This window comes from Zeugodacus cucurbitae, chromosome 4 (assembly GCF_028554725.1).
Source record: "Zeugodacus cucurbitae isolate PBARC_wt_2022May chromosome 4, idZeuCucr1.2, whole genome shotgun sequence".
Lineage (NCBI taxonomy): Eukaryota > Metazoa > Arthropoda > Insecta > Diptera > Tephritidae > Zeugodacus > Zeugodacus cucurbitae.
The window spans coordinates 41,724,720-41,796,808 of record NC_071669.1 but is presented as its reverse complement, the minus strand read 5'-3'; the positions used below and the strand labels follow the sequence as shown (position 1 = coordinate 41,796,808).

The 72,089-nt window shown below is 35.0% G+C and overlaps 3 protein-coding genes across 6 annotated transcripts; 2 read left to right on the top strand and 1 right to left on the bottom strand.

Moving 5' to 3' along the window:
• Window positions 1-23,439: 23,439 nt before the first annotated feature.
• Window positions 23,440-25,141, top strand: LOC128921525 (uncharacterized). The gene is made up of 2 exons (XM_054229397.1): window positions 23,440-23,576; window positions 24,543-25,141. The coding sequence occupies exons 1-2, from the start codon at window positions 23,450-23,452 to the stop codon at window positions 25,139-25,141; spliced, it is 726 nt and encodes a 241-aa protein (XP_054085372.1). The 5' UTR covers window positions 23,440-23,449.
• Window positions 23,570-25,575, bottom strand: LOC128921524 (uncharacterized). Of its 3 annotated transcripts, none has more exons than XR_008470964.1 (2): window positions 24,583-24,720; window positions 23,570-24,496 (listed from the first exon to the last, which is right to left on the bottom strand). XR_008470964.1 is itself a non-coding variant. In XM_054229396.1 (2 exons), the coding sequence occupies exons 1-2, from the start codon at window positions 25,573-25,575 to the stop codon at window positions 23,623-23,625; spliced, it is 1,182 nt and encodes a 393-aa protein (XP_054085371.1). In that variant the 3' UTR covers window positions 23,570-23,622. The 3 variants fall into 3 exon arrangements, 1 of the variants encoding a protein (XP_054085371.1); XM_054229396.1 differs by lacking the exon at window positions 24,583-24,720 and adding an exon at window positions 25,268-25,575; XR_008470963.1 differs by lacking the exon at window positions 23,570-24,496 and adding an exon at window positions 25,268-25,407 and having other exon boundaries at window positions 24,670-24,809.
• Window positions 25,576-34,831: 9,256 nt separating this feature from the next.
• Window positions 34,832-44,344, top strand: LOC128921372 (uncharacterized). 2 transcript variants are annotated; one of them, XM_054228863.1, is made up of 2 exons: window positions 34,832-35,316; window positions 43,286-44,344. In XM_054228863.1, exon 2 carries the CDS (start codon window positions 43,288-43,290, stop codon window positions 43,891-43,893), a length of 606 nt encoding a protein of 201 aa, XP_054084838.1. In that variant the 5' UTR covers window positions 34,832-35,316; window positions 43,286-43,287; the 3' UTR covers window positions 43,894-44,344. The 2 variants fall into 2 exon arrangements, with proteins under 2 accessions (XP_054084838.1, XP_054084839.1); XM_054228864.1 differs by having other exon boundaries at window positions 34,832-35,931.
• Window positions 44,345-72,089: the final 27,745 nt, after the last annotated feature.

The following is a 72,089-nucleotide window of genomic DNA, read 5'->3' as shown; positions in this document are numbered from 1 at the left end:
TGAACCGTGTTAATTGTCCTCCGCTTGTTAATCAACTGCGTTGTGTCTTTATTGTGCTAGTCCTTTAATACATATTTGTCTAACTGTATACAGCAGTGTTGTCCAATGCAATAGTATGTAGCTTTCACTTGTGTGCGTAAAGCGTTGCTGCAAACTGTGTTGGCAGAAAAGTACACTGAATAAATAATGAGCAATTTTTTTTATAATGTTGATGAAAATGATTTAAGTTCAATTTGTACAAATGTTGATCAGTGCGTTTTCCATTAATTTGTCCACATTTATCTCAGAATTATACTCCTTAATTCGAATGAGGTCAGCTATATGTTGATCCGAAAGATTGTTTCTATACTTATTTTGGATCAATTTAAGTGTTGAAAATGAAACTTCACAGCTACATATATGTGGATTCAAACATGGAATATAATCTAAAAATTTGTGTTTTTATGTTATAATCTTTTGTTTCATCTATTTTCTTCCAAAAATTAATCCCTGATTCAATAGCCAATGATAAATCACTCCGCATCTTTAGTAATTCTTCTTGAATCTCAGGGTCTTGGTTATGAAGGGTGCAATATAAGGGATTATTATGAATCGAAATAATTTAAATACTATTCTGCTTTTTTTTGTAAAAACAGACTTGATCGTTCGGTACCTACAATTAAATCATACTGATTTTGGGAGGATTCATAATGTCTACATAATGCATAACGTGTAAGATGTGCAATCACTTTATTACAAATGAAGCAATGGGCTTCTCCCTCCATATTTTCCACAAAAAAAATTTGGCTCCCATTCAATTTTAATATTTTTTATAAATTACGCAAGGGGGTATTTTCTGGCAGTGTAAAAATTTAAACTTGCGCATACGTGCTAGCTCACAGATTTCTGAAACGCAACTGAAATAATTAGCTTCGCCATACGCTGTTGCCGAACCAAGCCATTCGTATGTTATACGAGCAGTTTACTAGCTCTTTCGTTTTTTCTGAAGCTGGCAGAAGAGTATACGTGTGAGTATACGTGTTTGACGTCGCAGCAGCTAGCCTATGCCCCGGGCATAGAAAAAACGCATTTTGGCCGACACTGGTGTAAATTCACTTGTTTGAGCGAAAGTAAGTTTGATTTAAGTAAGATCAACCCATTTGATTTTATTCAGTTTGTTGTGCTTTTTTTCAGATATTTAAAAAGAAATCGTTAAGATATAAAATTGTCCTGTAGGGTTTACGTCAGACAACATAGTTTTTCCATTTCATACATCTTCTGGTATTTCTTCGGTTTCTATATTTTAAGCAACTAAAATTAATTTTATTATATACCTCTTGAATAATCGACTAGTGAACTCGTCATCATTTTGAATTCAAAACTGTGGTCATTCTTTATGTTTTATTATTTAAAAAAAGTCATTCATCATATTCATCTTTTCTATTGAATAATCAAAATAATCACTTGTGAATTTATAAATATTCATGATGTCTGTATAAACATCTGTATTTGCATCAGCCAAATATTTTGGCAATACGCTGGATGCTAGATTACTTTGGGAAGAACATAAAAAGATAAAAAAGGTTTCGTAAAATTTTAAATTGGAAAAAGCTTTATTGTCAAATCGGTTTTAAATTTTCTAACGATCAAACTATAACAATTTATATATAAAAAGTAATAAAATAATCCAAATTATTAAGTATTCAATAGTAGTTATAGCTTTGACCCAGTGATTATTGTACATCATTTCAATCATATAATATTCGAATTCATAATAAAATCTGTTAAAGTAAACTTTACCACAATAATGTAGAACTTGCACGGGTGTATTTTAAAGTATTTATTTATCATAAAATAGGTATATATGACAACAGCGGTCATACAAACTGCAACAACAAATGCACACGCCATAAATCTAATTCGCGCACGCACAGCAGTGCATTCACGTAAACCGTTGGTGCACAGCAGTGGCATGACAGTGGCAACGCCTGTTGTGGCCGGAACGGAGTGTGTGACAGCAAAAGCAGTGAAGTACACGAAACAGTAAAACAATTTAGTGAAATCTTCCTGCCGCGTTTGCCAGTCGGCGGCTGCGAATGGCAGCATCCGCAAGCATTGGTGGCAGCATTTGTCGGCCGATAACGAAACTTGCGCAGCAACACAAACAAAAATGTCAAATAAAAACAAAGAAATGTGTGCCCTTTGTATTAATTTCAGGAAAAAAGTAAAATGGAGAAAGGCAAAGAATAACAAAAATAAAACAATATCTCACGTAATTAGTTGAAAGTAAATATGAAATGAAATACGAAAGTTTATAAACATTGTGTGCCGGCTGCTCTAGTCTTGTTTGCGATTTAGAGCTAAACTTTGATGGATGCCACATCTACTGCAACTTTTGTTATTAAGAATATATGTATATATTGCTTTCTTGTAAACTGAGACCTCTCGCGCATAAATGCAAGAACAATTAAACACCATTTTATTATGTCAGATTTATATAGAGTAAAAAAGAGTGAGTAATCGCAATAAGACGTGTTTCTTATGCGAAGTGTTTCTAAAATAAAATAAAATGTACAGTTTTAGTATTGATCTGGTATTAAATAGGGTAGGACTAGAAGTGCGGTGACGTAAAGCATTTCTGTCATATTAAAGGGTAAAAATTTAGGGGTACTCTTTAGAGAAGCAAATCACTTTATTTATTTTTTATTTAATCTATGAAAAGTGAGTTAGTTGTGATTACCACTCGCTTTGTAACATTTTTACATTCTACCCCTGACAAGAAGTTGAAAAATTTAGATTTCCAATTTGATCAACATTATTTAAGCCCTTGAATAGAGACAATACCGATGATAAATCTGAAAATATATTCGTAACAAAATTGAAAGAATTTAGCAGCCAAACACCGCATTTTTCTACTTTGCATGTTCGTATGTACATAAACGACTCAAAAAATGTTTGCATGGAGTATTATCTTAATTCGCACATTAAAGAAACGGGGTTAAATTTAAATAACTGTAACGCACAGTAATTTCTACACAAAATAAATGCAAACATTGGAAGCGTTGTGAAAAGAGCTTCTTTGTTGATTTTTACGATTCATATACAGAGGTAGTCAAAATTATTTACACATCGGACGTTTTTTTATATGTTTCACAGAAAAAGTTTTCGCTTGTTGTTGTTGTTGTCGCAGGGTAACAAAATGCTATGTTGTTGTAAACCTTGATCTATTCCCGAGCGAATGAAGTCGGTTTGGCAAGAATAGCTAGAAATATGGCGGAGAAATAAGCAAATGAACTGAAGACTCGCAGTAGTCAAAAGTATTTACACACATTTTTTTTGCGTCAAAAGTATTTACACACGGCGAATTAGCCTTTATCCTTGGATTTGGTTTGAGCAAAAGTAGTAATTTGATTCTATTGCATTCTTAACTACCTAACTCAGCCTTAAAATATAAAAATTGGTAAATAAAATGTCGAAAACAAAGAAATTATCGAATATAACTAGTATTTATAATTTATATAATTACTGAATACTGTTTATAATGTTATTAAAAAGAAGGAAACGAAGTATTGCAAGGACAATTTAAAGATAATTGGGCGGAAACCTGTGATAACTCAAAGAGAATGCAGAAGATTAGTAAGAACTGTCATACAAAATCCCACAATTAGTCCTCTTAATATTGCAGCATCATCGAATCAGCATATTGCATGAATAGCCAATGATGCTACACTGCTAAGGACATTTAAAAATAGTAAAATAAATACATACGATGTGCATAAAGTTGACCACTTCCGAAAACAAAAAAGCTCTATTTCCGAAACCAAAAGGCGATATGCCTCTCATTTGCCTTAAAATGGACCCTAAAGCCTGTCATGGACAGATAAGGCTGATTTTTTGTACCAAGGCTTCTTCAGTAAACGCTTTATGCATTTACCACGTGAGAAGAAGAATAATGCAGCTTAGACGCTAAATAGAGTCAGGAGTGATGATTTTTGATTTTTTTGATTCTTTGGGGAAATTTTCCTTACTTCTGTTTTGGAGATTTGATACTAATTTAGTGACCCTAATTCATCCGGATATATCAGAATTCACATGACCATGCCATTGTAGTGGTCCGTCGGCCTTTTCCAACTATTGACTACATTTTACAACAGGATAATGCTCCATTTCATAAAGGATCTTTACCTTCAAAGGTTTTAAATGAAGCAAATCAAGTTAACCTCCGCACAGCCCTGACCAAAACTTTAGTCTAAATGAGTCTTCAGTTCAATTGCTTATTTCTCCGCCATATTTCTAGCTATTCTAGCCAAACCGACTTCATTCTCTCGGGAATAGATCAAGGTTTACAACAACATAGCATTTTGTTTACCTGCGACAACAAAAACAACAGCCGAAAGCTTTTTCTGTGAAACATGTAAAAATACGTCCGATGTGTAAATAATTTTGACTACCTCTGTATCTTACGGCAGGAAAAACGCATATATACAGACACATATTGTATTTGTATAGTGGTGCAACCACTAACAACACAGCAGAAAATCTAGTGCATACTGCAGACTTGCTATGACAGTCCGCTCTCCCAGCCAAAGAGCAATGAACTCCAAGCGCAGTAACACCATATCATCAAATTTCGCTCCACAACTCGTGCCAATTCTAAAATGTTCCAGTTTTTAATGTCGTTTACATAAAAAATTGTTAAAGCTGCAATTGTTATGGGAGAGCTTTTCACCAGCGTCAAGCAACCACGGCAAAGGTATGGTAAGAATTTTCAGCAAGTGCCCAAGATTCACCAGAAGTCTTTCCATTTCAATACGTTACTCAAGTGATGTGTCCAAAAGAACGCATGGGTTATGCTATATAGAAGAAGGTTGTGGATGTTATTTTTAGTACACTTAAAATGTAGCCAGAAATATATATTTTTTAAGTAGAGTAATGGAGGATGGAGTCATATGTAGAAGTTCACGTATGTGAGGAAAGTTTCTGATTGTCATTCACTTGGGAGTGGCCAGGAACGATTCTTTTACATGTGGCTCAAGCAGCTCATGACTTCCGGTCTTAGACCAAGTATCCTCTGGGTAGCCAACAGACATCCATTTGGAGGCGAGCTAAAGTGAGAAGGCGAAACCCGCTTCGCGGTTGTGCGTAGGGTTTGGGACCACCACATAAAAACACCCCCCAATAAAAAGAACAAAACAGCCTCGGATGAGAGACCCCAATTTTGATGACGACCACTGCAAACGTATAAAGGACTACGATTTAAGGGCATGCACCTGGAATGTCCGGACCCTTAATTGGGAAGGTGCCTCTGCCCAGCTGGTTGATGTCCTCATAAGAGTAAAGGCTGACATCACCGCAATCCAAGAAATGCGATGGACGGGACAAGGACGGAAGAAGGTGGGTCCTTGTGACATCTACTACAGCGGCCATATAAAGGAGCGCAAATTCGGTGTGGGATTCGTGGTGGGAGAGAGACTCCGTCGTCGAGTCCTGGCATTCACTCCGGTGGATGAACGTCTAGCCACAATCCGCATCAAAGCGAGGTTCTTCAACATATCGCTGATATGCGCCCACGCCCCGACGGAAGAGAAGGACGAAGTGATCAAAGATACCTTCTATGAGCGCCTAGAACGTACCTATGAGCGCTGCCCCCGCCACGATGTCAAAATCGTGCTTGGCGATTTCTACGCTAGGGTGGGTAAAGAAGGTGTCTTTGACACAACAGTCGGAAAATTCAGCCTCCATGACGAAACATCACCAAACGGTCTGAAGCTGATCGACTTCGCCGGGGCCCGAAATATGGTCGTCTGTAGTACTAGATTCCAGCATAATATAAATCCATCAAGCTAATTGGCTATCCCCGGATCGAATCACTCGCAACCAGATCGATCATGTTGTGGTAGATGGACGACATGTCTCCAGTACCACATTAATATTGAATACAAAATAAATAAAGAAGGAGATATTGACGAAACTATAAGGGAACTCAATGATATAATTATTAACGCAGCGGTCTTAGCAACACCAAAGAAAAGCTATAAGCCACTTGGTCTCAGGAAAATCAGTAATGGAGAAATAGAACAGCTTGTAAATGAAAAAAGGCGTGCTAGACGAGAATGGCAGATAAATCGCTCCCCTTCCACTCAGCTTCAATTGAAATCTGCTGTACGCAAATTAAAAAAAGCGCTTAAACGCGAGGAAGAACTCAACAATGAAATATATATAAATAATATATATAAGCTGTGTCCAAACTCAAGCAAGAAGCCCAGAAGTCCATGAAGCCACCAGTCGACTCCAACATGCCTATACAAAACTTGGGGGGAAATTGGGCTCGAAGTGACGAGGAAAAGGCTACTTGTTTTGCAAATCACCTAGAAAAGGTATTTCAACCAAATTGCCCAAAGAATAACTTTAAATTGTCAATCTTACCTAACACAGCAAATGAGTCGCCCGAGTCCTTTAAGTCTTCACCTTCTGAAATTATTGGCATCATAAAAGAACTTAATCCAAAAAAGTCGCCAGGACGTGATAATATCACCCCAAAATTGCTAATTGAGTTACCAAATATTGCTGTAGAGGTGCTCTCTTTGCTCTTCAATGCAATTCTAAGTTTCGGATACTATCCAATTTCGTGGAAAAAGTCGCAGATTATCCTGATAGATAAACCTGGGAAAGACTTGACACAGCCGTCTTCATACCGACCAATCAGTCTTCTACCCTGCCTTTCGAAAATATTTGAAAAGGTACTGCTATCAAAGATGTCTCCTTTCCTCCACGAAAATAATGTAATACCAACGCACCAATTCGGGTTTCGTGCAAAACATAATACAATAGAACAAGTAAATAGAATAACTAACGAAATAAGAAAAGCATTCGAGCACAGAGAGTACTGTTCAGCTATATTTCTAGACGTAGCTCAGGCATTTGATAAGGTGTGGCATGAAGGGCTTTTATATAAGATTAAAAACATTATACCTTTAGAATTGTATAAAATATTGGAGTCTTATTTAAAAAATAGACAATTTACGGTTAAAGTGGGAGACTTCATATCTGATGAACGACAAATAAGGGCTGGTGTACCACAAGGCAGTGTTTTAGGCCCAACTCTGTACATCATATATACTGCTGATCTTCCAACAGCTAATAATGTTTTGGCATCAACCTTCGCGGATGACATAGCTTTAGTGAGCCGTAACAAATGCCACATTATAGCATCAAGAATATTATCGGAGCACTTAAGATCTGTCGAAGAATGGCTAGCCAACTGGCGTATAAATGTGAATGAACAAAAGTGTAAGCACGTTACATTTTCGCTAAGACCAAAAATGTGCCCGGCAGTAAAAATGAACAATAATCTAGTGCCTCAAGTGAATGAAGTTACCTATCTTGGTATTCACCTAGATAGAAGGCTTACATGGAGAAAACATATATCTAGTAAAATAACGTGCATGAAGATAAGAGCTGCAAATTTAAATTGGCTTTTAAATAAAAACTCTAAACTTAGCCTAGACAACAAAGTGCTTTTATACAATGCGGTCATAAAGCCGATTTGGATGTATGGCATTCAACTGTGGGGTACGACCTGTGCAACTAATATTGATATAATACAAAGGTTCCAATCGAAAATGCTTTGATCAATCACGTGCTCACCATGGTACATTCGCAATGAAAATATCCATAAAGATCTTGGTATCCCTATGGTGAAGAAAGCAGTAGAGGACAGCAGATTGAAATATATATCTAAACTCCGTGATCACCCAAACCCATTGGCTAATGCCTTAGTACATTCCTGCGATCAAACACGCCTAAAAAGAAGGGATATGCCTGCGTACTAAAGAGCAACGTTTCACCAATACAGCTCAATCACTTGTTTGAGCTTGTTTAGTTTTTTAAATAGTTTTAAGATTTTATAACTTATTGTTAGGCTTAAAGTAAAAGCAGATTCAATAAATAAATAAAAATTGAAAAAAAAAAATGTCTCCAGTGTTTTTGATGTGCGTACGCTTCGTGGTCCCAACATCGACTCGGACCACTATCTTGTAGCAGCTAAGATACGCACCCGCCTCTGTGTAGAAAAGCGCACACGTCAACAAACACAAGGAAGGTTCGACATCGAGAAGCTGCAATCACAACCGACAGCCGAAAGATTTTCTACTCGACTTGCACTCCTGCTCTCTGAGAGCACTCATCAGCATCGCGGTATAAGGGAGCTGTGGGACGGCATATCAAACTCCTTACGTACAGCTGCAACCGAAACCATTGGTTTTCGGAAAAGTCAAAAAAACAGCTGGTATGATGAGGATTGTCGTCTCGCAGTGGAGAGAAAACAGACTGCCTACCTCGCAATGTTGCGATCGACCGCAACATGAGCGGGATGGGAAAGATACCGAGAGCTGAAGAGGGAAGCGAGACGCATTTGCAGACAAAAAAAGAAAGAGGCCGAAATGCGTGAGTATGAAGAGCTTGACAAACTGGCCGACAGGAGTAATGCTCAAAAATTTTACGAAAAGATCCGGCGACTAGCTGAAGGTTTCAAGACCGGAGCACACTCCTGTAGGACCCCCAGAGGTGATCTAGTTATTGATGACCAGAGTATACTGAGTTTGTGGAGGGAACACTTCTAAAGCCTGCTGAATGGCAGTGAAAGTACAAAAACAGGAGCTGGCGAACCCGATTCCCCAATCGACGACGATGGAGCAGATGTTCCATTGCCCGACCGTGAAGAAATTCGAATAGCAAATACCCGCTTGAAGAACAATTAGGCGGCGGGGGCCGATGGATTACCGGCCGAGCTATTCAAATACGACGGCGAAAAGCTGATAAGGTGCTTGCATCAGCTTCTTTGTAGAATATGGTCGGAAGAAAACATGCCTGACGATTGGAATATCAGTGTACTCTGCCCAAGACACAAAAAGGGAGACCCCACAATTTGCGCCAATTACCGTGGGATAAGCCTCCTCAACATCGCGTATAAGGTTCTGGTATTGTGTGAAAGACTAAAGCCCACCGTCAACAAACTGATTGGACCTTACAGTGTGGCTTTAGACCTGGAAAATCAACAACAGACCAGAAATTCACCATGCGCCAAATTTTGGAGAAGACCCGTGAAAATAGGATCGACACACACCATCTCTTTGTCGACTTTAAAGCTGCTTTCGACAGCACGAAAAGGAGTTGCCTTTATGCCGCGATGTCTGAATTTGGTATCCCCGCAAAACTAATACGGCTGTGTAAACTGACGTTGAGCAACACCAAAAGCTCCGTCAGGATCGGGAAGGACCTCTCCGAGCCGTTCGATATCAGACGAGGTTTCAGACAAGGTGACTCACTATCGTGCGACTTCTTTAACTTGATACTGGAAAAAATTATAAGAGCTGCAGAGCTAAATAGAGAAGGTACAATCTTCTATAAGAGTGTACAGCTACTGGCGTACGCCGATGATATCGATATCATTGGAAACAACACCCGCTTCGTTAGTTCTGCTTTTTCCAGACTGGATAAGGAAGCGAAGCATATGGGTCTGGTGGTGAACGAGGACAAGACGAAATATCTCCTGTCATCAAACAAACAGTCAGCGCATTCGCGTCTTGGCTCCCACGTCACTGTTGACAGTCATAACTTTGAAGTTGTAGATAATTTCGTCTACCTGGGAACCAGCATTAACAGCAATAACAATGTCAGCCTGGAAATCCAACACAGAATCACTCTTGCCAACAGGTGCTACTATGGACTAAGTAGGCAATTGAAAAGTAAAGTCCTCTCTCGACGAACAAAAACCAAACTTTACAAGTCCCTCATCATTCCCGTCCTACTTTACGGTGCAGAAGCGTGGACGATGTCAACATCCGATGAGACGGCACTAGGAGTTTTCGAGAGAAAGGTTTTGCGGAAGATTTATGGTCCCTTAAACATTGGCAACGGCGAATACCGCAGACGATGGAACGATGAGCTGTATGTGTTATTCGACGACATAAACATACTCCAGCGAATAAAAAAACAGCGGCTACGCTGGCTAGGTCATGTTGTTCGAATGGATGAAAGTGCTCCAGCTCTGAAAGTATTCGATGCAGTACCGGCTGGTGGAAGCCGAGGAAGAGGGAGACCTCCACTCCGATGGAAGGACCAGGTGGAGAGGGACCTGGCTTCGCTTGGTATAACCAATTGGCGCCAAACTGCCAGAAGGAGGGATACGTGGCGCACTGTTTTGGACTCGGCTATAACCGCGTAAACGGTGTCTACGCCAGTCAAGAAGAAGAAGAATGGAGAGAGAGTCCAGAGGATGTGTTACTTTTTAGCACATTAAAATCGTTTATATTCATAAAGTTAAGTAAATGAAAATAGAAGTAAGATGCTAAAAATAGCGCTATAGAACATTCCATTGTTCAAAAATAGACAGACATTTAAAAGAGCTGACATATATTTATTTATATGAAAATAAAATTACCATATTGAAAGTATACATTCAAAGTATACATTTAATAGAAAGAGATGATGGACGTGAAATGCTGTTTTCGAGGAATTTGAAAAATGAGCATTATAACGTCTATTAAAGTTACCTTAGGTAGAATCACACAGCATCCACAGTAAATAATGTTACATGAACCTTTTAGCATATTAAAATCATTCTCCATGGGATGGGTTGGTGAAGTTAAAGTAATTAATTGAATTGATGAATGTTGAGTATACGTCCAAGCACTATTTTATTCCAATTATTGAAGACTCACACGTTCCACAAATAGGATTTCTAAATAATTTTTTGCGAAGTGTAATATTCCACTAGTTCAAAATGCCTTCAAAAGAAGTAAATTGAACATTGAACTAAAATTTTATTTATTTCTGTTCATTCACTCTGAGTTCAGATAACTAATTACAACATAAGTCGTATCTTCTAAAATAGTATTATTATATTTAGAAGGTGATATATTTCGTACTCATTTTAAGGGTTTAGTTATGTATGTTACTTTTGAAGTTATTTTGGAGGTTTTTGTTTTTGCATATGTCGATAAAAAAATGTCCTTGAATTATCTTTTATTGTCTTTTCTCTTATTGTCTTTTAATATTTTTGATTTTTATTTGTTTTACTTTCTCAAACTTTTTATATTATCTTACAAAGATGTTCAGCATCATTTTTAAAACAATTTTTAGCTAAAGAGTGTGGAAATAATAAGATTCAAATGTTATTGAATATTTTAGTGGAACTCTATGAATAATACTGCTTAGTGCATAATATACGGTGACGCATTTAAAATTCTCCGGTGTTGTTAGCTCATTATATTTTCTGTTCTAATATTTTTCGAGGTCGTGGTTATGTTGTAATAACACTCTTCAGTTAGTTTCTGCTTGCGATTTTGGTCTACATTAGCTCCTTATAGGATGTTAGAAAAATGTTATTTTTACTCACTGTAGACTCTGAAAAAATATTAGCATATTTATTTATTAGAAAATAAAGGTTGAAATACTATTGTCTGTATGAGAACGCTCAATCAGAAAATGATTTTACATAGATTTTTGTATCAATCAACGTAACCACTATTATCCGTTAATGTCGGACTTTAACATTTGAATTTCAGTATAGTGTTGAGCAGTTATGTTATTGTGTTTTTCAAAGATTAAGTTAACGAAGGTTATACCCGAGACACACATGTAGTAACAATACTATTGTTCGTACAAATACCAGATGTGTGTCACCAAATACTAGCACTTTACCATGTGAGCAATGTAGTATTTTGCTGGTAACAATATCAGCATTTTTTTTGTGGTATTTCACTAAACACAGCTAAAAATAGGTAAGAAACCTGGGAGAGAGCTTATACACAAAAGCTTTTTAAAATATTTTGTCAAAATGACTTTTCAAAAATAAATAAATAAAATGGAAAATATAAAAAATTTTCACAAGTTTTTTTTTTCAAAACGCCAGGGTCATGTATCACCTTATTTTGATGGCCGTAAGCGACGGGCTTTTAAGATACATTTAACTACTTTTTTGTGCAGAAAATACATATTTTTGCATTTTTTTGTAATTTTAAAAATTGCTTTCTCCATTACACATATGTATGTAAATATTTATTGTTTACATTTTTTTGAAATATCTGATGTCTGTGAAGCAAAGTTGTTATTTCAGTTTACTACAAATCGATGTGTGTCAATGTACGTAGTAAACACAATACCATAATACTTTTATCATGGTATTGTTACTGCATGTGTGTCTCGGGTATTAGTAGTATTTTTTGAACAGGATTTTGTTAATTGGAGCAATATTTTCTCAGTATGCTTATTTTTGGTGAGTTACCATAACAATTTTAATTGTTTTACCATCATTAACAGTGTTACTATATTTTTCGTGCAAAAATAAAAATTTTTGATTATTCCCTAATATAATTTCTTTCAACAAAAAAGATAGTTCACATATTTTGCGTAACCGTTCACTATGTTCTGCCCATTAACTTTTAAATTTATGAAGAAATAACTACGCGAAATAAAAATATGCACTCACTTCTGTTCCCCACCCTAAAATTAAGGCAATGATCAATATATAAAGAAGATTAGTTTATATTAAATAAAATTCTGATACTATAACAAATAATATTCGAAAAACAGGGATATTACAATACAATATATAAAGCACATGCATTCTTATATGTATATATAAACTGCGATTTGGGTATAAAATAGCATATAAATAATATTATTAGCTGTAGAAAAATTGTTTAACCTTCACATATTTTCCGTCTGAAATATTGAAAAATAGTTTCTTTATATAAATGAAAAGAAGTCTGGTAAGGAAATTATGATTAAAATAACGTCAGAAAGAAAATGGTACTTTTGACAATTCTAAATTTCAATTTGTTCCTTTGTTCAATTGTATATTAAAATTTTCCTGAACTCTAAGTAATAAATGGATAGGTAGAAGTTACTTTCGTGGTATTGATATTTTAAATTTTCTGTGCATTCAAAACGAATTCAATTTGGTCCACCATAGCGAAAGTGTGTCAAACATACATTTGTTTTGTTGATATATCATCGCATAATGGAATGCTTTATTGTATTTCATTTAGCTTTCAACACTTACCAACTTTGTGTTTTAACTTAATTTAGCAACGCAACTTTTTCACGCACTGGAAGTTCTTCGTTTTAACCACTTTTCGATGCTCTAAGTGCTTCATGTTCTATTTAGCGGAATAAAATGACTAAGGATATAATGATACGTTTTTAAAAAATTATTAAATATATATATTAGGTCTACAACTTTGCTTCCGCCATTTTTCTGGCAGCATGCGTATGCCGTGCCAATGTCGAGAATTCGGCTCAAAAAGTGACATTTTCAGTTTTGAGAATAAGTTTGGGATGCAATGCATTAAATATTAAAAACATTAAAAAAATATTAAATTAGCAGCATTTACCCAATAAATACGTATTTTTGGTATCGAATGCATTACGATTTTTATACTCTCGCAACAAAAGTTGCTAAGAGAGTATTATAGTTTTGTTCACATAACGGTTGTTTGTAAGTCATAAAACTAAACGAGTTAGATATAGGATATCTGATTTCTTCACTTTATAATGTATACATAAGGAAAAAATGAAGATAGCGGAATAAAACTTTACACAAATAGTGCATATCATCTCTGGCTTCACTTGAGAAAAAATTGTCGAAAACGGACTATAACTTTTCACGGCCCCTGTTATCGAACATGTTGAACTCAGCGTCTAAGGGTAAATTTTAACCGAAAATATGATAAATCTCTCTGATAATTTAAATTTTTTTTAAATTTATGTGTTAACTTAATAAAATTTCTTCAATAAATTGCGAGAGTATAAAATGTTCAGTTGCACCCGAACTTTGCCTTCCCTTACTAGTTTATCTTTTATTCGTCAATATTAAGAAGATAAACTATTATTCCAAATCTGCAGGCCAAGTTTATCAAATTCCAAGTGCGTCGAAAGCGTATTTGAAATGTATGCATTTTTTCGTTTTGCAGCCCAGAGTTCAGCCAGTCTTTCAAAACAACTTTAAACTTTTAGATTCCTTAATCTTTTAAACGAAAACTGGGCGCGTAAATACAAGGAAAAGCTTGGTGTAAATGTAAATTTCATAACCTTCATATATGTATATTGGCCCTATACTTTTCGATTACATGTAGGTTTGATCTCAAAATCAATATCAATAGAACCAATATAATGAGTACATAGTACAAAGACACTCTTCATGTAAGCTACTCGCTGACATTAATCATTCTTTACAGAAATGCGTATTCATACACATACAAGCAAAATATACTCACACGTACGGTTATACACATACATATGAGCAAACTCATTGATGAACTGCAGTTGTGCATTAGTAACTGGTGCTCATACACGCTTCGCTAACTTTTATTTGCTATTCACACTTGCTCAGCGGAATAAATTTATGTACATATATACACGTTTGTGTAAGCTTTAGATTGACACGAATACATATGAATTTGTGTCTTTATTACAATGGTACAGCTGCGGCCAGTTAAATATAACCATTAGCTAAAGTTAAGGAAATAAGTTTATTTAATATTCCCACAATCTGTTGATAACTTTATACCAGAGAAGGAAACAAATTGTCTTGAAGTAAGATCTCCTTGGTTAACAAAATTTTAACTTCTTATATGAAAACTTACATTAAATTTTGAATTTACTAGTGTCATTAAATAATAATATCTGAATAAAAAAAATTTATACGTTAGATTTTCTTGTGGCATCAACACATATATTTTCTTAAAAAGTACAGACATCGGATACATTTATAGATATTATTGCTTAATATTAAAAAATTCTTTTCGTGAATATTTGGTTTCTGGAAGTCTTTTGTAAGTATCCAATAATCTGCTAGCATTCATGTACTCAGTTTCCTTTTTTATCGCTTCTCCATTAAGGAAATGACCTTGAACATATGTTGCGGTCACAAAAAACTGGACGTGATTGAAAAAAAATTATTATATATTGTTTATAAGAGTACACCAACATAAACAAAAATCATAACAGAGTTCGTGTGACAAAAACAGTGCTTACCAGTGAAATTGGTATGGCAAAATATTACTCATACGCCATGCTGCAAAAAACAGCAGTTTAAAAAATACAGTTTAACTGGCACGCGTGCCATGATCTTTATTATCCAACAAAATGAAGAGTAATCGTTATGTGAACACTACTGTAGATACTTTTGATTACATATAAACCTTGTTCGCCATTCATCTCTGTCTGGTCCCCTTTACCGTGTGCCTGCTTACTCCATACTAGCAATGCCAATATGCGATTGTAGTAGCAGTTGTACTTGTCATTTCTGAGCCACCTCCACCTCAGCGGGAATTCCCATTAACACCTTGCTTTAGTCAACGAAAACATGTAACTTTGTAACTTTCAAACTACCGCTGTTTACCCGCCAGCGTTGGGCGTATTGACTGTTGCAGCGCTTCCACAACCGATGTCGCTGACAAGGCTGACGCAACACGCTGTTGCTGCTGTTATACTTTGGACCTTTGTGTTGAGGTGAAGGTTTCCTCTTTCCAGCCTTTGATTTAGAACCAATGAAGGGAACCAGGGAATTGTGTTTTATTGCAATAAGCATTTTTACGATTTCAAAAGAGCATACCACGTATACATACATTTATACATATGTACACATAACCATATGTTCTCTCTGACTGGTTGAAAAGATAAAAAAATGGCAGTAGACGATTCCAAACACACTTGCTGCTACATAAAACAGAATGTTAAAGAATTGTATAAAGAGAATTTGTTATAAAATATATAAGTACAATAGAACGCTTTGAAGACAAAATATGAACTTTAACATACATCATCCATATTGGCATTTCCTGAATTTTAATGATTCTAATCGAGTTCTTAAACAATTTTTTTAATACTTCAACTTATTCTGGTATGGTCTTTTATTTTCGTACTACAATTAACTAAAGAACAATATAAACATATCGATATGTTCTTAGGACCCGAAAGTCTTCCTCGAAAGGCTATGTCGATAATATACATATGTATATAACGTCGATTGCTGCCGGTTATACAAAGGAAAAGCCCTAAAAAGGAGCCAAAGTCTAAAATAAAGGATATCATTACTAAAATGTAGTTTCGGTCAAATATGCGCACACGCATATGCAACTATCAGATTGTGTGTAATCGGAAGTGCATTCGACATTGGCAACTATGAAGCGTCACTTAAACGAGTAAAAGAGTGCTTGGCTTGTGCCATTCAGCGGTAGAATAACATTTTAAATAGCACATAGAGCACGAATAAGCATTTGCCTTAATGGATTCTAAAAAGTTGAGGAGCATCGCTTAAAAAAGTGAAGAAGAAGTACTACTATTTAAAATTTACAACATAAAAATTGGTTGAATTATTTAAACCTCATAGCGCTCTACTGCTGGAAAACTGAATTGATTTCTGTTAACAGTTAGCAACGTTGCATGGAAATGAACATGTATATAGCAACAAGAGCCGCGAGTGCGAAAGGCAAGCAGACACACAGAAATAGAACAAATTGCCTGAGGATTTTTTGAGTTGATTATTGGATGTATGCTGATAGATCGCGAAGACTGCAGGAAATGTCAAGAGCAAGGTACCAGAGAAACAATTTAGCATCTCTTGTGTGCTGGTCCTGCTTTATCAATGCAACGGCTTCAGAATTTGTGGGCTTCACAGTACGATAATCTGGAAGAGATTACGTTAGTGAAACCACATAACCTTTTGAAATCCTAAAGGATGACTACTCCTCATTAACTACATGAGGGAACTCCATCTGGTATCGCAAAGGACTAAAACTGGTCTATGTGTGACTTTTTGCCTACCAGATTAACCTAACCTAACTTAATAAGCATGAGGCTGTTCAAACACGAGGGAAATCTTTTAAAGTTTCAAGCTTTTAGTTTTTGAAATTACTCGGATTAATATTTTAAAACTTTGATTTGATTCCTTATTACTGAGTATGTGTTGGGGATTAACCGTTGAAAATCTTGGAAGTTTTATTTAGACCCAAAATTTTCTATTTTTAGTTTCAAAATAAAGAACAGTCCAGCCAGTATTATTTACCTAACTATTCAAATTACACTGTCCAACAGCATTTTTGGAACAGAATAACGACCCTATAATTCTGAAAGGGTATGTTGAGTAGATCATTTTTGTAGAACAAACTTTTGGTCCAGCACGTCTGAGTTTTTTTTTTTACAGTGGGTCAAAGTTTTCATTTTTTGGTCGAAGGGAGCATTATACTATATGAAAAAATGTTGTAAGCTAATGTCTGAGAGAATTCTTATGGTCAGAGTTGTATTGTGGAATTGTATGAGGATTATTTTTGTGGAAGATCTTAATCCTCTAACTGGTTTCTTTATGGGCCAATTTGACCCTTTTTCGAGAAAATCAAAAAGTATCCTTTAAAAAAAGACATTTAAGGATTAAAAAATTCTACGAAAATGTTTGGCGGAAAATTTCAGTGGGGGTCACCAAAGACACCATTGTTGTAAATAAAGCTCTTTACGATTGATAAAAAAATTATAATTTTGTTTTAATAGTTGTTTATTATAGTATGTACATATTTATTATTTTGCTTCAGCAGTAGTGGGGCAATGGATTAAAGATTAAACTTAATATGCTTTCCTGTATTTAGCTTGACGTGAATGTTCCGATGTGTCAAGGTTTCTGTACAAGCCCCATACGTATTCAGCAAGCATTACAGTTTGGGATTTCCCTTTGAATCTTTCTTCCAATACTTTTATATCCTGATGAAACCTTTCACCGTGTTCATTTGAAACCGCTCCAAGGTGTTCTTTAAAAAAATTGAGATGAGAGTGCAGAAAATGCGGCTTTAGTGAAATCTTAACGCCAATATTGTTAAAACCGATTAGCATGCTTTCAATATTTTCTGCATAGTTTTGTGCTTTTGAGTTTCCAAGGAATTCTGATATAACCAGCTGCATAAAGTCAAATGCTGTCTTTTGCATATCCGACTATCCGACAGATGACCATAAAATTCTTCATCTTGTAATAATTTTCTAATATCTTATAACTTAATATGCAGCGGTGGAAGTATAACCTTATCTTTTGGGACAAGAGATTCATGGATTACATTTAAATCACCAATAATATTTTCTTTACGTTCTTCGAAATATTTAATATGATAATAGCTGCTGGTAGCACGTGAATCCCATTTACAAAGAAAGCACATATATTTTGTGTATCCTGTTTGCATTCCAGTCAATATTGCAATCATTTTGAAGTCTGCGCATACTTCCCATTTATATTTATAGTATTCAATTTTATTTAAGAGATTTGAAATATTTGCGTATGTTTCCTCCTTTTTTGTGGAATACGCAACCGGTATTGATGGATGCTGATTTCCATTGTGCAGTAAAACTGCTTTTAAGCTGTGTTTTGAACTATCTATAAATAGTCGCCAAGCGGAAGAGTCCAGTGGAAGCTTTAGATATTTTAGAATTGGCCGAAAATGTATGTGTAGGCGGTTTAGGCACCGGAACACCTTCACAGCGCACTTCTGGTAAAATGACATTATTTGTTGCTTCGTATGTCATTATCGCGTAGTGTCTTTGGCTTCTACCAAATTTGTAATTTACGCAGAAATAGCATGTATCTAATTTGTGATTTTCAGGTTAAATCCATAAAATAGGCGCAGAAAATGGCAGCGTTAGTACCGCCTTTGTACCAGGTCAAAAGACCACTTTCGCAAGTACAGTATACTCTCGAAAAGTAAATCGATTGGTATTTTGGGTAATTTACTTTTCGAAATATATACATAAATTATATGTTTTTATAACATTAAATGCATTTTTAAACTTAAAAAATTCATTCATTTATTTGCTTCAATAAAACATATGGATTTACATGAAAAACATATTAACATTTACATACATACATATGTATTTACTATGAAGAGAAAAAATCTTGAATATTCTTTTTTTTTTCTTTTGCAACATATTTTTTGACCATTTTTGTACGACAATTCAAATAGTCTGACACCTGATTTGCATCGTTTTCATTTTTAAACCAGTGGATCAAGTAGGAGAGTTTATTTACTAAAAAGACGCGATAAACAAGAGAGTGTTTTTGCAACATCGTAAAAAACGCTGCTTGCTTCGTTTCGATTTTTTATAACACTCTCTGAAAAGTAAATTAAAAAGTTTACTTTTTCGAGGTGCATGTGTAATCTTAAAGGTGATTAGCTTTTCCGCGATTATTTACTTTCTGAGAATTTACTTTTCGAGAGTATACTGTAGTACATACAGTTTTTGGTATCCAAGCTTCACATAAAAATCGTATTCCAAAGAAAAGAAAATATGGTTCTTCAATTGTAGGGAATATCTTTCTTCTGCCTTGAAGGTGGGTAAAATGTCCACAAATAAAACAAAATCAATCTCTTAATTTGCAAACAGAATCCGCCATGCTTATTTCAGCTTTAATTGTTCTTTTTTTATATTAATTTTAGTAAAAATCACACCCGATATGTACTGCTTAGCAAGTCAATTATGCTTAATTTTATCACACCCGATTTGTAAGTCACAGCTGACTATACGCGAGAACTCAGTGTTTGGCCCGGCCGAACTTGACGACGCATATTGGTTTACCCGTGGCTGAAATTCAAAAATGACATGTTGTCTGATTTGAATGAAAATTTCACAGTTTGTTACCAACTATCTATACATTATTTTCCCAAAGTATTAGGATTATATCTGCATTAGGTTTTTGTCCAGAACTGCCCAAAGTTTGTGAATGTGGAGAACATCAAAATTAGCAAAAAATTTACTCAAAAGTCAAATCATTGATACAATAAAACAACTATTGAAATTCAACTTTATTATTATTTTTCATTTATAATATGTATCAAAGAAAAAATTTGCATCAAAATACATTGAAAAAAATAATGCATAAAAAATTTTGTGGAACAACATAATTTGGACGTCAAAATTTAAATTTTCTTCAAATTCAAAGTGGTGCATCTTTTTAGCGCTGTCCACCGCTGTCGACATACATATACAGAATTAAAGCCTGAAGTCTCAGCTAAACGATAAAAAAAATTCAGCTGCCCCAAATTGCCCCCCTTGAAAAAACAATGAGATACTCTAAAATGGCAAGTTACCGCCCAAAAGTATGCAATATATAGCGTACTTTATAAACGTTTGCCTTTGAATGCAATTGTTTTTGGCACTGATTTTTTAAAATTTTGTTGATATTTTTAGCGTACTATTGAATATTGTTGAACAACATATTTATCAAATTACATTAATTTGCGAAGTGTGAAAGTGATTAGAGGTCAAGTGATTTTAAGTGCTGCAATGGAAAGTTTTAAAATTTCTTATTTAAGAATATGTGAACTTTTAATGGATACCAATAGTGATATTGATGACAAGTGACAAGTGGATGTTACGAAGTTTGAAACATTTAAAAAAAAAAATTTTGTGACAAAATTTAAAGAGAGATGGCAAAGAGCAAGATGTACGAGAACAAGATTTCTTGAAATGAATGAACAGTGGCTTACAAGTGATTATGTAGTGGAAGTTACTAACGAGACAGAAGCACCGAGCTGTTCTAGCATGGTTAAATGCGGACGACCAACTATTGCCTTCGAAAACAGTAAGCCGCGAACAAAACTGCATGAATTTTATGAAAACACCTCGGAAGAAATGGTTTTGTATGCCGCAAAAAAACATGGTAGCGCAGATATGAATAAGGCTTTCACCCCAGAAAAGGCCCTGGCGTTGATTCTCGATGCGTCATTATCTAAGCACCAATATGAGGTTTTAACACCAACATAACGGGTGATTTTTTTGAGGTTAGGATTTTCATGCATTAGTATTTGACAGATCACGTGGGATTTCAGACATGGTGTCAAAGAGAAAGATGCTCAGTATGCTTTGACATTTCATCATGAATAGACTTACTAACGAGCAACGCTTGCAAATCATTGAATTTTATTACCAAAATCAGTGTTCGGTTCGAAATGTGTTTCGATGACAAATTTTGTTCAGCGATGAGGCTCATTTCTGGTTGAATGGCTACGCAAATAAGCAAAATTGCCGCATTTGGGGTGAAGAGCAACCAGAAGCCGTTCAAGAACTGCCCATGCATCCCGAAAAATGCACTGTTTGGTGTGGTTTGTACGCTGGTGGAATCATTGGACCGTATTTTTTCAAAGATGCTGTTGGACGCAACGTTACGGTGAATGGCGATCGCTATCGTTCGATGCTAACAAACTTTTTGTTGCCAAAAATGGAAGAACTGAACTTGGTTGACATGTGGTTTCAACAAGATGGCGCTACATGCCACACAGCTCGCGATTCTATGGCCATTTTGAGGGAAAACTTCGGAGAACAATTCATCTCAAGAAATGGACCCGTAAGTTGGCCACCAAGATCATGCGATTTAACGCCTTTAGACTATTTTTTGTGGGGCTACGTCAAGTCTAAAGTCTACAGAAATAAGCCAGCAACTATTCCAGCTTTGGAAGACAACATTTCCGAAGAAATTCGGGCTATTCCGGCCGAAATGCTCGAAAAAGTTGCCCAAAATTGGACTTTCAGAATGGACCACCTAAGACGCAGCCGCGGTCAACATTTAAATGAAATTATCTTCAAAAAGTAAATGTCATGAACCAATCTAACGTTTCAAATAAAGAACCGATGAGATTTTGCAAATTTTATGCGTTTTTTTTTTTAAAAAAGTTATCAAGCTCTTAAAAAATCACCCGTTATATAATGTCATAAAAATGCTATGTACCAAAAATCAGTGCTGTAGGTCAAAAATTAAGTTTCACCTTATATGGGAGGTGGGCGTAAAATAGGGGGCGTGATTTTGATTTTTTAATTTTTTTCTTGATTGGAATCCAAAACAATGATGTACCAAATGTCATTGTCCTGCGACAACTCCTTATATTTTTAGCCTCAGTATGCACTAGCAGAAGCCTATGTGCGACGTTTTCGCCTACTTTATATATGTTGGCGTGTAATTTTGCCAATTAATCGTACAGAGCTTTATTTACAACAATGGTGTCTTTGGTGACCCCCACTGAAATTTTTCGCCAAATATTTTCGTAGAATATTTTAATCCTTAAATGTCCTTTTTTAAAGGATATTTTTTGATTTTCTCGAAAAAAGGGTCAAATTGACCCATAAAGAAACCAGTTAGAGGGTTAAGATCTTCCACAAAAATAATCCTCATACAATTCCACAATACAACTCTGACCATAAGAATTCTCTCAGATATTAGCTTACAACATTTTTTCATATAGTATAATGCTCCCTTTGACCAAAAAATGAAAACTTTGACCCACTGTAAAAAAAAACTCAGACGTGCTGGACCAAAAGTTTGTTCTACAAAAATGATCTACTCAACATACCCTTTCAGAATTATAGGGTCGCTATTCTGTTCCATTCAAAAAGTCTTCTTTTGTTGGACAGTGTTATTATTCAGAATTACTTTATCTGAGTTAGCGTATTAATATTCATAGGGTAGTTTTCTATGTCTATTCACAATAATATTATAAGATGTATGTTCACATTTGAATATTATTTATATACCAATTTTGTGACCCCCTGAGCGGTTTACAAATTAATTATAAAATTTGTTCAGACAAACTTTGTCGCCACAAGCCTTAAAATAAAATGAAAAAGATAAGAAAGCAATAACAATTTACAGTATGCAACTTTTGGGGCACAAAGTGTACAAATTATGGCTTAACCGTAACTGCCTTATTTCATTTCAAAACTTTTCTTCATTAAGGGTGGGTAATAAAAAAATAAATAGGTACTTGCGTGTACACATACTTATATATACGAACAACAAATTGTAGTTGTACCGAGCTAATTTAACAGTATTTTTGTTGGCTGTGTAGTACACTGGCACATACAAACGCATTTGGTTGGATTAAAACAGACACCAAAAAAATACGTACACAAGCAATGTAAATTTTATTCTACCACCAAGCCTGTACGCCGAAATGTATGTTTATATTAGTGTTGACAAGAACATATGAATAACTAATGTGCTGAAGTTTGTTGGCGGAAGGCTGAATAATATTTCTTCACTGAAAGAGTGGTATGTTAAGCCGTAAGGCTCGTTAGCATTTATAATTTCTTTGTACAACAAGTGAAGCGATAAAATGATGTTAAAGGTACAAGGGAGTAAAATGCATACCTTTGGAGACCGAAAACCTATAGAACGTCATAACTAAGCCATAAATAAAGTTATGAAAATGAAATTTGGAACATAGGATCCCATTAGGCTACGTTTATGACCGAGCGGATTCGCGTCGCGCGATGCGATGAAAATCGCTACTAGCGATCAAATACATAAATCCATATCGAAGTGTTTATCGTGCAGCGATTCAGCGAAAAGCGGTTTCAGCGAAAATGGAGCGACTGCTAGCGACGAAAATCAGCGATCAAAATTTTTGATTCAGTTGAGCGAATCGCGTTAAACACGATGGACAAATTTATTGAAAAAGTGCGAAATAAAGAATGTTTGTGGAATCTGCGTCATCCAGATTATCATAATAGAAACAAAATCAGAAAAGCTTGGGAAGAAGTTGAGAAAGAATGCGGTTTGGAAGGTAAGTAATAGTATTATTTTATTTTTATGTAATAAACAACCTATACTTAAGTGAATATAACATTTTTTTGAACAAAATATTCCTTAAAATTGTTTCGTATAGTCGTAGCAGCTTCAGAGCTTCTGTTATACTGCCTCTGCCTATTCATATTTATGGGAATAGTTTGCTGAACTTGCATTAAGGTTTGCATACAAACTCCCTCTTTATCAATTATAATATTGTGTAACAAACAAATAGTTTTAACAAATAGTTCTGCACCATAAATATCAGTTTCGATTGATTTGGTTAGTAAACGCCATTTGTTTGTAATAATACCAAAAGCACATTCAATGGATTTTCTGGATTTAGATAGCATTGTGTTGAATAGTTCAGAGTCATTGTTCAAATTTGTTTTAGAATATGGGCGCAATAAATATTTTCTGAGTGGATATGCTTCATCCCCAAGCATTACGAATGGTGCTGCAATTTCTGTGCCTGGTAGATTCCGCTCTTCTGGAATTTCATATTCTCCAGTTTCTATAAGCTTATGTAATGTTGAAGCTTCAAAAATGCCACCATCACTCTGTTTGCCATATGCTCCAACTTCAATGGCAGTAAACTTGTAGTCAGCAGAGGCAACGCCTTGTAAAACGATGGAAAAAAAGTGTTTGTAGTTGAAAAACATGCTGCCAGAATGCGGTGGCCTTTTGCAACGAATATGTTTGCCGTCGATACTTCCAATGCAATTCGGAAATCCCCATTTGGAGTAAAATTCGTCTGCTATTTTTATAAATTCTTCATTTGTTTTGCGATTCAAATGTTTGGAAACCAGAGACGTCCAAAGGGCGGCACATACTTCTCTAGTAATTTTGGCCACTGTGGCAATTCCTATGCGATAAGAAAAAGCCAAAGATCGGAATGAATTTCCCGTTGCTAAAAACCTGAAAATAAATATAAACGAAATTATTCTTTTTACATGTGTTTCAGCTGGCTCTGGTGCAAAAAAATGGAAAAACTTGAAAGACACCTATCGTAGAGAACTTCGTAAGGAAACTGTGGTTGCTTCAGGCAGCGCTGCAATGCCGCAATCAAAATGGACACATTTTAAGGATATGTGTTTTTTACAAGATACTATGGAATCGCGCTCCATGTCAGGTAACTTGATCAATGAAACAAGTTGTGATGAATTGGTGGAACTTGATGATGAAGATAAATCAGAAACTCCTGAATCCATAAAATTGATGCAGCCTACACCTAAAAAATTAAAGAAAAAACTTACAGAAAGCTCAGCGTTTTTGGAGTTGGAGGAAAAGAAGCTTAAGCTTCTAGAAAAAAGCAACGATGAGGAGGATGATGATTACCATTTTCTTATGAGTTTCAAAAAGTACATGAAAAATATGGGTGAAGAAAAAAAATTAAAATTTCGCATAAAAATGCAGGAGGTTCTGTACGACATTATGTACGGCAGAGATAATCAGGAATCGGCTACGCCAGTTTCTATTATTAGTTATGTAAGCAGCAGCCCAAATATTGAAACGCAGGATTCAAACAGCTTCATTTTTCCAAATGCGCAAAATTTTAATTAAGCTACTTAATATTAATGTGTGTAATATTATATTAAATAAATACATATGTAAGTAAGTGAACAAGTATAAATATTGAAATTGAATAAAAATTTATGGAATGGATACATAATATTGTATATTACTTACCTTATGGTCAGTGCGAGCCTTTCTACAGCATCAATTGGTGTTTTCTGATTTCTAGTATTTTTTTCTATATGTTTGGATATATTATTCAAGATATAATTAAATGTGTCAATTCTCATTCGGTAATACTCCATAAATTTCTCAGGATATTGTAGAAGGCGGCTGTGTAAATGATGGAACTCTCCATGGCTTTTGCGTTCTTTGCAAATTGGATGCACTTGGAATCTTTTCTGTTTACAAAACCTTAAAATCTGCTGACGCACTAAAAGACTACTTTCTGCAAGCAAAATTTTACGAACACGTGCACGCATGTCTTTTTTTAATGAAAAGTAAAAGAAACTACGAACGGATTTGACGTTATAAATTTTCAATCGCTTCTGATTTCGCTGTACTGTAAACACTCAATCGCTAGCGATTACGATGGCGAAACCGCTGGTAGCGATAAAGCGATTTTCATCGCATCGCGTGACGCGAATCCGCTCGGTCATAAACGTAGCCTTAGGGAGGGGCACATTTGGATGTAATTTTTTTGAAAACTGGGCGTGACCCCGCCCCAAATAGGTTTTTTGTATATAACTCGCAAACCAATAAAGCTATATAAGCCAAACTTTCTGCAGTCGTTTCTTTTAGCCATTTCCTTATACAGTCCTAAAATGAAAGAAATCGGATAATAACCACGCCCACCTCCCATACAAAGGTTAGGTTAAAAATTACTAAAACCGAAAAACGTCAGAAACACCAAATTTTACATAAGAAATGGCAGAAGGAAGCTGCACTGATAGTTTTTTACAAAATAGAAAATGGGCGTGGCGTCGCCCACTTATGGGTCAAAAACCATATCTCAAGAACTATTCGACCGATTCAATAAAATTCGGCATATAACACTTTCTTGACACCCTCATGACACGGGTGGAATATGGGCGAAATCGGTTCACAACTACGTCTACTTCTCATATAACTCAATTTTGAATTCCATCTGATTCGTTCACTTTATAATATATACATTAAGAATCAATGAAGCTAGCGGAATAAAACTTTACACAAATACTGTATTTGAGCTGTGACATCACTTGTGGAAAAATTGTCAAAATCGGACCATGACTTTTCAAGGCCCCTGATATCGAACATGAAGAACTCAGTGCCTAAGGTTAATTGTTCACCGAAAATATAGGTAAATCCCTCAGAGATTTTGATGTAATTCATTCCCTCTGAATTTTTTTCTTATAACAGTTTCTCTGTACCTCAAATGGTAAAAATCGGGTAATAACTTCCTTCAGATCCCATATACCTAATTATAAGTAATATTAAATTAAGTGAGCGTATAGTCTTCGATATATTGTATCTTGGTGGTGAAAACGAGTGAAATCTGTTTAGGAATTACCTCAGTCCCCATATACTATTTATGATGATTTTCGCTATTCTATTGAGCTTTATACCCAATATATGGGTCGACTTGTGTTATCTTTATATAATTACATCAATAAATTGCGAGAGTATAAAATGTTCGGTTACACCCGAACTTAGCCCTTCCTTACTTGTTTATTATTAAGAATGCTCTATGCTGTATTTATCGATTAATATGTGAGATATCGCAACAAAATTAAGGGAGCGTATAGTCTTGAATATAATTTAGGTTAGTGGAGAAAATGAGTGAAATCGGCTGAAAAATTATCACAGCCCTCATATACTATGTATGTATAATGATTTTTTATGAGCTTTATGCTAACAATTGGAAAGTGGTCAGACACTATCAATGGATCATTTTGAAGTTGAACGCTTGTATTAGAAGTAAGGCATTATTTACCGACATTTCGCAATATGTAAGATTCTTTCAAACATGCGTTTATATCATATTATCGAATCCACCAGAACAAAACCTAACAGTAGTATTCTGGTTAATTTGTATGAAAATCAAACCTTGTATAATGATTACTTAGAACAAATAGACTATTTCTATTATTCTATTATCATAGATTACATGGATAGTATTATTTTTGGCACATATATTCTCTTAATAGAAAATAAAATTTTAGTGATTTGTTTGGACTGTATTAAGAAGTGGCTAAAATAACGACTGCAGAAAGTTAGGTTTATATAGCTCTTTTGGTTTGCGAGATATGTACAAAAAACATATTTGGGGACGGGGCTACGCCCACTTCCCCAAAATAATTACATCCAAATATGGACCTTCATAGTGCGATCCTTCAAACCAAATTTTATTTCTATAGCTTTATTTATGGTTTAGTTATGGCACTTTATGTGTTTTCGGTTTTCACCATTTTGTGGGCGTGGAGGTGGTCCGATTTTGCTCATTTTTGAAAGCAACCTTCCTATGGTGCCAAGAAATAAGTGTGCCAAGTTTCATCAAGATATATTAACTTCTACTCAAGTTACAGCTTGCACAGACGGACGGACGGACAGGCAGACATTCGGATTTGGACTCGTTTAGTTTTGGGTGTTACAAACAAACGTTATGTGAACAAAACTATAATACTCTCTTTATCAACTTTGTTGCGAGAGTATAAAAATGGGGCGAATTAAAGGTTTCTGAAGTGTTACTGGGTAGGAAGAGTGTAGGACTAATATTATATACAAGTATATAGTAAAGTTGTATAAACTTTACATAGAAACCTATTCCGCGCTTCTTTTATTACGATATTTCATGAGTTTATACAATATATACGACCAATCAGATCACAATAATCACAGTATATTTATTACCCAAACATTTCCAGATATATTTTTTCTCATAAATTAAACTTAGTACCAATTTAAGTGCCATTCTGATAAAAGATTAATGGTAATAAAAAAATCATTGCTGTTTTTGTTTAATTCTGATTACTCGTTGCTTTTTACAACAATTTTTAGGGGAATTGTTATAGGCGCACTTGGTTTGTGTGAATTGGGACATATGTTTTATTCGTTGCCCATTTTAACATTCGGAAATTAAATCCTGATTGTATACATTGGCAAGAAGGTAAATATAACTTCCAAAAAAGCGATCGCAAATACAAACACAAATCAGCAAAATTCAATGTAAAAACGTTTTGACTTCTACGCCGACATTGTCAACGTAAATGTCGCACACACCATCATACTGACAGATGATGGTGAATAAATAAACCGAGATCCGCGGAATTTAATTGCCAGAAGCTGTTGACGACTTTATCACCGCGATGGTAACAGTTATTTAGGACAATATTTTCATTTGTTAAGAGAAAATATGTTTTTTCCTTAAAAATATATGCAAGTTGTTTCACTCACAATGTGTATGCAATTATATTACAGCCAGTTTTGTTATGTTAAACTGAGTTTGTTTTTTCAAAAACCACTTCATGTACGGAGTGAACACAAATTTGGCAAAATTGGAACAATATCTATAGATTATACATATACATTATACTATTAGTCGCATTATTTTTCAAAATTGGTAACGATATCTATATTTCCTCACAACCACCAGATTCCGATTAAAATTATTTCTATTACTCTTGCTGTAAAAAGTATTGATTCAATCAGTCTTACAGATATTTGAAAATATTTCTTCCTGCATAGATTATTTCAATACGCGAAGACACCTAAAGATTGGATTCAACTAAATAAACACAAAAATATGCAATTGGATATTAACTAAAAAATTAATTAGTTTTCTTTTCCGTTTTCCTTTTCCCTTTTCCTTGCTCCGTTTTAGTTATTATTTTATCTTTTGTTTTAACATATTTAACATCAATCTTATTATAAGAATAGAACCATACAGTTTAATTACTTTGGATTTCTTAAGTCAGTATTGCTTTATTAATTTAGTTATTATTGTCGTAGCAAGTTTAATGTATTTTGACTACAGGAAAGCAGATTTACCATGCACGTGTAGCGAATTAAATTGGGCTCTGTAGTTGTTTGTGTGTTTAGCGTAATGTGACATATAAATTTCAACTAATTCCACATTCCAAAAATAACGACAAGCAATTTAGATTGACCGCTAATGGCTTTAATATGCTTTAATTTCCAAATAAAATGCCAAAAGAAACAAGACATTCATTTACATCTCGTAAATATTATATCTTTAAATATTCTTAAGATGATTTGAAAAATACGATGTGATGCATTATATTTATATGCTAGTTAAAGTTCATACAAAATCCTAAAGCTAGTACTGTAATTACAGAACAACATCTAGCAGCAGTTTTGTCCGGTCTCCTCTAGTTCACTGGCATTGAGTTCATGAGCTTTATTTAAAAGAATTTCAGGGAAGAAGAAACATATATGTTGGAAATCTGAGATGCATATTAAGATCATGCTTGCTGCTGTAAATGTCATTCATACATTGCACTAAGGAGCATCCCTGCTGTGAACTTGATAAAACAAAGGAACATAATAAATACGTGTTCATGTGCGTTTATGAATTTTTACTAGCTTTAATCCCATTACAAGTAGAACAAGTAAGGAAGGGCTAAGTTCGGGTGTAACCGAACATTTTATACTCTCGCAATTTATTGATGTAATTTTATAAAGATAACACAATTCGACCCATATATTGAGTATAAAGTTCAATAGAATAACGAAAATCATCATAAATCATATGGGGACTGAGGTAATTCCTAAACCGATTTCACTCGTTTTCACCACCAAGATACAATGTATCGAAGACTATACGCTCACTTAATTTAATATTACTTATAATTAGGTATATGGGATCTGGGAAAAGTTATCACCCGATTTTTACCATTTCAGGTACAGAGAGAAACTGTTATAAGAAAAAAATTCAGAGGGAATGAATTACATTAAAATATCTGAGGGATTTGCATAAGTATATTTTCGGGGAAAAATTACCCTTAGGCACTGCGTTCTTAATATTCGATATCAGGGGCCTTGAAAAGTCATGGTTCGATTTTGACAATTTTTTCACAAGTGATGCAAAAGATCTTATACAGTGTTTGTGTAAAGTTTTATTTCGCTATCTTCATTGGTTCCTAATGTATATATGTAGGCAGGGAACATAGAAGCGGACAGAAATACTGATACTAACTATTACAACCCTGACAGACTGACCGAACTTGACGAGACGCCGATACGGACACTAACACGGACGACAAAAGAAGAACTGAAAAAGAAAAAGAATTCAGTCTCAGTATAACCATAGCGTAAGATAGACCTCGCTAAAAAACTAAAGATTATTTTACAACCTACTGTAACTAAAAACTTAAATTAAAATTATTAAAACTAATTTAATCTACAATTAAAAGTGTAAAATGTAATATAATAAGAAAACATTAATAAAAAACTGAATTGTTCCTACAAAATTTGAATGTAGGCAGGGAACATAGAAGCGGATAGAAATACTGATACTAACTATTCCAGCCCTGACAGACTGACCGAACTTGACGAGACGCCAATACGGACACTAACACGGACGACAAAAAAAGAAGAACTGAAAAAGAAAATGAATTCAGTCTCGGTATAAACATAGCGTAAGATAGACCTCGCTAAAAAACTAAAGATTAATTTACAACTTACTGTAACTAAAAACTTAAATTGAAATTATTAAAACTAATTTATTCTACAATTAAAAGTGTAAAATGTAATATAATAAGAAAACATTAATAAAAAACTGAATTGTTCCTACATATATTATAAAGTGAAGGAATAAGATGAAATTCAACAAGTAAGGAAGGGCTATGTTCGGGTGTAACCGAACAATTTATACTCTCGCAATTTATTTATTTAACTTAATTAATATTATATAATACACAATTTGACCCACATATTCGTTATATATGTTACATAAAGTCCATTGAAGGTTGGAAACCATAATATTAGGTTAGAAGCACCGAGGTCCTCATGTTCGATATATGGGGCCTTGAAAACATATGGTCCGATTTTGGCGATTTTTAGAATGGGGCTGCCACACTATAAACGTAGTATTTGTGCAAAGTTCTGCACCGATATCTTCACTAGTGCTTACTTTATACATTGTAAAGTAAACAATTCAGATCGTCTTCAAAGTTCTGGTATATGGTAAGTAGGCGTGGTTGTGAAGCGATTTGGCCTATTTCCACAACATATCATTGGAATATAAGGAAACTATTACAAACCAAGTTTCATTGAAATCAGTATAGTAGTTCCTTAGATATGGTTTTTGACCCATAAGTGGGCGACGCCACACCCATTTTCCATTTTGTGAAAAAATCTGAGTGCAGCTTCCACCTGCCATTTCTTATGTGAAATTTAGTGTTTCTAACGTTTTTCGTTAGTGAGTTAACGCACTTTTAGTAATTTTCAACCTAACCTTTGTATGGGAGTTGGGCGTGGTTAATATCCGATTTCAACTATTTTCATGGTGTGTGGTGGGGTACGTAAGAGAATAGACTTCAGAAAGATTGGTTTATATAGCTTCATTGGTTTGCGAGATATATACAAATAATCGATTTGGGGGCGGGGCCACGCCCACTTCTCAAAAAAATTACATCCAAATATGTCCCTTCTGAGTGCGATCCTTTTTTCCAAATTTTACTGTTATAACTTTATTTATGGCTTAGTAATGACACTTTATGTGTTTTTGTTTTTCGCCATTTTGTGGGCGTGGCAGTGGACCGATTTTGCTCATTTTCAAAAGCAACCTCCTCAGGGTGCAAGGAACATATGTTCCAAGTTTCATTAAGATATCTTATTTTTTACTCAAGTTATCGCTTGCACGTCACGTCCACTCGTCATCCTGATCATTTATGTATATATAACCCCATATCTAACTCTTATATTTCTTGGTGACACAAACAACCGTTAGGTGAACAAAATTATTATACTCTGTGCAACAGGTTGCGAAATTAAAAATACTGGAGTTTGAAGAGTCCCATTGCCTACTTTTTTATACCCTCGCAACAAATGTTGCTAAAGAGAGTATTATAGTTTTGTTCACATAACGGTTGTTTGTAACACCCAAAACTAAACGAGTTAGATATAGGGTTATATATACCAAAGTGATCAGGGTGAAGAGTGGAGTTCAAATCCGAATGTCTGTCTGTCCGTCCGTCTGTGCAAGCTGTAACTTGAGTAAAAATTAAGATATCTTAATGATACTTGGCACACTTATTTCTTGGCACCATAGGAAAGTTGCTTTCGAAACTGAGCAAAATCGGACCACTGCCACGCCCACAAAATGGCGAAAACCGAAAACACATAAAGTGCCATAACTAAGCCATAAATAAAGCTAAGGAAATAAAATTTGGTATGAAGGATCGCACTATGAAGGGGCATATTTGGATGTAATTTTTTTGGGGAAGTGGGTGTGGCCCCGCCCCCTACTAAGATTTTTGTACACATCTCGCAAACCAATAGAGCTATATAAACCAAACTTTCTGCAGTCGTTTTTTTTAGCTACTTCCTAATACAGTGCAAAAACGAAAGAAATCAGATCATAACCACGCCCACCTCCCATACAAAAGTTAGGTTGAAAATTACTAAAAGTAATCCACTCACTAACGAAAAACGTCAGAAACACTAAATTTCCCATAAGAAATGGCAGATGAAAGCTGCACTCAGATTTTTTTACAAAATGGAAAATGGGCGTGGCGTCGCCCACTTATGGGTCAAAAACCATATCTCAGGAACTACTCGACCGATTTCAATGAAACTTGGTTTGTAATAGTTTCCTTGCATCCCAATGATATGTTGTGAAAATAGGCCGAATCGCTTCACAACCACGCCTACTTCCTATATACCAGAACTTTGAAGACAATCTGAATCGTTTACTTTACAATATATAAAGTAAGTACTAGTGAAGATATCGGTGCAGAACTTTGCACAAATACTATGTTAATAGTGTGGCAGCCCCATTCTAAAAATCACCGAAATCGGACCATAGGTTTTTAAGGCCCCATATATCGAACACGAGGACCTCGGTGCTTCTAACCTAATATTATGGTTTCCAACTTTCAATGGATTTTATACGAATATGTGGGTCAAATTGTGTATTATATAATATAAATAAAGTTAAATATATAAATTGCGAGAGTATAAAATGTTAGGTTGCACCCGAACTTAGCCATTCCTTACTTGTTTTTATTATGTTGATATACATGCCTCTGAAAGGCGATACAAGCTGTATTCATTACTTGCTTCGTCTGCGTTTGCAGCTGTTAGGGTTAGCATTTTTTGACTTAACCCTTCTGCTATGTTAGGAAAAAACTACACATATAGTGTTTTGGGTCAATTTGACCCACTTATAAAAACTCTACTAATAACACTATTTTATTGAAAGAGTTCATATTTTTTTATTTGAATAAAGTTAAGTGTATGTTAATTGTAGAAAACAGTTGAGATATGTATGTTTTAACGGCAATTTTCACAAACTAAGCTGCTGTGTTCCTTGTTCCACGTACTACAAACAGCTGAATATTTGTTCGAATTTTTTGTATGGTGACAGAAGAAACATCGCTGTCGTTTTTTTGGTGGATTCATATATATATAAACATAAAGCTGTGCAAAATATACTCGATTTCCGATAACTAGCTTTCTTTGTCGGCGTTTTTGATCGAGTGATGTAATAATAAACGGCAAAATTTTTCAAAATACTAGGTGGGTCAAATTGACCCAACAACGTAATACGTGTAATTCATTATTTTTTGGACATTTGGCATCCTCCAGCAACATAAAAAACAGATATTATTTTAATTTTCATATTTATCTACTCCTTTTACTGCAGTTAACAAATAGAAGAGGAATCAATACACTACGACTAGACTAACAAGCGAATTTCGACGAGTTTTACTGAAAATTGGGTCAAATTGACCCAAACATAGCAGAAGGGTTAAAATATTTGGTTCACAAGCTTTCTTTACTAATAAAAAATTCCTGCTTGGCGATGGCACCTATACATACAATCACGTAATACACTAGCCTATTGAAATTATGCCACTGGCAAAAATTTATGTCCAATAATATGACGTCTACCAAGACCGCTAAGGCTATCTGAAGAGCCTTCTTTGGGTTTTACATGGTGTGGTTGACATCGACTATGTAGAGAAGGGCCTCATTGGTTAATAAAATGAAGTTTAAGTTCACCTAGCCGTCAACATTTTCATAAAGAGCTCGATGTATTTTGTTGCATCCAACGTGGTTTTAGTTGCAATAATCACTTGTATAACCATAGCAGTCTGTTGAATGAATTCATCTACTGAAGCCAACTAATTTTCATTGTTTGTATCAATGCCTTTTAAAATATGCGTTTAAATTTAAGGCAGATACATATGCCTGTGCATATAACACTCGTAATTTAGTTTTTGGTATTTTCTATTTTTTCAACTGTTAGTTAATCTTACATTTCGCCACAATTGTGGATTCTCATGGGGCACGTGCACTGAATATGGCAACAGTCACAGCACGTATGCTTTGCACGCTTACTCCACCAGTCGCTGCATTATGTGTCGAATATGTTATATATGAATATGTTACACTCACGCTTTGTCAAAAAATCCCTTTACTCCAGTGATGAATATTGGACCCAAAGTGTATATTATTTTCAAGCAAAACTAATCTTGATGACGAGAAAAAAGACAATATCAAAAACAATGTTGTTCACATGACACAGCACCTTGTGACATCACCCGCACATCACATCACACACCACGCCATCAACACTCAGCACACACACAACACAGCGTAACAAACCACTCAGCACACACACAACCCAGCATAACAAACCACTCAGCATGCAACACAACAACCACACAATCACCAACGTTCATCTCATTTATTCAGCAAACAAGTTTACAAAAGGGATAGCCCACAACGGGATCGTCCTTCTTTTCGTTTTCGCCAGCGCCCTTAGTGGTTCGACCGATAAACCCGATCAACGTGAGAAATAGCCGTCCGCGACCGTGGTTTCGTGTGTGTGTGCAACGTCAAAGTGAATTTTTTAACCTTTTTCTTAACTGAATTAAACAAAATTATTATTGTGGGAAATAGAATTTAAAATTAAAATTAAAATTATAACGATATTGGAATCAGTGCGTTTTCTTTCCCCCTTTCACAGTGCGTTCAGTGTCCTCTACATTTACGTAAGTATCTAGTATATCTGGTGCATATACGTGAACAAATGGTCCTTCGAGCCTTTCGGAAAGGCACCTAAGGTAGAAAAAAAAAAAATACAAACCTCTAAAACAATAAAGTGACCAAATAAAGTGTAAAAGTCCAATCGAAATTGGACAAGTGATATAGTTGCAATAAGCAACCAACAAAATAAAAGTGAAATGAAAGTGTAAAACGACACAAAAAAAAAAAAAAGAAGTAATAGAACAAATAAAAGTGGGAAAAAGTGCATATGTTTATACAAACAAAAATATATATATATATCTACATATATTACAAGAAATTGCATACGTGACCAAATTTAACTAATTACAACAAACGGCAAGAAACAAACAAAAACAAAACTAACTATAAAGCACAAACTCGGGCGCGGGCGCGGTACAAAAAAAAAAAAACAACTTAACAAACACAAAACTAATACAAAAACAAAATAATACATAAGGAGAACACAGGAGTCTGCAAACAACGAGGGAGGAAAACACCATTTAACAAGGACAGCGCTGGACAAAAAACAAGAAAAGAGCATAAGCAACAATAACTATATGTATATACAAGCCCAAAAACCCTTGGCGGAAGAAAAGTGAGTCCGTTCCATTTTTTATATTACAAAAATTTTTGATTAAATTTCATGCGCATATGTATGTAAATTACAGTTTGAGCGGTATTTCGGGACACCGTTATTTTATAACACGAGACTGTACTTAACAGCAAGTTCGGTTTATATATACGTAAAATAACTGATCAAAAAAGTACAGTCCTGCCGATTTGCTTAGTTTGTGTCTCTGAACACACCACTACATTATACAAAAAAAAAATAACCACAAAGTTTAAAAAGGTCAAGTATTACATGCTTGCAACTTTCTTGCGATACCCCTTGTGCTAAAAAATAGCAACAAGCAGGATCGTGCATAACAACCAAAGCAAAGGCAAAAAAAAAAAAAAAAAAAAAAAAAAAAAAAAAAAAAAAAAAAGTCGTACTTACATACATATGAGCATATTCGCCGCGAAATCCATATATACATATTGCTAAATTTTTTACCCTTTAGAATATACATATATACCTATTTATATACACAACGTATGGTACATACATAAATGAACAAGTGAATTACATTACCTGCCTGGATGTTAAATTCGTGTCCCCAAACACACCAAAAAAAAAAAAAAAACAATTTATAAGACAAGTATTCACTACTTGCAAATTCTCCTGCGATACCCCTTGAGCTTTAAAGCAACAAGCTGGATCGCTTACAATAATCCAACAAAGGCAGAAGAAAAGAATAAAAGAAAATAAAAATATTATAGCTCTAATTTCATTTATGTATGTACACATATGCCCTTAAACATATGACTCTCTCCCTTTGCTCATATATACATATTTACATACATACCTATACAAAGCTTATATACAGCTTCTCAGCGCTCTCATCAAAAGGTATTAATATAAATACCTTCCTACATACATATGTACATATATACTTGTCTTTCCTTACCCTTTATCTCATCATTTACATTGAATGATTATTAACTATCACCTATTACCAAATCTCTCATTTACTCTCTACAAAAAAAAATTTTTTTTTTACATACATACCTACATTGTGTAAAACATACATACAAATACAAATTTATTTTTCCTGCGTTCGCGTCGAATGGTTGTCAATATATAAACACGTTTATACATAAATGCATTTCAGCACTTCTTCATATGTTATACATTACATATGTACATATATAATATAACAATTATACGAAGCTAAGTGATACGAACGAAACAAAAAAAAAAAAACATACAAACATACATGCATAAAGCATATGCAAGCACATGCAAATAAAAAACATATAAACATTTTGCTTATTACGATTTTCCTTTCGTTCGCGTTCTCAACTTATTAGATACAAATATACAAATTAAGTGCGAGTGAACAAAGATAAAATAATTTGGTACACTGTAAAAAATTTTTTTTTTCAGTCATATTTAATAAAAAAAAAAAAAAAAAACACAATTTTGTTTTATTCTTATTATTATTTATGTGGTTTATGCGGAAATTATTATATATACTATAATTTAAAAGTCTAACATATAAAAATACAGCAAATAAAATCTGTAGTCAATGAATTATAAAAAAATTCTCAAATTTCAATAATCTTTAATTGTATTAAATTCAATTACTTATACGTTTTATTACAAGAAGAATTTTCAATTCATTTGGAATTTCAATAAATAATTCAATATTAAGCTAAAAGCTTCATATTCGAAACAAATCAAATGCAATCCGACAAATCAAAAGAGGTTAAACCAAGAACACCTATATCATTAGAAATTCCTAAAATGGCTGATGAAGATAAAACACAAGGCCCACCTGCAGAAGCTACACGCTCAAAGCAGAGTGTAAAACAAAAAAGATCAAAAGATCATTTATTATCAAAATTCATCAATGAAGGTGATACTTTTATAAGCTATTGCACAAGATTCAAAGCTTCCCCTATCGCTGACATCTCTGAATCAGTTTTAAAGGCAAAACTTGAAAGTGTCCACGAAATATGGGCACGCCTTCTGGCAGCGTACGATGCAGTAATTGAAGCTGACGACGCTGAACTCCCAGAAAACATAAAAGCTTCGGCGACAGCCAAATTAAATAATTGCCGTGATCAGAAAGAAATAATAAATGGAATGATAAGCGAACAATTAAATGTAATAAGGCCAAATAGCGCCACTACTCCCCCACCCAGAGTAGTCACAACAACAAAAGAAGACCTAGATAAAGGCATGTATCTAAATGTACCAACTTGTGATACTGAAGTTTTTACTGGATGTTATGAACAATGGCCGTCCTTCCGGGACATGTTCACAGCCCTTTACATAAACCATCCTAGACTTGCAGAAGCACAAAAGCTATTCCAACTAAGGTACAAGACACAAGGGGAAGCAGGCATTATCGTCAAGCAATTCGATATAAATGGCGACAATTTTAAGCTGGCTTGGGAAGCACTAGTTGAAAGATATGAAAATAAAAGGGTAATGATAGAAAATCCCATAAAAACTATATTACATTACCAAAAAATTAAACAAGAAACCAGCCAGGAATTTCAAAAATTTTACTCAACAGTGACTAATTGCCTGTCAGTGTTAAAAACACAAAATTCCCCCGTAGAATATTGGGACCATATGATAGTAACTATCTGTGCAGAAAAACTCCCTCAGGCTGCATTACTACGATGGGAACAATCACTTGACGATAGAAGAGCAATGCCCACATGGGACCAAATGAAAAAATTCCTCGCTGCTCAGTACGAGATAGCTGAGCGAATGGGCAGCCAAAATATGAATGTATCAAACCATCAAAATGAATCGAGTAAAAACTCGTTCAAACCTCAAGCCAGCAATAATATGCAATACAATAGACACGTTAATAAAAGCCATTCCTTCGTGTCAAATCAAAATAATCAACGGCAATCATTATGTGAAATTTGTAGGGGGGGTCATAAAATAAGATCTTGCGAGAGATTTAAAAAACTATCCGTTTCTGATAGGAACAATCTTGTCAGACAACACAAACTTTGTATCAACTGTCTGTCGAATGCTCATACGACTAAAGACTGTGAAAGCAAATTTAATTGTGTGTATTGTCAACGAAGACATCACTCATTGCTTCACATTACAAATTTTCAAACTATGAAGCAAAATCAGTTTCATAAAACCACAGGGTTAGTCGCTACGACTACATCAAACAATCCCGAAATTTCAAATCCCGAAAAAAGGGAAGAACAACCATGTTGCTCTAAAGCAGCAAAAATTCAAGCGCTTCATTCAGAAAATGAAAGCAAAATTCTGTTACCAACTGCGGTCATCACCATTGAACATAAGGGTGATTTATTCAAACTAAGAGCACTAATAGATCAAGGCTCTCAAAGATCTTTTATATCTTCAAAGGCTCAAAATCGGCTCAAACTGCCAATAAAACATTCAAATTTCCAAATTTCGGGAATGGGCGGAAGAATTATTCAAAATTCCAACAAAATATGCCCAATCACCATAGTATCTCCAAGTGCGGATATTAGAATAGATGCGCAAGCCATCGTTCTACCGCAACTAACAAATTTGCTTCCAAGCTATGAAATTAATAAAAAACACTGGGAAAAATGCTCACATCTCAAGTTAGCAGATCCCAACTGTCACACCCCATCACAAATCGACATATTATTAGGCAGTGACTTAATACCTCAAATAATTCTTGAAGGTATTGAGAAAATCTCCAATAAATTGTTAGCCCAAAATACAATCTTTGGGTGGATTATAAGTGGCCAAGTCACTGAAAAAATAAATTCTTTCACCACTCAAGTGGAAAATATCTCAAACGAGTATCTAAATAATGAACTTAAAAAATTCTGGGAAGTAGAAGAATTACCTCAGACTATCCAACCTTCAGAAGAAGACCAGGCATGCGAAGCCTACTACAAGTCCACAACAACAAGAAACGAACATGGTCGTTATGTTGTGCGACTACCATTCAAACCAACCTTTCCAGAAACCACAGCTTTAGGCCACTCTAGAATATCAGCCGTCCAGCAATTTCTAAGCCTGGAAAAAAGCCTGATAAAGAAAAGCGAGCTTAAATCAGCATATGACGATGTGATGTACGAATATCTTGATCTCAATCATATGGAAGAGACTGTACCATATGAAAAAGTATCTAAAGGTAGATATCTATCTTTTTATCTGCCACATCACGGGGTAATTAGACCAGATAAAATTACAACAAAAGTACGAGTAGTTTTCAATGCCTCGAAGAGTACTAGCTCAGGCAAATCACTCAATGATGTACTATACACAGGGCCAACGTTACAACCTGATCTCATGTTGCTAATTCTAAATTGGCGCATGTTTAAATACGTTTTCAATGGGGATGTAGAAAAAATGTATAGGCAAATTCTAGTACACGAAGATGACCAAGATTTTCAACGCATAGTCTTCCGCAAATCAAACAATAGTCCAATTAACGACTACAAACTCAAAACAGTAACCTTTGGCATAAATTGCGCACCCTACTTGGCCATTAGAACGTTACATGAAGTTGCAAAAACATGTGAACCAAACTTGCCTTTAGCATCTTCTGTGTTGCAAACACAAACATACGTGGACGACATACTATCAGGTAGCCACAGTATCCCATTAGCGTGCAAATCACTATCTCAAGTGATCAAAGCACTTAATTCAGCAGGTTTTCCCCTAAAGAAAATTACATCAAATCACCCCGAAATAATAAAAGATATAAAAAAGGAAGACTTATTAGATACAGATTTTCTTAAATTTGAAAAGGCTAGCACAACCAAAACTCTAGGGATTCAATGGAATGCGATAACAGATCAATTCTCATATACAATTGAGTCAATATCTGCAATGTCCGCCATTACAAAACGCCAAATACTTTCCTCGGTGGCAAAACTTTTCGACCCCGCAGGATGGCTTTCGCCAATAATGATTCAAGCAAAAATCCTCATTCAAGAATTGTGGCAAGATGGCACTGAATGGGATGAACAGGTAAAACCTGTACGTTTAACTAAATGGGTTCAATTTGCTAACAACTTACACACCATATCAGAAATTCGAATCCCTCGATGGGTTAACTTCACCCCTGACAGTAATGTAGAATTACACGGGTTCTGTGACGCCTCTGAAAAGGCATATTGCGCAACGGTCTACGTACGAACTCAGTACGATAGCAAAATATCTTCACATCTCTTGGTAGCCAAAGCCAAAGTTGCACCTTTGAAGACACTAAGCCTGCCACGGCTCGAACTGAATGGTGCTCTTCTGTTAGCAAAATTAATTTCAATAGTTCAAAACCATCTCAACTTAAATGATCACAAAATGTATCTTTGGTCAGACTCAGAAATAGTTTTAGCATGGTTAGAAAAACCACCATATACCTGGAAGACCTATGTATCTAATCGTATATCGCAAATCTTAGACTTAGTTGGCCCAGCCAAATGGCAACATGTTGCAAGTGCAGATAACCCCGCGGATCTTGGAACAAGAGGTTGTAAACCACTTCACCTCACCAGCACTACACTCTGGTGGAACGGTCCTACATGGCTAACAGAATCACAAGAGTTCTGGCCAAAGTCTCCTGCTCGGAATATAATACCGCCAGAAAGTCGGAAAATTGAAAATTTTCATATCACTCCCGAAGAGGATGATATTCTTCACCGATTTTCATCATTTCCTAGAGCACTAAGGGTAATCGCTTATATGCACAAATTTACCCAAAGACTTAAACAAAAAATAAAAGGAATACCAAATGACCCTTGCGTGCAACTAACGCATTCCGACTTGCAACATGCTAAAGTTAGTCTTATCACATACACTCAAACGCGCTATTTCAATCCAGAGAAGTCAAAGTTGCTTGAAAAACGACCTCTCGAACAGAGAAGCTCACTTCTCGTCTTAAACCCATTCTTGGACGCTAAGGGATTAATCAGGGCAAATGGAAGACTAGCGAACTCCAGCCTTAGTTACAACGAACGACATCCCATCATTATACCAGAGAAATCCCGTTTTACTCATCTATACCTAATATATCTCCACCAGCTTACAATGCATGGTGAGCATCGCTTGATGCAACAAATGGTCCGACAAGAATATTATATACCGCGACTAAAGCCACAAATAAAAAGAACGATCTTCACGTGTAAACAGTGTACTATGTACAAACACAAGATGCGTACTCAGATAATGGCAGCCTTACCACCTGAACGCTGCAATTATGCTCTCCCCTTTACCATCACTGGGGTTGATTTTGCTGGACCTTTCCAGATAAAGGCCTCAATGTTAAGGTCGTCCTCTTTTAGAAAAGGGTATGTGGCTGTCTTTGTATGTTTCACGACAAAGGCAGTACACCTGGAGCTATGTTCAGATCTGACTACTGCGGCTTTTCTTGCAGCATTTGCACGCTTTGTCGGACGACGCGGATTTCCTTCAAAGATAATGAGCGACAATGGAAAAAACTTTGTCGGAGCCCAAAGAGCCACAGAGAAGGAGTTTATAAACTTCATGAAAGAAGTCTCGCCTGAAATTGTCAATAAATATGCACCCCAAGGGATCGATTGGCAATTTATACCCCCATGTTCTCCACACATGGGCGGACTCTGGGAATCAGCAGTAAAAAGCTTTAAGTCCCATTTGAAGAAAACGGCAGGTAATCATAAATTCAATTATGAAGAGTTTACCACACTACTCGCTCGAATAGAAGCCGTACTCAATTCAAGACCCATATCACCCCTCTCGCAAGATCCCTCCGATTTCACCGCCCTCACGCCAGGCCATTTCCTCAGAGGAGCTCCTCTTCTCGCCATACCTGAGACAGAAGGAGACTCACTTAATTTAACAAATCGATGGGAAAGAATCAAGATTCTCCATCATGAATTCAGTCAAAGATGGAAGGAAGACTACCTCAAAGATCTTCATAAGAGACATCGTTGGAAGACCACCCAAAAGGAACCCAATGCGGGAGAATGTGTCATCATCCAGGACGAATGCCTACCTCCCACCGAATGGCGGCTAGGCCGCATCGAAAAGGTTCATCAAGGATCCGATGGTCACATAAGAGTTGTCGATGTACGAACGCAAACCGGCATATTAACTCGACCACTCGTTAAATTATGTTTTCTTCCAAACAACGAAGAACAACTTACACAAAAACCGCAAAATCAAACACAAATTTAATCAAAATTAATCAAAATCAATACCGCCAATTCACTCGCAAAATCCGAAAAACAATCGTTCACAATTCGTATACGCAAACAGAAATTCAAATAAGCGCGATTAGAATTAAGCAATATATATATACATACATACATGTATATATACACATACGCATCCACAATACTTTACACCAAACTATAAGTCAATTTTAATAAAATCTCATATTCCCATAGAAATGGATGTAGACGAGAGCCAGAACACCATCAAGACAGTGAGGTCCGAGATCGTGACACCCGTCCCAGCGCCGAGGACGCAAAGGGTTATGGGACCATCATCCGCCGCAGCAGCGAGGGATAGAGGTGAAGAACAGCCGATTGAGGATCAGGGGCCTCCACGCTGCAGTCTGTGCCATCGCCCACACGCTCTTAAGAGATGCCCCATTTTCCAGAGCATGAAGCCAGCACAACGCCGCCAGATCGCAAGAGCTCATGGGCATTGTATGACCTGCTTGGCAGACGACCATGCCACCAACGACTGCTGGGCCGACAGTATGTGCCAATACTGCCACCGACCACATCATACGATGTTCCACAGGTTTCCCAAACGAGCCGATACAGAAAATACAACTCGTATTCGTCGCAGACCACAACGCGATCTGGCCCAACGCAGAGGAGAGAATCACAACGAATACGTACAAACCACACGTTCGCGACCACGTTTGCGTCCACAGTTGCGAATCCCTCCGCCACGTCGAACTCATCAGTATAAGCAACGACGCTCAACGGGATTGAGGGCAGTAGTTAACACGTTACAACAGCTTCAGCGGCTTCTAGGCGATTAATCCGCCTAGGGGGGCCGGGATGTTCACATGACACAGCACCTTGTGACATCACCCGCACATCACATCACACACCACGCCATCAACACTCAGCACACACACAACACAGCGTAACAAACCACTCAGCACACACACAACCCAGCATAACAAACCACTCAGCATGCAACACAACAACCACACAATCACCAACGTTCATCTCATTTATTCAGCAAACAAGTTTACAAAAGGGATAGCCCACAACGGGATCGTCCTTCTTTTCGTTTTCGCCAGCGCCCTTAGTGGTTCGACCGATAAACCCGATCAACGTGAGAAATAGCCGTCCGCGACCGTGGTTTCGTGTGTGTGTGCAACGTCAAAGTGAATTTTTTAACCTTTTTCTTAACTGAATTAAACAAAATTATTATTGTGGGAAATAGAATTTAAAATTAAAATTAAAATTATAACGATATTGGAATCAGTGCGTTTTCTTTCCCCCTTTCACAGTGCGTTCAGTGTCCTCTACATTTACGTAAGTATCTAGTATATCTGGTGCATATACGTGAACAAATGTTTTTGTGTACACTTTTGGAGAGAATACTAAGTACAAAAAGTTTAGGTTTATAAGAAAATTTTGTTCGACGTTTAAAGGAAAGTTCTGAGAGGTCTCTGACCAAAAAAGTAACATTAAAATTATTGCCATCTTAAGGGCACAGTTAGAATTTTCAAAAAAATCGATTTTTTTTATTTCATTTTCTTAATGTACATATATTTAAGAATACACACAGAAAATTTCATATCGTTCCGGTGAATATTTTCAAAGTTACAAGCAAATGAAAAATTTGAAAAGGCGTTTCAGAGTGCTTTTAAGTACAAGGTCCAAACTTTAAACGCGTTTTTCTCAAAATGGTGTTTTCAAAGTCGGTGACCAACATTACTCGAAAACGGCTAGACCGATTAGTCTCAAATTTTAACACGACCTTCTTAAATATATTTTTTAGTAATTAATCGTAGATTTTTCTCTCCGATAAATATTTTTTTTTTTATAAACAATTTAAGGTCGAAATTTCGGTGTAAAATCGATTTTTTTTTTTTTGAGAAACCGCCATTTTGTCAAAAAATTTTATTTTGCTTATTCCTTCGATTAATTACTAGATTTAACATTATTTTAACGAAATCTGTTTGGTTTTTTAATTTCGGATGATCCAGTTCTGAGATATAGTGGTCACCGCAAAACGTCTTTTTTGAGAGGAGCTCCTGGAGATCAGCTGTAGCTCTTTTTAAAATAAATATTTTTACTAAAACTAAGTCTTAAAATACAGTTAAAAGATACCATAATATGTGTATAAATTTTTGGATCAATAAATTAAAAAGTTTTCTCAGAAAAAATTCTGGAAAATTCACTTTTTTCGGCCGTCTAACCGTATATAACCCCTTAAAGAAAACTCTATGCCTGAATGAGTATGGTCTAACTCCGATAACAGCTTATAGCTTAAGTTATATTCTTCCATATAAACTTGTAAAGTCTTGACCTTATGGTGGTGTAGTTCTAAAATTATCCTGCAAGGTTTTAACCATTGTTAAATACGCGACGTGGTAACTTCCTTTGACTCGCACGTACTAGAACACATCTAAATTATACCTCCACACACATTAAGCATACCGACGCTTACTCTTGCACCGTGTACTATAATTTTGGTGGTCTATTATATTTCTTAACACAAACGTTCACATATGTTTGGGGTTGTGTGTCTTGCATAGCAGTGACATTGCTTGTGACATCACGAAATGCATCACGGCGAAAATGGCTGCGTGTTGCTCAGCTGCGGTTGGAGTTTTTGTCGTGTCTCTGTTGTAAGCACTGACTGTTCGTTTAACTGTTCATTCCCCGTAAGATAAATGTATGATTAACAGTATATTCAGAAAATAGGTGTAGCTTCAAATAGACATGGGTGCTATACGAATTATTTTATTTTACACATTACTTTCGTCTTGCCACAACATTAAATATTTAAAGCGTTTCAAAATAAATTAAATTTCCGCAGATGAAATAATATCATGTTTAATTCAACGGACATTATGAGGAAATAACAGAATACCAATTTCAAAACTTTGCATTTTGGGATACTTAGTTGCTATATGTGTAAATAACTTTGCATAAGTCATAACCAAAATTGAGAAGTGAAATGAAACAATTCAAAGTTCCATTAAGAGTAGTTATATAGTGATTTTGGCAACTGTCAAAGTTTCAAACAAAGTTTTGAAAAAATAGGTTCAAAGTTTTGAGTGACAATTTCTTTCGTTCGATTTCTTCAGACTGTATCTCTGAACCTATTACTCGCCTTGTTTTAGATGTCTTGGAAGTCAACGCTTTTGTGTGAATTACTTAAAGCTTTTACGTAGATGACTGCGCAAATACTCGAATTGATAATACGAAAGTTTATACATATATACTTGTATATAGATACACAATGATTGCCACTTAAGTGCAAGTTTTCCTCTTTTAAGTATATTTTAATATTTTTGACATTGACTGTGCTAAGTATTGTCAAAAGGAAAACATAGTTTTGTTAAGTTTTTTCTTCCATATTTATTGTTATTAGTAAGTATTTTTGTTATTAATAAGAAATGTGACTTTCATTCTAAAAGCAAAAATACTAGATCGAAATATTTGAGAAAAAGCTTGGTAAGTAAGTTTAAGCGCCTTTCCCGCTTAAGTGTCTCAAAAGTCTTGCATGTGAAGAAAGAGGCATTTAAGCGGGGATTACTTTACATATTTATTGAAATTCACCTTACCATAATATATTAATCATAGGTTAAAATAGCGTCATTCACAATTAAGCAAAAATAATCGGGTTGATAGTACATTTTCTGTACTACCCCACTTACATTTTAAACAATGAAAACGTTCATGTAAGATCTACCTTTGAAGGGTTATGACAAATGCGATATTTGATCAGCCAAGCAGAAAATTGCTAAATACCGAAATGACAAACCCCTTTTGTTTGTTTGTGATGCATATTCTATTGATAAATATATGGATACCATGAAAGCTTGCTCATGAATAAATTTTGCGTAGAATTAATTTCACTCAATGTTGCTGAAATCTTTTGTTTCACTACGAGGTATGCCAAAATAATTGTGGATATTTTCATTGTGAATGTACCATGGTAAACACTTGATTTCTCTAGGCATTCATGATTGGAATCTCTGTATTATATCATTATTAGCTCCACCCCACAGTTGAATACCATTTTATGATCTTATCTTCATTTAAATTCTTTTATTCGGTAGGTGTTTTCTCCACGTGATCTTGTTCCTCATTTCGCTCTAAAAGACTTGAAAAGTTGACAGTGGTATATGACATACTGAGTCATAAAACACATTTACAAGTGGTACAAGCTTTTCATAGAAAGTCGAGACGATGTGAATAACGACGCTCGCCTGATATTGTTTACTGTTAAGTAATGAAATATATAGATTTAAGTAATGAAATGTGAAATATGTATAAAGGTATGTATGTTAAAACCCGATATGCTTTCGATGAGCTCACGTGGCTACACAATCTTCTTGTAAGTAAAACTCTGCAGTCGTATAACTAACAGTACATCTACAACTATCACAGTGGCTTAGTTTCTGGCGTTCACAATTATATGAACTAATATATTCACATTTATTCATTACAATCAAATATGTATGTACACACCAGCTAACACAACAGACCAAAATTCTCTCATATATAATTTAACAGTAACACCTGCTTAACAGTTATTTTGATCTTTGCACACCAAAATTATTGCTTTGAGCTCATAAAATATGCTCGTATGTAGAAGTCATAAGGACTTTCTATGCAAAATTGTTTTTTACATAGACCCTTCAACGCTCTTTTGGGTGGATCTACTTAACTTAAAAAAATGGCAGTACTGCGATTCTCAGAAGCATTCGTGAAGCTCGCTTAAAGAAATAAAGCTTGTAAATGATGATTTCATGGCTTATGCAAATGAGAAAGGGAATAATGGGTTAGTAAGATATTGTATCAGTTATATCAGACATGTTTTCATAAGAGTGACCCTGAGATGAAATAGGAAACATTCAAATTTATGTTTGATCTTTAAGTTTAATATTGGTTTTCATATCCAGATTGTAAACCTGATAGAGCACGGACGCTATTTCTCCATCAGTGAGAGGATTAAGAAATGAGAGTTTATACAGATTTAGAGTATTTTTATTTAAATTAATGGTATTTTTATACATCCAATAAGAGTTTTCCAAACTGTACCAGATGTACCCTTGAAAATACTTTAAATAGTTTCACTTACTCTGCTTGGAAAGTTCGGTGTCTGTTCTCAGGAAAACTAGGTATTGGCCTAGAATTATTCTTTAATTTGATGTTATAACAAAAAAATTGTTATTGTGGTTGTTGTAGCGGCAGAAAACATTCTCAAAATAAGTTTGAGGAATAGTTCAGAATTGACAGTCTGTGGCCGGAAAAAATACCAGGTGTTTCCGCTGAAAAAATGTAAAATTAAAGCTGAAAGGATAAGTATTTTAGACAGATATTGTAACCATTGAGTATACACTAACTTATGCCACTTCAATTACCCATTACCCACTTACCATTTCTAAAAATTAAATTTTTAGATGAGTGCTCACATTTGCTGTCTGACATTAGGGCTTGGCAATAAGCTACGTTCATAATGCCATTTTAGGTGATAAAGAATCAAATTTATGTACGTGACGCACACATAAGCTCTTGCTCAAAGTGCCGATTTAAATTGTAGTCAAATATCCTTTCAGAACCAAGCGTGTATGCTGTTCTTACCTGACAAGCTTTTAAATCGCATGTAAATTTTAGATATACCATTAAAATGTGCGGATATTGAGAGAGGTAATGCAAAAGCCAATGAGAGGTGTGCGCTTGTTGGAAGTTATAAGTGACTAGATTTTGTAAATACGCATTTTGTAATTTTTGTAAAGTCGTTTCCTAAATTTAGACATCAACTTATTTTATAAATTTTCGGTACCAAATTAGGAAGTATTAAAAATATATCTTATTATATGTCCTAACTAGACGGGGTTTACTGAAATAGGGGATAGGTGAGTAGGAAAGTAGATCATCATCATATAATAGATCAAATCAGATTATTTACTTAGTTTCAAAAAGTTTATACATATATATTGTGCATTAATTATGTATACGGCATGACACGCTCTCTGTGGAGACGATGACGATACCAAATATATTATAACCAAATAATTGGCATGTGACAATAGATATAAAAGGATCCGATTGCATTCATATATATAATTGTATATTAATGTATAATTGAAGTACTGGGATACTTACGTGTGGAATTATAACCTGAATGTGAAAGGGACAAACACACGATATTTGTGAAACGTTGTACAAATTTATTATTTAGTTTAATAATTATTGAAATTCTCCTTGATGGAAGACAATTTGTATGTTTCAAACTGTAATATAATTAATAAAAGTTATGATGATTCACAACAGACACACACAGCGCGCGAAAAGAATTCGCCGTAATTTACTGCGGTAAAACGATGCAACTTTCTCGTTTATGGTAAGAAGAGGAAAAGATGTCGAACGTTCTGACTCTCGGATCGAATCGAATGAGCTACGAAACCTTCTTTTTCACGGATGGAATCGACTGGGGCAAATCCCGTTGGGATCTATCCCTTTTAATGATTTTGGTTGTGAATACCGGACTCGACTCGTGGATGATCGTGTGGTTGTTGTGTTGTATGATGGGCGGTGTTAGATGCTGTGTACGATGCGTGCGTGTGTAGTGGTGTGGATTGTATTGAGGTGTGACGTGATGTAATGTGATGTGATGTGTGATGTTGATTGTGGGATGTCGTAGAAGGTTCATAAGTCTAGTGAACAATTAAGATTACTTAAACTTGGTTCATTAAACAAACTAAATTAATTGGGATTGCAGTTCTATCCGTCTGTCAACACGTAATACTATGTGACAAAACATAATCAGTCTATCCGTCCGGCAAACTATTATACTCTCTGTGCAACATGTTGCGAGAATATAAAAATCACCTGATTCTGTTTAACGTGGTTACGTAGAAATTAAGTTCTGCTTTGCTCCAGTTTAGGTAAAACTTTTTGATATGTTTACCGTACTAATCTGAAATGCTACAATAACCAAAGATTTTTGCTTGCTTGCTACAGCAATAAAGCTTTTGCTTAAGTCAATAACACAGGAAATCACAACAAAAATGGGTCACTACTGTTGGTTGAAACGTAGCAGTTGTAACCTGAAACAGCTTTGAATGGTAAGGTATGGTGAAGTGTGAATGCATGTTTTGATAAATGCTGTTACCCATATGCACAATTAACTTTATTTAGTATTTCACAAATTGCTATTTGTTTCAAGTTCTCTGAAACTTGCCTGATTTGTACGGTTTGTGTTGTTCTGTCACAGCAATGTGCCGCATAGAAGAAACTAATTTCAGTTCCCTTATACTGTCAAAACAACATGCGATTAACATTTAATAACGGGTGATTTTTTTGAGGTTAGGATTTTCATGCATTAGTATTTGACAGATCACGTGGGATTTCAGACATGGTGTCAAAGAGAAAGATGCTCAGTATGCTTTGACATTTCATCATGAATAGACTTACTAACGAGCAACGCTTGCAAATCATTGAATTTTATTACCAAAATCAGTGTTCGGTTCGAAATGTGTTTCGCGCTTTACGTCCGATTTATGGTCTTATGATTTCTGGTTGAATGGCTACGTAAATAAGCAAAATTGCCGCATTTGGGGTGAAGAGCAACCAGAAGCCGTTCAAGAACTGCCCATGCATCCCGAAAAATGCACTGTTTGGTGTGGTTTGTACGCTGGTGGAATCATTGGACCGTATTTTTTCAAAGATGCTGTTGGACGCAACGTTACGGTGAATGGCGATCGCTATCGTTCGATGCTAACAAACTTTTTGTTGCCAAAAATGGAAGAACTGAACTTGGTTGACATGTGGTTTCAACAAGATGGCGCTACATGCCACACAGCTCGCGATTCTATGGCCATTTTGAGGGAAAACTTCGGAGAACAATTCATCTCAAGAAATGGACCCGTAAGTTGGCCACCAAGATCATGCGATTTAACGCCTTTAGACTATTTTTTGTGGGGCTACGTCAAGTCTAAAGTCTACAGAAATAAGCCAGCAACTATTCCAGCTTTGGAAGACAACATTTCCGAAGAAATTCGGGCTATTCCGGCCGAAATGCTCGAAAAAGTTGCCCAAAATTGGACTTTCCGAATGGACCACCTAAGACGCAGCCGCGGTCAACATTTAAATGAAATTATCTTCAAAAAGTAAATGTCATGAACCAATCTAACGTTTCAAATAAAGAACCGATGAGATTTTGCAAATTTTATGCGTTTTTTTTTTTTAAAAAAAGTTATCAAGCTCTTAAAAAATCACCCTTTACAAATCTTGTAACATGGCAAATGATTTACGAGTACTTTGTTTATGGTTATGTAGGCACTGAGACATACGTTACTTTCTGTGTCAATACAGGTACTTGTGATTAATTTATTTATCAATTTAATTTATTGCAGCGTTGCGTTAAGAATGGAATCGCTCCCAGTTAAAATAAATACACACCTATTATAGTTTAATTTACGTAAATGTTATTTGATTTACTACACGCTTGAGGACGCGCACGCAGTATGTTACACAGAATACAAGAATTGTACTCATTTGTCTATATCAATGATATGCTGTAGAAATAAATATAAAAAACCAATAAATCATTTTATTGAAAATATCGAGAGTATTGTAAAGCTCATAAATTGTGTCACTTCGGTTGCCCCGAAAGCCAAGCAAAGATCGCCAAATAGTTTTAGGTTGTTGGTGAAAGGATGTGCATAAAATCTTTTCACTGAAAAATATAAAAAAGAATTTTTAAGTTTATAAAGGTATGGTAATTTCAAGGTTTATAATATATAAATACGTAGTGATTATTTGGACGCAAAAACAAAATTTTAATGAAAGCTGTTAACAAAATTAGTTTTTGATGTTTTATAATTTAGTATAAATAAATGAGAAATAAAACATTGAAATTATATTTAAATTAATTTAAAATAAATATATAATAGCAATTAGTCAATTAGCTTATTATTTAATAGAGCTTGTATCATATTTTGTGTGGGCTCTTTGTTGAATTTAATATTTGGCCTAATTGGACTACAAATCCTCTTATAAATTTGCTGATGTGTACTAAATATAAATGGCAAAAACAAATGTTTCCTATTGCACCTTAGTAAAGAGATTATATGTTCATACTTTGTACTGTAAATATTACTGTAACTGTTAATAATAATTGTTTTTATAATTAATCATTTACACTCATTGATCATATGAGTTGCTCAAGAATAAAGCGTAATTTGGATGTAAATGTTAAAAGAAATTATGCATCAAAATTCAAGCATAAAAAACATTTCCATGGTACCACATCCAGACTACGACAGATAAGCGCCTATCTACCGTTTTGAAATAAATACCTCTCGGCGCACCTGTCTGCATCGAGTATACGGCGGATGTCGAGTAAACTTTTTGTCATAATACAACCTGTTGATATCAAAATTTATATGCATCTAACGTGTTTATGGATATACATGTGTATGTATTTATATGATCAAGATCCAACAGCAACATTTACAAATGTTGTCAAATTTCATGAAAAAGAATGCATCCACTCTGCAATGTAATATATGACACCGAAGGGAGTAAACACACAAATTCCCTTTTAATTTAAAGTGAATATCCCCGAAGTGAAACCGGCAATAAATAACGAGAAAAGAATGTTCGCAAACACTCTTCTATCCATATTTGGTCAAGGCTATATATCCATACACTCCAAATGTAGAAATCTGTGAGGGTATGTCCTTACTTGCTTTAAGGCCTAAGCAGCAGTCTGGTGTAATTGCAGGCATAACAAATATACGTACATATCCGCATACTGACAACGATATCTGAGAATTGCTGCCACACAGGCATGAATACTCAACCGAAAAGCTGTGGCTTTGAAGCGGAGTGGGAAGGTTGACAATAGCATTGTTTTGGGGGCAACAATAACATCTACATGTTTACTGTACATATAATCACAGTTTACTACATTGAGACACCTAAATGAACACTTATTCAGCATTTCGCAACATTCAGTAAATCATGCGACTCCTTCTGCAATATGTCCAAAACACTTGACCGAAATGACCGGCCGTAAAATATTGAAACAAGCTACCATAAATGTCTATAAACAAATAGTTGCCCAAATCGATCTTTCTACTAATGTTAACTGAAGTTAAAGCAATTTCTATAATCTGATGCCACCCATTTAAAAATAAATTTAATTTGAGCATTAAAACATTATATTGTGTTACAATATTTTCAATATTATTTTCAAATGATTCTTTATTATAGAGAAAAACCCAAAACCTTCGACAAGCTGATCTTGTTGACACTTCTTATGAACTGCTTACTAAATTGAAAGCACTCTAAGCACATTTGTGGCTTATGATTCAGTAAAGTGTTTATGTAAAACTTGTCCATTCACATCTAAAAAACGTTTCACTATTAACAAAACAAAATGGGGAGTGGCTTCAGAATACTGTAAAGTAATAAAATAGGCAGCAAGTTGGAAAAATGTCACATACAGCAATTGGCAATCATTTAAGTCTAATCAAGACTAATTGGGCGATGGGGATGTTTTTATGATGACAATTTTTTGTACACAATCGCGTGTAGGGAAACAAGGTGCTTGTATGTGTACAAAAGCGAAGCTAAGGTGAAGTGGTATGTCACTGTTAGTATGTGGAATTTAAGCCGCACACATAAGACATCGTGTGATCAATACGGAGAAACCAAAGATAACTAAAATTTCTATTGTCTTATATGCCGCATTTTAGATCGTTTAGGCGTACAATTTATCTATCTAAACTATCTTCTCTTATTTTATAGCGTTTTCTTTTCTCCAAAAAAATGTTGCATTTAATTTTTTATACTTACTCGGGCGGTCGATTAAACGTGTTCTTTTCTCAATATTTTTTGGACGTTTTTAGCAAAAATGCAACATTTTCTACCCTTCTCTAAACATGACAGTGACAGTTTCCCTGCATGATAGTTGCATTTTTTTTCTATAGTCAGTTAAAATATGGAACATTTTCACAGGGTGTAATTGAACTTTTGCATCATATTGTCATATATGACGGATGTATTTTCATCGATCAAACATAGTAAACATTTCAAAAGGTTACTTTTATATCTTGGTTTTCTTCTTTTCATGCACTGCTGTTTTTCTTAGCTACTATCACATTGTTTATTCTGGCTTTTTGCTTCCCTTTAAATGTTTAAGAGCATTAACGTATTTTCGATCACGTCTTTTAGTTTGAATTATAAATGACTACAAATTACTATAGTAAAACGTGACGAATTTCCTGCTATTTATAAACGTTTAAAAGTAAGTTTGAAAAAAAAAACAACGTGAAAAGAATGAGGCAAGTTAAAACGCAATACCTGCAGAAGAACGAGAGTAAACATAAAAAAGCGGCTGAAAAAGTCGTTTGAACCCTTTGGGAGTTTGTGTCGTTATACATAGTACATATATTATTTACTACACGCTTTGGCTTATTGGCTTGCTGTTGTGCATTTCTAAAGAATGCGCACAAATAACGGTAGTTTTAGGTAGATAGGGAAGTGAGGAAGAAAATGTATTTACATTTCAAATCGTTGGTCTTTTGTTTCAAAAATGTACATTTACCGTTGTACAGTTACTAATAAAATAGCAACTACAATAATAATTTATATTTTTAATATATGTATGTATATAAATAAATATATATTACATATATATATTATATAGTTCAATCAATTAGTTATTCAAGATATCATTCGATTCGTGGGTAGGTTGTGAAGTGAAAAGTTTTAGTGTCGGTATTTTCAAAAATATTAGAGATATATATTCCATACAAAGATTTTCTCATTACCATTTTTTTGCCTAATGGAGATAAGAGTACTTGCCAAGAAATGCAAATAAGATGACAATGCACAACTAAAAAACTCAAGTAAGGGAACACTTTAAAAACCATTTAAGCTGCAACACAAATTATTTCAAAACCTATTTTGTACCAAATTAATGAAATGTAAACAAGTACATAAAACTGTGTTTCTTTTATATAGAAATAAGCGTCAGTATATCTTCTTCTACATACATTATTCAGAAAATGTATTGCATCGTAATTAGTTATACTCCTTGAAATGCTACAACAGTAATTTATACAGCATGAATTCTTTAAATAGTACAAATCTCAATGTAACTACGATAAATATATATTTTCTTATCTCCGACAGTTATAATAATGTTATTTTTAACTGTTCACTTTACTAAAATATTTGACACAACTGGGCGTATGAGTAACAATATTCCATATGAATCCCAGAAGCATATGCATTTGGTCGGTGCAACTATAACCAAATGATTGCAAATTGTGTTTCCGGCTTTTCTTTGGCATTTACGGAATTCCGAAGATTATACTGGTCTTCTTTTTTTAGCTTTTCTTTACTGCTTGGTAGCTGCAGCTATGCCACTACTTTCGGTTTACACAAAGCGTTGCGGTACACCACTATTATTGCATAATTTATTACTATTTCTCACTTCCGATGTTTTTTAGTAATCATTTTGAAATTTTGAATCCATTAGGCAAATATGAATTTCAAGCAAGCATCAATTAGATTTTATTTATAATTCTCCAGTGGAATTTTCTTATTGACGTAATTTCATAAAAGTCGTACATGCAAAAGGGAAAGCAACTGAAAAGACCATGTTTGAGGTTTTAACGCTTTCTGTATCAATAGCATCTGTATAATCTACTAGTATTATGTGTTGCAATATAATTAATCGATCATTGCAACTAAGAGGTGATGATAGATATTGAAATATTTTTTTTACTTTATGCTTCTTTAACGGTAAATGTATTTTATAAGAGATATTCTGTCCACATAATGTGTGTTAAAATACACTTATTATTCACCTTTTAAGGTTTATCTGTACACTTCAACTCATGAAACTCGTTGAATATTGTGTAATCGAAGCCGCTGATTTAATAACAATACGTAAAGATATTGAATTTTGGTGAATGTTTGCATTCCATTAAGCTGCCATGTTGTCAATAAGAACAATATCAATAGCAACAACTGAAAAATGTATATGCATATGTTTGGTATTGTAAACCGTAATGACGATAATTAGTAATAATGACAAAACCACGAAGACAGTGACCCCTGTTTTACAGAAATTCGTTGATATATTGTTTGTTATATGTATAATGTTTTTGATTTTTTCGGAGCTAAATAATTTTATTTTAAATAAAATACGAAACTGAGAATTCACCAGTATTTTGGTTTTGATACACACTTTTTTTGAAATATTTTGGATATAAGGACATAGGGTACTTACAGAAACAGATAGGTGACCAGTTAATATCCCCATTTCTTGATGAGATTTTGTTACCAAAGGTAACTAAATCTTAAATCTTATTCTGACTTCACTTGGTATTTAATTTATTTTATATATATTTGGGGAAAAAGAACCGTGTGCGCTCACCATTAGTGGTAACATTGCCTTCACGTTTTATTTAAAAAAACAAGGACCAAAATAACTTTTGCTGAACTTAAATATCTGAAACATATGTATATTTACTATGATAACTATTTAAATCTTTTTAAATCGGACACTTTATGCCCTAAAAGATGACCCTTTACATTATTTATGTTCAGAAAGGAAAAACTAGCTATTAGTACATTCCGGCATGAATCAATTAATACAATATTTCGCGTTTTCACAAATATTCGCGTTTAACAATATTCTTTATACCAGAAATGTGTGTAATTTCATGTCTATACTTATTGCTGTGGGATAATTTAAATTTTAATTAAAACAGCTCTCATCGGCAACCAGCGTTGAAGAGTAATGATAGTCCAATGTTTTCATGCAATCTGTAAATTCATTTGTTCATAAATATTGCATGTTTACATCCAATTACGTGCAGATGGTGGAAGGCATACTCGTATGCATGGCTCTACGTACTCATTGTGGTAACTGATGCCTTAACCGCTTTGTTTAAAACGCCAATGTATCGTCGATAAAACAATATGACCCAATATTAACAGTGCAAATGTCTCGTGGACAGCGGATTTTTTCATTTGCTTTCTTATGCGATCCTAATTAAAAATTGCGTACGCAGTGTGTGAGTTACACACTCGCACTAGCAGTTGGATGGCCCCTTTGGTTGATAAACGCTTAAAAATACAAAACAAAAAAACATATTCGTACAAACATATATTTAACCCTTCTGCTATGTTGGGATCAATTTGACCCAATTTTCAGTAAAACTCGTCGAAATTCGCGTGTTAGTCTAGTCGTATTGTATTGATTCTTCTTCTATTTGTTAACTGCAGTAAAAGGAATAGATAAATATGAAAATTAAAATAATATCTGTTTTTTATGTTGCTGAAGGATGCCAAATGTAATTTCATTACACTTATTACGTTGTTAGGTCAATTTGACCCACCTAGTATTTTGAAACATTTTGCCGTTTATTATTAGATCACTCGATCAAAAACGCCGACAAAGAAAGCTAGTTATCGGAAATCGAGTATATTTTGCACAGCTCTATGTTTATATATTCTCGATAAATTTATAGCCTTTTCGAAAAAGGGGAACTCCCGTTTTATGCACCTGAGCAAAGAGTAAGTGTCGATTGTAATTTTTTGTCGCGCAGTAAGGAGCTTATCAAAGTTTTTATAAAGAAAGTGATTGCTAAATATATATTTCTACAATGTCCCAAAGGAAGAGAGTAAGAAACTAAGTATTGAAGAAATACACCAAATTTTTAATTCTGATGCTGAGGTTATTTTCGACGAAAGTGATAGCGATGAAGACTTTGTACCTATCGCAAAAAATGAAACGGACGATTCAAATACTTCATCCAGTGAAAGTGAAGTATTTTATCGAAAGATAAGAGCATAATATGGCATGATCAGCCACTTCCAATTTCAAGAGGCAAAATTCCTCGAAATCAAATTTTATGTCGAAGTCCTGGCCCATCAAAGTGTGCTATTTCTATGGTCACAGATCATCAAGGGATTGCAGTTTTTTGGAGACAATTGGAAAATTATAGACCTTATAGAATTGGAAGCATACATAGGATTGCAAATCTTAGCAAGAGTATACAAATCGCACAATGAAAGTCTAATTCATTTGTGGGATGAAAATAATGGCAGACCAATTTTTCGGGCCACAATGAGCTTGGAAAGACTTATGAACATATCACGATGCCTTCGTTTTGACTCCGCTGCAGACAGGGATGAGAGAAGACAGCGTGATAAATTATATACCTATAAGAAACATTTGGGATCAATGGAATCGGCAGCTCAGGTCATATTATCACTTACATGCAAATGTAACAATAGATGAGCAGTTAGTACCTTTTCGTGGTCGTTGCAGCTTCAGGCAGTACATTCCATCGAAGCCTGCAAAATACGGCTTAAAAATATGGGCTCTATGTGATTCAAAAAGCAAGTATGCCTGGAACATGGAAGTTTATTTAGGACGGGTAAGAAATACGCGACCGGAAAGGAACCAAGGTAATGCATTTATAAATTGGCTTTTTGCATGTCTCAAACCTATGTACAGTATAAATAAACTGTCTCTATACAAATATTTTTAGGCGAACGTGTTGTTCTATCCCTATCAGAACCCCTTCCCAGAGGTCACACTATTACTTCCGATAACTTTTTTACGACGTACAATCTCGCCGTTCAGCTACTTCGCAGGAACATTACTTTGGTCGGTACAGTGACGAAAAATGAATTCACCAAAAAACGACAGCGTTGTTTCTTCTGTCATCATACAAAAAATTCGAACAAATATTCAGCTGTTTGTAGTACGTGCCAAAAATTTGTTTGCAAGGAACACAGCAGCTTGGTTTGTGAAAATTGCCGTTAAATATACAAATCTCAACTATTTTCTACCATTAACATACACTTAACTTGATTCAAATAAAAAAATATGAACTCTTTCAATAAAATAGTGTTATTAGTGGAGTTTTTATAAGTGGGTCAATTTGACCAAAACACTATATGTGTAATTTTTTCCTAACATAGCAGAAGGGTTAAGGATAATGTAGTTTGATGCAAAACTTGGTGAATTTTTCACACTTTTCCAAACATTCCTCAGTTCATTTCTAACACTCATATACTGCATTAGCCTTAAAACTGAAAAATTTAAAATACGTTTCTGCATTGCATTTTTTTCCAAACACATACAGTTTCTCCATAGAAAACACACATATGGTCTTGCGTAGCCATCTTCTTTGCACTTATGAAACTTAAACTTATGACATGCCTTTCACCAATAGTGCAACCATTTATTGTGCGAGCTTGAACGGGAGCTATAAACCACCACAATCGGTAATGTAGTTTACTGGCAAAAAGAAAGGTAAGTAAGTACTAGAAAGTAATTTTGTGGCTTACTTCTCACAGCGTGTGCATCGTGGAAAGTCTTTACGCTGCTTTGTGGCGAAAGTTACGTTTTGTAGTTATACTATTAAAAAGAACTTGTATACGTGTATTTGAGATGACTCCCATTGAAACTAAAAACTTGCCTCTGATTACAGGGGAAAAATTCTAGAAAAATATGACAACATTTGAACATTTGTTTGCGAAAATGTTGTAACTTTTCCTAATGCTGGCAAAAAAACATCAACTTGCGTTCTTAATTTTTTTTACAGATCTGGCTCTTCTGGATTTTAAATGGAGTTTATGACCGTTTGGATATTCAGTTAACTGATATCAAATGAGTAGAAAACTAAGATTTGATTTTAACACTATTTGCTAGCCGATTAAGCTCTATGTGAATGCTCTAATATCATTGAACATGCATTCTTTTAAATCTCAGCTAAGCCAAGGTACTATAAAACATAAATATGTATACATAAATAAACTCATAAACATATATGCACTAATATGCAACAAGCATACATTGTATGTTGCACACATACATTTATATGAGGCACGCATGCATCTGTATACAACACTCATGTACTCAACTATTGATAAACAAACATATTTATATGTATGCACAAGATAACCTATGGGTTAATACATTTGGGCAATTGCTTGTGGGCGTTTGAAATAACCTCTTATCGTGCAACATATAAAATATACATATAGACATTCAAGCATACACATATATACAGTTCTTAAGATGTATTCAAAAATTGTATTTAAGCAGTGTCAAAATGAAAATAAAACTAGAATTAATTAAATTCTCACCAAGGCTAGACTATCAATTATTTCCCCCCACCAGCGGTAAGAAATATTTGACACAGCTAGTCTTAACAGCAAAGATAATCAGAATTCTCGGCCCCATAGTTGCACTGTATGAGATATGTGATATGTTTTGCTTAAATATTTTAGTTTTTTCGTCTTATCACGTCATCTGAATAAATATACGAGTATATGTTTGAAACTAATTTTATGTAAGCTCATATCGAAAAGAGCAATGAATGATGCTATGTATAATGACTCAAAACTTCGCTGCTGTGTTAATTACGCCTTTATGTAATTTAAAGTGAAGGACCGAATTAATATCAATCAAAGGTAATTGCAGCATGCAGTCTATCAACATGCTCATGCAAAAATATAGAATTTATTTGAAAGTTTTTGCCTTTTGAAAATATTATTTGTATTCATGTCGTATATTAATACTCATATATAAGTCACCACGCCACTCAACTGTGGAAAGAATAAAAAGTGGTAATATGGAGAACACCTCCCTCTTTTGTAGTATAAGAAGATATAATTTTATTTTTCTCTGTTTTTATACAGTACGGAAAAATTAGAAGCTGTTCGAGGTTCTGTGTCCCTTAATAAGTGGCCAGATGCAAGTGTTCAATTGAGTTCATAAAACGATCTACCTAAAAATCATTGGCTACCTATTCAATAAAACAAATTACTATGCAATCCAATAACATGCACCCCAATGTATAATTGAACGTTCAATTTGCCCACTAAAATTTGCTAAAGATAAATACATACAACACACATATATTTCTCCATAATATGAATATAAATTGAATCTATTTTTATACTCTCGCAACCTGTTGCACAGAGTATAATAGTTTTGTTCACCTAACGGTTGCTTGTGTCACCAAGAAATATAAGAGTTAGATATGGGGTTATATATACATAAATGATCAGGATGACGAGTGGATTTGAAATCCGGATGTCTGTCCGTCCGTCTGTCTGTGCAAGCGATAACTTGAGTAAAAATTAAGATATCTTAATGAAACTTGGAATATATGTTCCTTGGCACCCTGAGGACGTTGCTTTCGAAAATGGGCAAAATCGTTCCACTACCACGCCCACAAAATGGCGGAAACCGAAAACATATACAGTGTCATAACTAAGCCATAAATAAAGTTATGAAAATGAAATTTGGAACATATGATCCCATTAGGGAGGGGCACATTTGGATGTAATTGTTATGGAAAAGTGGGCGTGACCCCACCCCCAAATAGGTTTTTTGTATATAACTCGCAAACCAATAAAGATATATAAACCAAACTTTCTGCAGTCGTTTATTTTAGCCATTTCCTTATGCAGTCCACAAATGAAAGAAATCGGATAATAACCACGCCCACCTCCCATACAAAGGTTAGGTTGAAAATTACTAAAAGTGCGTTAACTCACTAACGAAAAACGTCAGAAACACCAATTTTTACATAAGAAATGGCAGAAGGAAGCTGCACTGAGATTTTTTTACAAATTGGAAAATGGGCGTGCCGTCGCCCACTTATGGGTCAAAAACCATATCTCAGGAATTACTAGACAGATTTCAATGAAATTCGGTATATAATATTTTCTTGACACCCTGATGACACGTGTAAAAAATGGATGAAATTGGTTCACAACCACGACAACTTCCCATATAACTCATTTTTGAATTTCATCTTATTCCTTCACTTTATAATATATACATTAGGAACCAATGAAGATAGCGAAATAAAACTTTACACAAACACTGTATATGATCTGTTGCATCACTTGTGAAAAAATTGTCAAAATCGAACCATGACTTTTCAAGGCCCCTGATATCGAACATGAAGAACTCAGTGCCTAAGGGTAATTTTTCCCCGAAAATATACTTAGGTAAATCCCTCAGATATCTTAATGTAATTCATTCCCTCTGATTTTTTTTCTTATAGCAGTTTCTCTCTGTACCTGAAATGGTAAAAATCGGGTCGTAATTTCCTGCAGATCCAATACACCTAATTATAAGTAATATTAAATTAAGAGAGCGGATAGTCTTCGATACATTGTATCTTGGTGGTGAAAACGAGTGAAATCGGTTTAGGAATTACCTCAGTCCCCATATACTATTTATGATGATTTTCGTTATTCTATCGAACTTTATACCCAATATATGGGTCGAATTGTGTTATCTTTATAAAATTACATCAATAAATTGCGAGAGTATAAAATGTTCGGTTACACCCGAACTTAGCCCTTCCTTACTTGTTTTTCTTAACATAGAAATAATTTAGACAAGTTTTTATTGTTGTTGTCAATTTACCCAACATGTGTTAAAAAGGGAGAAAAATTACTTAGGCCTAACCAGTATACTTACTAGTGTTCCATGTTTAGTGTGATGTTTACAGTTATATAACTACTGTATATAGGGTTGCATGAGATACATAGTTGTAATCTTTAGTACCTATTCATCTATTATAATTACTTCTCAGTCACTGTCTGAGCCTTGCTTTTAAGTGATCTGTAAAATTTATTACCGCAACTAAATCCAAATTCGATTACTCTTTGCCACATTAGATTTTTCGTTGACTTTTTTTGACAATTCACGCTTAACACTCTTATACCTACTATAAGCTTATTCGTAATCATGTCCCTATAGTATTAAATAATTCTAATAGAAAAAAGAAAATTCATATAATTTGTCTTATTTGTATAAATTTAATATGATATCTCTAAAAATATCACTATACAAAACTATCTTCATATTTAAGAACAATTACTTATGTGATTATCCAAATAATGAGAAAGTAAAACAAATCCAATTAATATCCAGTTTCTTTTCAAATCGAAAACTAAAAAATTTTAAGTTTATTTTTTAATTATAAATCATTTTCCTAGTCAACCACTCTTCATCAATTTTGCGGCCTTTTGTAGTTTGTCGTAAAGCATATTTAGAACATGCATACACATGTATATGGAACTTTAAGTTTGTGTAAGTTCGTGTAAGTTCAATGCAGTTGCCCACTGAGAAAAATAAGTAACAAAAAGCTGCAAGAAAGTTTCTATTATAACTGCGTTCCTTTTAATTACATTTGATTTTCAATAAGCCGTGTAAGCTTAGTCTGTTAACCGCAGCCTGTCTATGGTGACATTAAGAGAAAGAAAGTTTTCGTTGCAACGACGGGCAGATGCCAACGAACAAAAGTAACGGAAGTCATTCCAATTTATACAGTTGGTGGTTGCAACACAAATCGACAAATTAAATATTAAGCCATTGCAAAGACTGGTAAAACAAAATTATCGGAGAGTATAACAAAATAACGTAGATGACAGCTATGTAGACATAATAGATTTTTCTTCCCGGATGATGCTTGTTAGTAGACCCCTGATTGCAATCCTCTCTTCTTCGTTTCGAATTCTCCTATAGAATCTCAAAATAATGAAAACACTGCCAACAGATTATCGAAAATATTCCAATACTACAAAAAATTAATTCACACTGAAATTGTGAAATTTTACTTAATTTACTAAAATATAGTATAAAATTACTAAATAGTTTGGTAAGTAACTTTCCCAACAGCTTTTTAGTCGGAGACGGTTATAGTTTCAAGGGCTTTATAAAAGTCATCATAGCAAAAGAAAGAAAAAACGCTTTATGGGTGAAGTTCTTCAAATGTTGACGTCTTAATGAAGGGAATTCCTCTTTAAATTAAAGTGTATGAAGTGTATGCTATAAGAAAACGTCCAAGAAAAAAGTAATGATTTGAAAATCTCCCTGAACTTTGCTGCTACTACTATCATTTGTGTTGGATACTATTCAGAAATGTGACTAATAAAGCATGTCATTCTTCAACGATTGCACACTTCATCGTTCAGGCAAGTACTTCGCGCTTTTGTGTCATGGGCATGCTGGCTTTTTTGTCTTTCACGGCAAGAAACACAGAATGCAATTTGCATATTGTCATTCGTCAGCCAGAATATTAAAGCATTCCGCAGTATTCAATGGCAACTACTAGCTGGTGAGGTGTTGTGGGCGTTGGTGGTAACAAATGCATAATCATAACATTATCCTTTGGAGCCGTTTTTCATGCACACTTACTTACGGTTGTACGGAGACCCTCTGTACGGAGTACAGTTTTAAAATACAGTCGGATATTTTGACCAATGATTTGGGGCTGTCGGATAGTGACAGTAATGAAAATTGACTTAGATTGATTATAAATTTTACTAAGACTCCTTTATGTTTAAGCTTGTTTTTATAGGAATAAAAATTAATATTATATAATACTATGTGTTGTAAACTTAACATTTGAGATTTTTAAGTTTAAGAAACCAAAATGTTTATTATCAAACAGTAGTAAACTCAGAAGTAATATTTAATGTAAGTATTTAATTGTAAGTTAAAGGAAATTCAATTTTTATGAAAACAGCCAATCTCTGCAATTGAAAGTTCTTTTTTTTTTAGTTGCTAAAAGTAGAACCGTTTACTCCTTTTAAATTTAGTTACATAAATACTTAATAGGAATTGTTAACGAAAATTAATATTCGCTTCATACATTGCTTCAGGAACATTGTTAAAAATACCGAACCAAAGTTTTCAAGCAAATTCAATCATATCTTATTACCAATTGCCAAACAAATCGAATTAACAACAACATTAATAAATATGATGTTTCTTTCAAAGTTATGCAATTTAGAACGCAAAGGACTGAGTAATTATAGACCGGAAGTTGATTTTTTTTTTAATCTAACAATATAGATAATATTAGCTGTTATCGATTGGCTAAGCGTTAAAGATAAGCCAAAAGAACACACTACCCAGTAAATCAAAATGCGCTAAAATGTCCTCTTAATCATACGCTATAAGGTTGCACTATTTTCTTTGGTGGAAAAAATCTTAAATCTACGTAAAAAAAAGATTTTTTGTCACTCATTTCCTGCAGAGTCCAGGCCTTACGTTTTATTTAATAAAAATTAAATTTATATATTGTCAAAAATATGAAATAATAATAATTTTGTTTTGTCCTTTTTTACTATCTTTAATTCAACAGGATAACTTTGTTGTTGCTTTCACATTTAAAATTTTTGACAAGCGAGCAACGCCCAAACATAGCGAGCAGATAATTGGCCAGCTATTGTTTGTTACAGAGACTCACGTATGGATAAAGTCATACTTTATTTAGAATAAATGGATTCGATCTCATTACTTCAAACCATCCTGACGGCAAATGACACGACGCTTCGGCAATTCTAACACAAACAAACAAACTTTCAAAACATTATTCGAAAAATGGGTTTCAGATTTTTAGCTGCAATACCAAGCATCCATGGTGATCAGTGTGTATAATAGATTTGAAATCCGGATGTCTGTCCGTCCGTGCAAGCGATAACTTGAGTAAAAACTTTTGATAGCTTAATTAAACTTGGTCCACGTGTTTCTTGGCACCATATGAAAGTTGCTCTTCTAGCACATTGAGTGCCAAGGAGTTTTGACGAAAACCTTCCCCGGGTGCCAAGCACATTTTTTGCTATAAACTGGTGTAAACGTAGAAAATATTCAGTTCTCCGCCAATCCCGGATGATTTTGTGGTTTATTTTGGATTTTATAACGTTTTTTTTTGTCGCACGTTTCCTTACGACATGGCATTGCACGACGGAATTGCAATCGTAAAAATCGATGTCGTACGAAAAAGTGCGACGCGATTTTTTTTGCTATTTCTTATTTAACTGATGGAGCACGTAATCCTGCAGAGCCTTCAACTAGTCAAGGAGCGAGACGTAAAAGACGAGCAACAGAAAAGCCACTGGCTGTGGTAGAATAAAATAAGGGTAAATCAGGCATTGATCTTTCCGACCAAGTGGCTTCATACGCAAATACAAAGGGTTAAAATGGTACCGAAAGCTGGGAATTGAACTTTCCGTGGTAAATGCCTATACTGTGTATAAAGCAGCTACTAATAGAAACATTAATATACGAACATTCCGTAAACGCGTTGCAAAGGGCCTACTAGATCTCACATCCCCGCAGCCTGTATCGCAATCAAAACATATTATCACAAAAAGGGTAGATGAAAATAATAAAACCATCCGACGTGGTTGTGTTTTATGCTACGCTGAAGCAAAAAGAAAATTTTGTCGAAAGAAAGCAAGAAAGAATATCAAAAGGACAACTACGTACTGTCCGCAATGCCCCAACACTCCCCAATTGTGCACTGATTGCTTTCCAAAATATACACATCTAAAAAATTTATGTAAAAAATCAATGTAATTGAAGTTATCATATCCTAATTTTAATTTTTCAATATCTTTTTTATACTTTATTTCCGAAATATCGAATGAATTCCAATAAATTTTCAAAATTAAAAAGAACCTCCGAGTTTTTATCATAAAAATAGAAAAAATATATCTCTATAAAACTTGGACCAAAATTTAGGGCAAACATTAGGCTACTAGAAATACAATACCCTGTAGCGTCAACCAAAAACACATGACAATACCTAAGGCCAGACAATGCCTGTCGCACTAAAACGTGTAGCCATGGCACTCAATGTGCTGGAAGGGTGAAACCGGACCACTGCCGCAAAATGGCGACAACCGTAGACATATTTATAAAGTGCAATCCGAGCTCCTTGTTCGACCAAGCTTCGTTTTGCGCTTTAGTCGTAGAGTAGGACACGCGGAATAAAATGCTTTATTAAGAGCATTTGTACAGATTCACGCCTGCCTGCCTCTACTTCTTCATGAGAATTGAACACGCAAGGTCTCAGTCTTTTGTGCTCTAGTATTTGAACATAGATCATGTTGTCCGAACGGACGAAAGCAGTCCAGCTTTGAAAGTATTCGATGCTGTACTCCACTCTGTATTTCCAATTGGCGCTAAACAACGATAAGGAAAACGGATTGGCGCGCTCTTATTGCAGTGCCTACACCTATATATATATATATGAATACATATAGATATATAATCGGTCTAGCCTTGAAAGGATAAATTATAAATAAATAATTTATAAAATAAGTAAATATACATTTACGATTGAAGACTTATTATAGTAATGATTGTTTTAAATGAGCAGTAAATCGTGCCATATATGTTGCAAACTTGGCCCTAAAAACTAACGATTTATGCCTGAATGGAATAGAGAACCCATAAAACATTGCAATAATTCTCCTTGAAATTATCTCACTAGTCGAGCTCAATCGTAATGCGATAACACATCTATACAATAGAGGTAACACATCTACAATAGTAATTTATTTGCAGTTTACCACATTTTCCGCGATGCTACGTTCTTGCTTGCGAAACCTTAATTACCAACCCACTCACATACCAGTAATGCAATGTGGTTTACAACAACGTTCGATTAATTCGAATTCGAATTAATTATGCAATATTAGTAAATTGAAACCGGCGAGGTCGGTTGCATCGGCAACAATATATTTCAATTACTACGCTAAATAGGAGAGTCAAGCGTACAGCAGCATACCACAGCGCAGTCAAGGGCCCCACTTCATATACATATATCAGCACAGTATATAATGTTCCGCCTAATCTAAGCTCCTCTTTAGCAAAACTTTATTTTGAATTAATATAAAATATTTACGTGTATTGGAATTTTTCTTGGCGAAATCAAATTCTTTTCTAATGGTCGATTTTAGTATATTTAATTGGCCAAAACTCATATTTTCAAGTTCGGAAAAATTATCGGGTTGGGAGAATGTCTTAGACTTCACAACGTGAAGTTCACGCTATCAACAGATTCGTCTATGACTACATGGTGTCCGAGGAGCCTACTGTATCGGATCACTAATGGATAATTCTTCTGTTTAAAAGCCAACATGAATACATAAAACCTGATCAACAGAAACAGCACTACATAAGTATTAAATGTAATTGAGAAAACATTGCAACACTAACACAATGGCCGCGTTTCTTGACTTGGAAATATCAGAGATTCTATGGAGGTGCCATGTTGTCTGTAACCACAATAATATTTACAGCGACCTAAAATACATATTCCACAGGCATATTAAATGTATAAGTAAGGCTTTGTAATTGTAACCTATGATGGCGTTCAGATTAATAATATTAACAATACCGCAATAACATTGACCTCGTCATTACAGTTGCCCAACATATTATATGGAGTACATTACGGCATGAATAAATCAGCGGAAACATATTGACAAATATTCGCACTTATCAGACATTACATTGCAGAAAATAAGGTTGATTTAATATGGTTGTTTGATATCTTAAATGGTGTTGAATAATTTAAGTTTTAATTAAAACCACTCGCTCGCTGAATCCACAACCAGTAATGAAGAATAAATGTATTCCATCACTTGCATTCCGGAAACAAGAATATCATAAGAGTACTCCATTCTGCTATTATCCTTCTTGAAGTCAATCGGCTTTTGACCCACCGTTGTATTGCAGTCTCAACGCCTATTGACTCAATACTGTTCAGAATGGCTTGCGTTGACACGTTGTTAAAAGCTCCGGAGATGTCCAGGAATGCTCCGAGGGCATATTCCTTATATTCCAAGGCTTTTTCAATGCTGAATACCAGCGAATGGAGTGCAGTCTCCACGGATCTGCCTTTTGTATAAGCATGTTGCGCTTTAGACATTATGTGCATCCAGTATTTTCTCCAGCGTTTTCAAGAGGAAGGAAGTTAAGCTTATGGGTCTAAATTCTTTCGAGCAGGTTGAGTTGTTTTTATCTGGTATAAACACAACCCTAGCCTCTTTCCATGAATGCGGCACATAGCTGAACCTCAAGCACCCACTGAAAATCGTTTTGAGACACGGCACAACTACCCATTGAGCTTTTTGCAACATGGCCAGAATGATTCCATCAGTACCGGGTGATTTAAATGCGTCTAAGGACTGTATTGCCTATTCTATCCTCCGTTCTGTTATAATATTTTCGGGAACACTTACAGCCCTGTTCCCTTCGTTAATGGGACTAGCCGTGTTCTGCAGCCCGGGAAGTGCACATTGAACAGGTCTTCTAATGAATCGTTACAGTTATCCGTCCACTCCCCGTCACCTTTGCGAATTAGACCAAGCGGGCGGGGCTTTTGGACACTTCCTGAGTCTCGCTACCTCGTTGGTATTTTCCAAATTGCTACAAAAGTTTTTCCAGGATTGACGTTTGGTCCTGCGCACTAACTTTAAAAAATCCTTGTACTCGTTCCAACAGTCCTCACTTTCTGCTTGTTTAGCCCAGTTGAACATATCACGTACCATGCGTCTGTGCAATCCGAGCTCCTTGTTCAACCAAGCTTCGTTTTGCGCTTTTGTCGTAGAGTAGGACACGCGGAATAAAATGCTTTATTAAGAGCATTTGTGAATAGATTCACGCCTGCATCTACTTCTTCATGAGAATTGAACATGCAAGGTCTTAGTCTTTTGTGCTCTAGTATTTGAACATAGAGATCCCAGTTTGTATTTCTGGGATTTCTCTTAATGTCTTACTTAATTTTCGGTTCAGATGTTATAGAGAAGTAGATGTACCTGTGGTAGATGTACGGTGTACTTAGCACTCTCTAATTCTCTACCATTGCACATCTTATACCGATATAGTGTTATGTCTAAGACGCTTCTTGAGGTGGATCCTATATATATAGGCTTCTCACCTCTGTTAGCTATCACTAGACTACTTTGAAAAAACGAAGCTGAGTCCCTCACCTCTTTGATTAATTTCGGTGCTGCCCCAGATCGTGTGATGGGCGTTGCCATCGGCTCCCACTACTAACGCCTGCTTCCTTCTTCAGGATGCTCCGCAGTGGGTACCTCGTCATCATGTGGCAAGTAACAGGATGCAAGGATTGCAGGGTCATCCTTGACATCCTTTACCGTCACAACAGTCAGGTCGTCTGTGGAGAGATTATTTGGTAAAGTTTTGTGACTTTATCCCAGCAACCACGTTACCCGATGCTATCCATGGTTCTTGGACTAAAGCCACATCGTAGCCGCCCTTCTCTAAGTTGAGAAAAACTCGGCGGAGGCGATTCTACTTTTGTGGAGATTCACTTGTATTACACTCAGCTTTCGGTTTTGCATTCTCAGAGTGCTGGGTCGACGCCTTCTCCACCTCTTGTGTTCTCGTTACCGTCTGCGGGGTGGCGCTTCTTGAGGCAAAGGAACGCGCTTCCAACGCCCCATGCCATCATTCGAGGATTTTGCCACACTCAACACCCTCCACTACGCGAGGTATAATTACTAATTGGCTTTCATCCCCTTCTTGTTAGGCTTCTTCCAGGGCCCTCTCTTGTTACCAGAGTTGGTACCCACGGTCGACTGCACATGAGAGCGAAGAAGCTCTTTTTCCTTTTCAGCGTTAATGCTTACGGCGAGGACTGTGGCACCAGTGCGCCGTAAGGTTGGTTTGGCAGTAGTACTGCAACTGGAAGTTTGGGCGCTGGCGACGCAGCTATCGCTATGCCTGCCGGTGGTAGCAACGTATCTCACCGACGTTTGGGCTGTTGCTGCCTATTTTAATTTCACCTTAGAAAATTTTCCGAAATCATATTTCAGAATCATATTTTAATAAACACATCATTCTTCAGTGAAGCAAATATTTCGCGCTTTCATCACAGACATGCCTGTCTGCTTCGTACTTAAGCTTGCTCGATCTTTGCTTCCAAGAAACGTTTTTCACACACAATATATTACAATCATTTACAAACGTAGAAGATAATCAAAAGTAAATAAACTGTGGCATTATCCATTACATTGTAGTGGTGGTATATGTATCAAATGCACTTGTTACAGGATCAATCAGTCATTCATTCTGTTTTCTTATTTATCGTCATAAAGCAGTACTCATAAATACGTTGACAAGCGAAAATAGTGCTAAAAATGGTAAAAGAAGATGCCTTGAAAAATATATACGCATTATCCACATACATAGCATGTATATAGCAATACGCCTATAAGTTCACAACTAACTGATGATGTTAATATTAATTATAGATAATTTAAAATTAACAATAATTAGAAGAAACAAGTAAGGAAGGGCTAAGTTCGGCTGTAACCGAACATTTTATACTCTCGTAATTTATTTATTTATCTTTATTTATATTATATAATACACAATTTGACCCACATGTTTGGCATATATATGGTATAAACTCCAATGAATGTTGGAAATCCTAATATTAGGTTAGAAGCACCGAGGTCCTCATGTTCTATATATGGGGCCTTGAAAACCTATGGTCCAATTTCGGCGATTTTTAGAATGGGGCTGCCACACTATTAACGTAGTATTTGTGCAAAGTTCTGCATCGATATCTTTCCTTGTTCTTACTTTATATATTGTAAAGTAAACGATTCAGATCGTCTTCAAAGTTCTGGTATATAGGAAGTAGGCGTGGTTGTGAAGCGATTTGGCCTATTTTCACAACATACAATTGGGATGTAAGGAAACTATTACAAACCAAGTTTCATTGAAATCGGTCACGTAGTTCCTGAGATATGGTTTTTGACCCATAAGTGGGGACGCCACGCCCATTTTCCATTTTGTAAAAAAATCTGAGTGCAGCTTCCATCTGCCAAATTTGATATGATAAGTGCCTTTTGACACATTCATATTGTTATGTATAATATTATTAAACAAGTGGTGAGCGCCTATATGAGGTATATGGAGGCTACAGGAAGTATTGACCCGTTTTTATCAAATTTTCGGCACGGAGGTACACTATTATGAGAAACACATCTCCTTTGAATTTATTTAGGATACCTGATAATAATTTAAAAATATCCGATATTTTAGGCATAAAATTAGCCACGAGCACTAAGGTTCTCTTGTTTGGTAGCTGGAGCCTTGAAAAATAATAGTCTGACTTCAAACGTGGAAAAATAATGG

Coding starts and splice junctions, on each gene's coding strand:
- LOC128921525 (XM_054229397.1), top strand. CDS start 23,450: ATGGACAAATTTATTGAAAAAGTGCGAAATAAAGAATGTTTGTGGAAT. Junction 23,577..24,542: donor GAAAGAATGCGGTTTGGAAG/GTAAGTAATAGT, acceptor CATGTGTTTCAG/CTGGCTCTGGTGCAAAAAAA.
- LOC128921524 (XM_054229396.1), bottom strand. CDS start 25,575: ATGCGTGCACGTGTTCGTAAAATTTTGCTTGCAGAAAGTAGTCTTTTA. Junction 24,497..25,267: donor AGGCTCGCACTGACCATAAG/GTAAGTAATATA, acceptor ATTTATTTTCAG/GTTTTTAGCAACGGGAAATT.
- LOC128921372 (XM_054228863.1), top strand. CDS start 43,288: ATGGATGTAGACGAGAGCCAGAACACCATCAAGACAGTGAGGTCCGAG.